Source organism: Zonotrichia leucophrys, chromosome 1A (genome assembly GCF_028769735.1).
Source record: "Zonotrichia leucophrys gambelii isolate GWCS_2022_RI chromosome 1A, RI_Zleu_2.0, whole genome shotgun sequence".
Taxonomy (NCBI): domain Eukaryota; kingdom Metazoa; phylum Chordata; class Aves; order Passeriformes; family Passerellidae; genus Zonotrichia; species Zonotrichia leucophrys.
Window position 1 is genome coordinate 34,373,254 of NC_088170.1, and position 72,089 is coordinate 34,445,342.

A 72,089-nucleotide genomic window follows, 5' to 3' on the forward strand; every position below is an offset into this window, starting at 1 on the left:
TAGGTAAAACCTACATCACAGCCTTAGCATTTAATTCTGTGTTATGCTTATGGGTTGTAAGTACCTCTGTAGCCCAAACATATAATTGTGCTTGGTTGAGATGGAGCTGATTTCTACTTACAGCAGCTGCCAATGAGCCAGCAATAAAACAAAAGAAGAAACAGCTCAGCCTGTCATCGATAAGTGAGGAGCCAAATGTGACTGTGCTTATGCCATGGCATACAGGCTTCTGCAAGTACATTGCAAAGAGAGTTTGCAGGACGCTCAGACAGAGCAGATTTGTATATGGGAGATTGCTGCCATCTGTTATTTCCCATTCTTAACCACTGGGTTTTGTTCCTGAGAGAGAAAAGGGAGACAGAAAGAAATTCAATTCTGTCCAAAGATGGATTGCGAGAGACGTTTTCCAGCATGGAACAAAATTAATAAGGTCCAATTTAAAACTGATAAATAGTCAATTCAGTATGGTGGGATTAAGGATTTTTCCTAAGGAATTTACAGAGAGATAAGCATCTCATGAATAAATAAATTCAACTGCAGCACAGAACATATTTATTGATTCACAAGCCATTTGTTTGAGAGTTTGCCCCTGAGGAGCAGAAGGTACCCTATTATTATTGATAATATAAGAGTTACAATTATATTCAGAAACGACAAACTGCATTTAAATGATATCTTGGGGTTAGAACAAGAACCCACCAAAGCCAGGAAATTCAAAGTTAAGTCTGACACTATGTCAGACTGCATGGTGTCAGGAAAAATGACAGTCGTGTCTTTGCATATCTTGGCTTCTGTGGTTTGTGTCTCAATTTTAATGGCATAGAAGTGAGATCATTTCCTTCTAAATTCATTTTTGTTTTACTTTATCATAAATAAAACAGAGCAGTGCAGGACTGAATATGTAAAGAGGCCACAGCAGCTCTCCTGAGGTAATAACTGCCTGTGAGAGAAAGGACTCTACCACTTGTCTAAAGACCTATCTTCTAAATTGATTATTATTTATTAGTTGCATGTTTGCCTGGGTAAACAATTTACTGATAGCTTTCACAGGCAGATACAAGGACAAAATATCTGGTCAAGAAGCTTGTAGATAGGACAGGTAACAGAAAAGCAAGGCATGTAGGAAGACCCAGCAAATTTATGTGAGTGGGGCTCTGAGTGTGCTGGGACTTGAAGCTTTTTTGAAAGATGGATATTCTTTTTCCATCATCCCTTTTTCTAGCACCTTCTGGAGGAAACATCTTGAAAATAACATCTATGTTATGTAACGTTGTCCTCTACCTTGAGCTGCAGCTGCTGGGGCTCCTATGTCCAGTTTGCTGCTGTATAAAATCAGGGCAGCTGAAGTGGTTCACAGTGACTGTCTTCACTGTCCAGAGAGGAGATTCACTCCCTTGGTGGTGTCTTGGGGGAGATCTTGCAGGAGACCTGAGATGTTTTCATACTCCCCATTCTTGGAGGAATAGGAGGATCTCCTGTTTGTACACCAGTTAGTGGTGCTGTAGGTGTAATTTCCTCATGAGTGGAAAAGGTTTAACTAAAACCACACTTTGAGAGGTAAAGGAAAACTCACATTTGCCTTTACTGTGCCCTGGGAGGCAATTCATAAAGTTTAAATTATTGTTGATAGGCATAAACTCTGCTTCTAATCCTCTTTATTTTTGTTCTCTGAAGGGGTATCCCAGGTTGCACAAACTCTTACCCTTCCATATGTGAACTCCTGGCTCCAAATGGGAAACCTAGAACTGTGTACGTGGTGAATTTGTTGTGCGTTGCAGAGGACAACACATCTGTTCATCGATGGCAGAATTATAATTACAGATCTATGTGTTCATAGACATTACACTCCAGGTTAACTTCCAGGCAAACTGGGAATGTGCACACTTTAGGAAGGAAAATTCAGGGATACTATGTAACAGGCTGATATTAAAAGTGTTTGATAGTCTGTTTCTCACATCTGTGACAAAACTGATGACCTAGACCCTTTCTTTACATATCTCAGTGCAGTAAAAGACATAAGATAGAAAAGATGTAAGGTGGGTGCCCAGGTAAGGATCCTCTGTTTGAACATGGGGCTTGATAATTTTATTTCTTCAAAGGTGTCCCAGGAGAAGTTTGTCTTCAAAAATAAATACAGTATACAAATATATTTTGCCCACATTGGGAAAATTCACAGGTAGCAACCCTTCTGAGCTATTTGTGCTGAAAAAAAAATCCATCATAGTAATAGATTTTTTAAGGGTTAAAAAACCCCCACAGATGTGATGAATTTCAGATGGACATTAATAGTTTGAACTTGGCTAAGTTCAAACTGATAGAAATTCTCACAAAAAAGAACAAAAATCTAGATCAGCTTAGATCTGTTTCACTTGTTTATTGGAAGCAAGGCAAAAGATAATATTCTTTGAGAGCAATTTTACAAATAATTCCTGTTCTCCTAGATTTGGTCAGCATTTCAGCATGTGACTAATAACTGAGCTCACAGAGAGGGCTTGCCTTTTTTTTTATCCCTGATACCCTTACAGTTGTAATCATGCATCTTGTCAGTTGTTATAAAGACAAATGTTCCCCATTGCTGTACTGTCAGCGCATTTCAGTACAAGCACAACGGTAGCACAGCACACCTGTTAGATGTGTGGAATATACCATTTGTCTTGTCAAAGCAGCAGAATCAGGTATACCTTGAGATGACAGGGTCTTCGGTGCAGGAAAAGTTTGGGTCTACTCTTTGCACTGCCATTGACCATTCTGCTGCCATCTGTGCACTTCCATAAGGCTCTTTTAATAAGTTAGGAAATAGGGAGCTAGTGTCTCTGGGAAACAGCATCTTATAATATGGAAGAAATATTGCCTTTTTCTTTGCAACAAATCCTATAGAGAACCACTGAGCTATACATTCATTATTACATACACATGGTGTGACTTGGTGGCAGAAGTTCATGACTGTGACCTTTCTTCCTTTATTATATTCAGCTTTTAAAGAAGCAGATGGGGTTTAGCTTGATTGTTAACATAAATTGCCATATGGAACAAAACACAGCTGATTATTATATTAACACCAATTTTAATACATTTTATCATGATATTGCAGCTTCAGTTGCCATGCTATTCTGTTCAGTATATTCATTTGAGAAATTTAATGTTGTATCTTACAAATTGAGATCCTATTACAAACATATGGTGTATAAATAGATTTTGCCACCTGGTGACTGTTAAAAATCTGTAAGGGAGAGATTGCCACAGTGTTAACTCCTCCATGCCAGAAGTCACTTTTCCAGTTGCAGACATTTTAAAGAAACAGTGAGAGGTGAAAATTCTTGATTTGCTGCTGTGATAAGGGGTTAATTGTGCTAATTGCATTGTATTACCTGCTCAGTTTAAAGTGTTTCCCTGTTGTGATTTTCTTGGGAGTCAAATTGTTTTTAAATTGGTTTGTCACTTGACTGCATTTGGAACTTTGTGATTAGGGTTGTGGAAATGGAGATAATGTTTAAGTTACATCACAGTTCCTTCCATAATCAATCCCTGTCTCTTTTTTAGATCTACCCAAGAAAGTTCCTGTACACATAAGAATATGCTGACTGAGGTAATGGATGAGGTAAGCTGACTGCCTGCTGGCTGTGAACATTTGCATTTCTTTCCACCAGTGAGTGCTGTACAGAATATTTTTGGGCTTTCTGCTTTCTAGAGTCACACCCATGATCTCCATGAGTCATGGTACACCATGAAACGAGCAGATAAAAAATCCCTCTCCTAAGTCTTAAAAATGTATTTTTAGTTATGTTGCTCTTACAGATAAAAAAATAAGGCAGCAGACCCTATTTGTTGACCACTCAAGTCAATAGATGAACTTTTCTGGGCTGTGCCCCAGGCTGTGGCATCTGGAAATCTGCAAGGGTGGAGAGGAGTGTTGTTACTCATGGAAGCCTTTTCAACTCTACCTGCAAAAATTACCTAGAAATACAGGTCATGTCGACTGTTTCTTTGTTCACAGATTGGCAAAGGTATTGAAATATATATATGAGCTAGTAAGAAAGGGGTGGTGAGATTACTAGCAAGAATATCTAATTAATGGATTGAGTTTTAAAGAAGTGGCTCCAACAGTAAATTGGTGATCTCAGGAAAGGTAGCAGTACCTATGCTCTGTAATGACCTGAAGACCATAAATGCTGAAGATAGATGGGTAGACATGATAGGAATACAGTTACTTCAGCAGTTTTATAGGGGCCAAGTAAAGGGCAAATAATTCCCTGGGGACAAAACTGATAAAAGGCATCAGGGTAGATTGATGGGAAGAGCAAGAAATGGGTTAGCTGAAATTTATTGCAGACCTGGGCAGTGTTTGCTGTGGACAGAGTGAAAATATGAAAGAGAATTGAGTGGCAGTAACAGCCAAAGTGGAAGCAGCTAATGGGGAAAGGAGACTGAAGAGGTGATTCAGACACTGAGTGGAGAAATATGCCTACTGGTGGGAACTGGATGCCCAAAAAGCAGGGGTGGGAGGCAGAGACATGGGGTGTCAGCATATGGGTGGGACATAGGTGGGGGCTTCAGGGCCATGTGGGGATGAGCAGTGAAGAAAGGAGCAAGAAGGAGAACATTGTGAGCTGGCTGTCGATATAGTGAGCTGTGACAGGGACAGAGGCACAAACTGACAGCTATAGCATCCTTAGCCTGAGGGCAAGGGGTAGGAAGTTTTCTCTTAGATCTGTGTGCAGTTCTGATGCGTTGGGGCCTTTGGCCATGGCTACAGGGTGCCTAATAAATAGCCCTTACCTTAGGTTCCACCTGCTGGAACTACGGGGGTTATCGGCAGCAATAGAAAGAGCAATAGCAATACAGAGAAGGGAATTTTCCTCTCAGGACATCCTCAATCCTTCACTGCACACTCAGCCCACTTAAACAAGCTGTGCCAGATGACCAACAGGAGGACTATGGAAAAATTTTTGAAGTGTTTTGTATCTAAAGCAAGTATCAGGGGTGTTATCAGGTCTGGAAAGTAGATAAGACACAGAAGAGGCCGTTCATATGTCCCACTACAATGAATTTTGTCCAGTTGCTGCATCACAGCAGTTTCTGGTCACCCAAAGATTCTCGTTAGCCAGTGGTGTGTATTCTTTGTGTTTCTTGGCTGTTAACCAACAACTGAAAGTCTAAAGATCTGGTCATGACCAGAAATTCTATCATAAGAATAATCATTTATCTCTCTGTTTTTATCTTTCTGTGGGCAAACTGTTGTATTTTGACTGCTGCAAGCAGGAGCATGTTTTTATTCATTCATTTTGTTACCTGTTCTGGACCTGGTTATTTTTCCATTGCTAAGATTTTGTTGAATTTAGATGTAAGTTAATCCTGCAACCTTCTGTTGTGCTACTTCTGCTATTTCTTTCTCCTGTAGAAATGCATAAATCACTACAGTAATTTTTAGTGATGAAAATACTATCTAGCGTATGAGATATCATGAAGATCACACAGAATTTTACAATCAAGATATACTATTGCCAGTATTTTTCCTGTCAGACATAAATTGCATCTAACACAACTTGTTAGTGAAACAGGAATGTACTGTATCAAGCTACTGTTATGTGGTTTGTAAATGGCTTTAAATCACATTGTATCCAATAATTACTAATGCTCCATTAAAGATCGGAAAGACAATTTATTAGGAACTCCCAAAAGTCTTCTTTAAGCAATGCAATCTGTGTTTGGTTAAAAGTTTACATAAAATCAATACAAAATTATAGTAACATAAATAGTTAAACAGTTCTCAGTTAACATTATAGTTGAATCCACTCTGCCCTCGATAATTTAGAAAATGTAAGTTACAGCGGAAGAATAAGGATACAGAGGAGAAGCAAGATACACATGATTTTGCTGTTCTGATTGCTATGTGGAATGGAAGGGTATCTGTCTATTACTTGCCAGTTATGTCTTTGTAGACTCTTTTCATCTTCTTGAGGAATCTTTAAAGTTCCATGAAAATAATAGCAAGAAAAAGTTTTTACTAAATGCTAGTTCTCTCTAGCAAAGTATTTGGTATAATTCCATGGGAAGAAGAGGTTCTAATTTTAATTAAGGTCCAAATGATCTCCTCTCTACAGAAAAATAAAAACAGCAAAGCAGCAGATTCTGAGGGAATAAGTGCTTCATTCCTTAAAATAAAACCAAGGACAAAAAAAGCCCTCTAAACAAACCACAAGTGAAAAATAAACTGAGGAAAATTACTTTCCCTTCCACCTACTCTGCTAATTTATTCACGAGGACATTTATTTACCTCTATCTAAATGTCTTATAACCTTAGGAACAACAAAAAAAAAGCTAAACCACCTGTCTGTTTTTCAACCTTGCAAGATAATTTAATCTATTTGGTTATGATTTGAACATATATTCTACTTACTGAACTAAAGAAATGGATTAGTCATAGCTAGTGACAACAGTTGTTTTTGTTTACAAAGTGGCAGTGTTTGGTATATCAAGAGAAAGTCTCCCAAAAGTCACATTTTTACCACAAGTAAATAGCTCAAACCTCAAGCTGGAAACATACATATTACTTCTCAGTCTCTTTGTGGCAAATAACACAAAAAAAAAATCATCTCTGAACAGCAGTTTCAGAGCACCGCTGTTGAGAGAGACATAACGATTATACAAGACAGAGCAGGGCAGAGGCAAATAGTCTGTTTATTCCCATTGTGTTAGTCAAGAATAAAGGAGGGGTGTTTTGTACCTGATTTGGAAGTCCATAAGAAGCAAAATATTTGCAAGGGATTTAATCAGTGTCCCCAGTGTATCCCATTTTTCTTCTCTAGCTTGGTCCCTGAAAACCTCTGCTGTCTGGGCTTTGGGAAACGCAGGCAGAAACATTTCCATTCTTTAAGGCTTTTGATCCCAGTCAAAAGCAAAGTGTCCTGACCTTGCTCCAGAGCAAGAGCCCATAACTGTCTTCATGTGCAGGACTTCTTTTGCCCATCAGTACTCTTGACACTACAGATATACATAATTTTATGTCAAGTGAAGGATATACTGTTTACCAGAGGTGCTGCTTCTCAGCTAAAACAGACTAAAAGCCATGGTTTAATGAACTTGCTTGACTTACCACAGATCTGCCTTAGGAAGAAAAGTCTATATTTAGGATTTATGAAAAAATAAGCAATCCTTGTCTACCTGAACATCCTATTTGCTTTAGACATAAAATCTAATTTCTTAATGAGAGTGTCTTCATTAAGATGTGGATCTTATCAACCTGCAGTTAATGATAGAAGCAAATCTTATAAACAAGCAGAGTTTAAATAACACATTAAAGCTTATCACTGATGATATCTTTAATTATAGTAAAACAAATTGTAAGATACTCTAATGGGAAATACAAATTACTTGTTAAAATTATTAACAGAGTTAATGTGCTTACATTTGTTTATGTGTATAGGAATCATTTCAAATATTTGACTGTAATGACAATATGTGTAAAGATCAATTAAAAGTCAGGAAGATGAGATATTGGATTTTCAGACCTTAATAGGATTTCATCTGCACTTGTTATATTATGTTATCCACTTATAATTGAGCTTCCATCATATCATAGAATCTGTCACTTCACCAATTTATATTTCTAACCTCTAATGAAACTTCTGTTTGCTAAGGAGAATTTTTGAGACCTGTGATCCTGCTGGAGCTGTTTGGTACAAACATTAATTTTCCCCACTCAGAGGTTGGGGTTCAGTCTATCAGCCCAAACTCCACAACAGAAGTGAAAATGCCTATGTAGCTGCCTAATTCACTAGCATGATGCACACAAGCTGATCTAATCAACAGTTTAGTGGCAGTTTTATGTGTAAAAACTAGGTAGATTGGTAGCAAGAAAAATTGCCAGGAATCTGCCCAATCTCTAGTTTATTACATTTAGTAGAAAGAAAATGACCACTGTAAATGCAACAAAACTACTTTTGTTTACTTACCCACTAAGTCAGTCATGCCCCAACTGATGTTCTGTCCCTGGAATGGATCCATGATAATCCATCAACACCAATTTCAGGGCAGCACAGTGATGGGGATCCCCTACAAGCAATGACTATGGCCTGACTGCATCCAGCCCTGTCTATCCTTGGCATTTTTGGCAGTCACTCCAGTTGGAGGGATCTCCTGGCATTTTGACTGTGGAAGTGTGAATGTGAGGGTCAACACATTTTATGTGTTTCATGAACACATCCTCAAAAAAATAGTGTGAAGCCAGGGTCTTACAGTGCTCTCTAGCTGATGCTATTGCAAACAAAATTGATTGCTGCAAACAAATATCTTTCTAATTTAGCTTATATGTTCTATTTTCAATGCACTATTATGAGACAATCATTTGTGCATAAAGTGGACCTCGGCCAAGGTATTTCTACAGAGAGCTAACATTTTAGCAGTACTTTATTGTAACAGCAAGCTTAACCTTGAAACCAACAGATGTTGCTTTGAAATGATCTGATGTAAGGTAGTCTATAAAGCCCAGCTTTCATGATAATGAAGAGAAAAACACCAGGCACAGAGGATATTCTGACACTGTTTGAAAGCATCTATCCGTAAAAAGATTTTGGCCAAACTACATGTATCTTCAAAAAGATTTTAGAAAGCAAAAGTATTTAAAGTTTTCCTGGTATAAATTGACCCTTCCTTAAGGGTCCTTCCTTATTAAACACAATCTCAGTGCTAGAGATTGTCTCAATTGATTACACCTGGGACATTAAGCAATGTGCTACAAAGATACCACATTGCACTCTGTCTTCTCTGATATTACATACATATAGTTGCTTAAAATAAAGAAATACTTCCAGAAAAAAGATTCAGAAAGGGGTAAAAAAAAAAAAAAAAAGGAGAGAATGTGAAAGAATATATGCCAGGTTCTCCAATAGTATAAGCTGGTATTGCTCCTAGCCTAGCCTCAGGTTTATTTACAGAGCCAAATACTGATGTTGAGTTGAGTTTTAATGACATCAGAAAAAGCTGAACAGAAATGGTCTTGCAAAATATGCCAAAACACCTATGATTAAAACAACCGTTTGGAGGAGAGCAAGTCTCACACCATGGGTTATCCCTTCTGACTGGAGAGTATTCCCTGTGGCAAACTGCTTGCCACCTGTATTGACCCTTTCCAGATGTACTTCATTTAAAGTACTGAATATAGAGCAAAAATATTTATTTAGGTATGTAGGCTCCAACAGCTGTGAGGAACAATTGTGTGCACATGCATTCCCTCACAAAGGGGGCCAGAGAGACCTCCATTTGGCACCACCAGGCAGCTCACCAGTGCTCTGATTTATGCTCCCTGAAGTGTTGAGTTCCCTGTTCCCAGGTGAGTGTCCTGAGCAGCACAGCTGATGAGGTGAGTCAGTGGCTCAGCCCCCAGTGATGCTGGTGTCCCTCACCAGCACACAAGGTCTGGCATTGCCTGCTACCCCACCCAGAGGGTTTGCTGGCTGGGTGCCTGGGACAGGGACCCTTGTCCCAGTGATCACCCCTTTGACATCTTGTTATCCCCCATGCTGGTAGGCTTGGGCTGCTCCCTTCTTGTGTGCTGCCTTCAGTGAGCCAGCCCTGCAGCACCGTGCCAGCTGGGACAGCTTCGGGTGCTGAATGGGCCTTAGGCACCAAATGGGAGTTCATGCTTTAAGCACAGGACTCCAATTTTCACCAGGCAATACAAAATCCCTACTCTATTCCTTTTGTTGGTTTTCCCTAATTGATTAAAATGCCTTGGACATACAAAGTTCTCTATCTGCATCCATTTCCACAAAAACACACTATTTGAAAATCTTCTTGCTATCATTTTTTGTGCTGACATTTCCTGATCTTGTGGACTGGTTTTTGACCTAAGTTTCCTTTTAATAAAGCATTTTGAATGATGCTATCTCAATTTGTAGGAAAAGGAAAGGAAAGGAAAGGAAAGGAAAGGAAAGGAAAGGAAAGGAAAGGAAAGGAAAGGAAAGGAAAGGAAAGGAAAGGAAAGGAAAGGAAAGGAAAGGAAAGGAAAGGAAAGGAAAGGAAAGGAAAGGAAAGGAAAGGAAAGGAAAGGAAAGGAAAGGAAAGGAAAGGAAAGGAAAGGAAAGGAAAGGAAAGGAAAGGAAAGGAAAGGAAAGGAAGGGAAAGGAAGGGAAAGGAAGGGAAAGGAAGGAAAGGAAGGAAAAGGAAAGGAAAGGAAAGGAAGAGGAAAGGAAAGGAAAGGAAAGGAAAGGAAAGGAAAGGAAAGGAAAGGAAAGGAAAGGAAAGGAAAGGAAAGGAAAGGAAAGGAAAGGAAAGGAAAGGAAAGGAAAGGAAAGGAAAGGAAAGGAAAGGAAAGGAAAGGAAAGGAAAGGAAAGGAAAGGAAAGGAAAGGAAAGGAAAGGAAAGGAGAAAAACTGTTCTTCATTCATTGTAGAACTAAGTTCTGGGTGATGCTGAAATACCCATCTCATGCAGCATGGAGCTCACTGAGGCAATGCTCCTGCACTCCTCTAAATGCTAAAATGGTCATATGGTGGGGAGTCAGGATCATGCAGAACTGATTTTGCAGGTGCAGGCATAAGTCAGAGTAGACCCAGAGTGTACAAATGGTTGAATTTTCAGAGGCTGAAATTTGTCGTTTCCCCCTTAAAACCAAGGAACTGCTTTCATTATTTTATTTGCTGTCTTGTTACTACGGCAACGTTTATGTGAATAATTCATTCCATCTTCAACTTTATCTTAACAAAGTCAAAGACTGCATTCTTAATATCAAAGCAGGCCAAACTTTTTTCCTTCTACTTTTTCCAGCTAAAATGGCATTGTTATCCTTTTGTATTATTATGCTTATTATTATGAGACAAGCATTATTCTCAATTATTATTGGTTATGGCCTGAAATTATCAAGCATACAGCCCTTTCCATGATGTTTTCACTTAGAGATTAATTTAGCCTATTCCTCTTGCTAATTGAGGTGCCTAAGCCAAAACCTTAAAAAAAAATAGAATTAATGAAAAGAAAAAGAAAATAAAAAAATTAGATATTAGCTTTTTAAATCCCTGTCATTTCTCTGAGTTGTTTTCCCCTTGATGATATTTGTTAATTTAATGACAAAGACACATTCACAGAAATCCCCAAATTTCACTTTGACTATGAAATACACGCCCACGTCTGCAGTGAAGCTCTCGAGACTGTCAGCAGCTGCCTTTGATCCCACCAAGTCAGCCAGGACAGATGCACTGCAAAGCTCCAGGTGCTGCAGAAAGCAGCACGGGCCTGGCTGGCAGTCAAAGGAAGCACAGTTGTGCACAGGAATGGCCCAGTCTGGCACAGGATTGGCAGCATGACACAGGGGCAAGAGGCTTAGTGAAAAGCAGGAGATTCCTGCCAGCATCAGCCCATGAGTGACCACCGTGGTGGGGTGGCAACACAAAGACAGAAACCTGGTGCCACCAAACAGCAGTCTCAGATAGCCAGCATCCTGGTCACACCCTTGGGCTGTGCTTTGACAACATCCTATATTTTCCATAGGTTTTCATTTACTGGCTGTTTTCACCAGTAAACTCAGAGGTTTCCTAGGATTGCCTTTGCCCACAGCTATTTCAAAGACACTCATACCTACGGTTGGAGGCGAGAGATAAGCTCTTCAGCCTTCCCTCTGCAAAATACTTTTTATTGTTGAAGGGATACAGAGATGATTTCCAACATCTCAAAAATTTTGTTCTAATTTAGTAGGTGTTTTAAAAGAAGCTATTTACTTGATGACTTTTCAGTCGATTCGCTTTTCATCCCATTTCCTCTGCATATAGTCTCATATTTATTGACTTAAAATCGGACAAAAAAGATTATTTGTAAAACTTTCTGAGGGTTGCAAATGAGAAAGCCTGTCAATACTTCTCAGAATCTAGAAAAAAGCCACTTAAGGATAGATGACATTTTAAAAAATCAAAGCAACTATTCTTCTGTGTTTTTAAAGATTTGGACAACTTCTGGAAAGAAAAACAGGAAAAAGTGCTCTGGATTCTGGGCAAATACAAATTTTTTTAAATGACATTTCAGTCGATTTCCTATGTAGTATGAATGATCAGCAAGAAGAGTCTGATTCTTGTCATATTTATTAATGATGTACAATACTGGCATGGTATCCTGTGCAAATTATAAGTTGATTAGTTTTCAGCCATGTCATCTTGTACTTTGATCCAGTCTAAATCGATATGCTAAGCAAGGAGAAAGTAAATAATCGCTTAGATGGGAAGCCTATATCAATACCACATACTTTCAGAAGAGGAAAAACATAGAGTTCATGTAGGCTGCTTCTTGTTCTTAATAGAGCCCAGCCAGAGCTGGCTCAAGTGCAGTTAATCCTGTCAGTCTTTTCTGCATAAGCATAGAGCAAAAAATACCCCCAGGCTGCAGGAAATGATGCTGGGCCTTTGGTAAGTCCAGGCTGCATCAGCACCTAGTCCAAATGGCAGCAGATACTGTGCTGCTGGAAATGCTCTGATTTAGTTGGGCCACGAAGACAAGGTCTACTGCAACCTTTGTGCACTACAGGCAGCCTTGTCTTTAAGCCTCTGGCTATTAATCCTGATGGCTTCTCCAAATCTCACATTGTGACTGGCTTGCTCCTTGCAGGTCCCCTTGTAGCCAAGCCCACAACTTCCTCAAATTAATGTGCATGACTGCATGCCATTAATTAGTTGCAAGCTTTCACCCTCTGCAGGTCATGTTTTATCAACAGACAAGTAATTTCTGTAGCAGTTTGAGTTGAGCAATGTGTGTGTGCACATCTGAGTGTGCATACCTCTTTGATGAAGTGCTGTGAGCAAGGCAATCTTAATGTTGAGCAAAGGTTCAAAAACACCAGTGTCTCTCCACTAGGTCAAAGCAACACTGTTCCTTAAGTATAAAGCATTATAAAACTTTGACACAGATTAAGAATCAAAACTTGAAGCTAAGTCTTATAATTCAGTAGTTATTTGAATTATTATACTGTGTAGGTATATATTGTCTTGTGATACAAAACAGAAAGGATTTAACAGCTTCTTTTTAACAACTGCAACACATCCCGCAGTTTAACTCCTCTCATTATGACTTTTATTTCAACGCACTCTACAATATTTTGCTGTGAGAGATCTGTATATCAGTGTGGATGAAATGGAGTGATGGCTTTACAAATAACTAATTTTGGCTCTATCCTGAAAATTATTCTACAGGGAGGGAAGAAAAAGGCAGCAACTGAGTTGCATGGGAAGAGTTGGTACAGCATAATCTTTTAAAGCACCTTGTCACAAAAGAACATATTCTAGGGTCATACTGATTGCAAAACTCACTTCCTCATAGGAATGATGCAGGATATGCTAAAGCATTTGCAAACAATCATTATTAAACAAATGGTTTTATTATTCTTTAATGCTTTGTGGAAAACAGGGAGGCAAACATGCGCAGGAAAGGAAGGCAAAGGAAAATACACTGCATTCTCATTATCACATGAAATGGTTGTGTTTATTTCTCTTATTTTATGTGTTTCAGACTGCTGGTACTTTCTCTACTCAGAGGACAGACCCAAAATGAATCTGATCATGCCTGACACCAGGCATAAAAGCCCTTGATATATTTCTTTGCCCTGTTGGGTGCCTACAGTGAACAGCATTTTATTTTTAGTCATACATTTTATACATGAGACTCCCATCTGGTGAAGTTTTTTTACTCAAAAAACCATATAGGCATGGACTTTAATCAACTGGATTTAAAGTGGGCTTTAAAATAAGTCTTTAATAGTGTATTCCTAGAGAGCAGTGTAAAGGGTCTTAAGTATATACTTAAATGTATTCCTGAGTTAAAAGTATGATTCACATGAGATATATCCGAGCAAACTGGTAAGCTCTCAGCTGCAGTTATGTCCTTCCTAAAATGGGAGTAATTGTACTGATAGCATAAGCCTTTCGGGAAATCCACGATATAATGTTGAAAACAGCTTGCACCGAGCAGCCTCCCCAGGGACACGATTCCCTTTGCTGTCAGAGAGAAAGACGTGCTCCTGAGGTGCCAGCAACACTGAGGGTTGCACAGGGATGTGGACATACAAGATATAGGAGTGAGGCAGGGTGAGGGAGCCTGGCTTCATGATGGATCAGAAAGAAGGGGGATGAAATCTTGCCAGTGGTGGTCCCAAGGCTGCCCTCCTTGAGATTTTTAGCCACAACTGCTTTCCAAGCCTCTTTGTCAGAAGCTGCTAGCACAGAAAGGAGGGAGAACAACTGACTTGATCTTTTACTGACTCTTTCCAGGACCTTCCTGGTGAGGCTTGGCTTACTCCTTGGAAGTGCTAGATGAGCAGATGGGAAAGTAGAGGAGGTGTAATCACAAACCTGCTGTCCAGTGGGTACTGCCCCAAAGTACCCTGTTCAGGCCATCTCCTCTGCAGCTGCTGAGTAGAAAATCCCCCTCTCCTGGAGGGATTCAGTCTCCTGGTTCCTGAAAGTGGCATACACCAGCAGGAACAGGCAGGGATGCAGCAGAGGTCAAAATCATCTGTTACATTGGCTACCATCAAGTCAGGTGTTGCTTGCCTGGCAGTCACATAATCTGTGAAGAAATCCACAGATTTAAAGTTCTACTGACCAATTCTCTGAACTTCTCAATTTAAAGTTAATCTTGGGTCTGAGTTCTGCAATTATTGTTAAGGAGTCAATGTGTATTACAGACGTATTTTTCACAAAGAAGGTACATCTAGGTGCAGACACAGTGTGTGAGGGATATAAATGTGAGGCCTGTGGAATAGGCTAATTATAATCCTTCAGTATATGCACACAGAGACAGGAAAAAAATGACACCTTTTCCTGATGATTTCCACATAATTTCCCATTGCACTGTGACCATGTCTCACCCCTTATTCTTCAGTATCATAAACAAGTCATAATACATTAATGAAAACAGTCACAAAGAATTCATAGAGCACACAGGAATCCTCAGAAACAGGTTATACAGAATTGATCTTCCAGGAGAACTTAAATATCAATCTAAAATGTATGGGACAACGATCACTGGATTTGTTAGTGCCATTTCAGCTTGATATTTTGCAATTTATAGTTTCTTGATAAATTGGAATCCATTCTGCTCGTTCATATTATGTGGGACTATGGAGCTGTCTATGTTACACTGAAGGATTAAAGTGAGATGCAAATGACTTGAAGGAGCCTAATGACTTTGCTTAGAAAATTAATGTAGATCTGAAATAATCTCTGCCCCATTAGATGGAATAAGAAGCTACAAAATATCAACAAGCAGACAACACATTAGTTCAAGGTGTCTCCCCTCCCCAAGGGGGCATTCCAGTCCCTAATTTCAGGATTTTCCACCTAACTGTTTGAAACTATTGCCTTAGGTTACAACTTGTATTTGTAAAACAAGGTTTCAGGTTGGTGATATAGTATTTTCCAGTCACATTTTTTACATCACAGGAGGGGATGGGGGTTGAAAATCAAATTTTCATTCCATTTGTAATGCACTGTGAATATAAAAAGGAATATTTGCAGTTTGAAATGTGCTTTTCCCTCCTAATTAGTTTCTGGATGTTGGTAGCAATCTGATTTTTCTGTTAAAGAATTCCACTGGTACAAGCAGACATACCATGAAACATTTGCAAAATATTTTGGAAAGTATGCTTTTCAAACTGACATCTTTGAGACTCTTAAGATAGAAAAGGAATTGATACTTTGAGAAAAGTTTTTAAAAGCATAAAAGCTGAAAGAGTCGTTTTCCTTCAAAGTCAACCTACTACAAGTGAGTGATAGTTTTCATTCAATGGCAAGTACTTATGGCTTTCACATGTTCAATAGAGAAATTTTTGTGGATTGTAACTGGTGCTCTGCTACCATCAAGGGATGAAGAATTGCTTGCTGCAGAAAGGATTCATCCCCTTATCCATGCTCTTTGAGGGACCCCAACACTCAACACAGCAGGACTGACTTTCAGGCATCTCTTTCTGGCCATTATGGGGACTTTATGCTGCTGGAGGAACTGACTGTCACTATTATTTTATTTTATCCTCCTTAGCTCAGCCACTGTACTGAAAATCCTTTTGACTGCTTTCCCACAGAAATGCTGTGGACTAAACCCACCCAGCAGCTGGAAAGCTGTTGGCCATCATTTGCAGCAGAGCATTATTTTGCATGGATTTTTCTGCTGGGTTATTTTTAACTCAGATCATTTCATCAGTCTGTTTTACAGCCTCACTGCACAAAAGAAGGTGCCAGGACAGACTTGGAGCAGGGCTGGGAAGGCTGTCTGCCCTCCTGGGAGCACAGGGAGGGCAACAGAAGGCTTGCTGCCTTCAGACTGTGGTACTTGACTAGAGTTAAGCTGCAGTAACTTCACTTCCCCAAACTGAATGCCTGATCCTTTTGTTCTACAGGTCTGGTCCCATGACTGAGTTTAGTAGTTACAGCTTTAGCCAGCAGCAAGTCTTGTCAGCAGTTTTTGAGAAAATGGAGGAAAATGCTGAAAATTTGTAGTCTTCTCAAAGCATGTGCAATGCCACTCAGTCAAAGTATTTAGGTGGTTTTGCCCAATGCTACTGAAGAATTAGGATATTGCTGGAGAAAAAAAATCTGCCCAAGAGCCCCTAATGGATTAAAAACAATGTTTTTGGTAAATGTCATTCTCATTTTGATATGTAGTCGCTAGAAAATTCTCTTCCATGTTTCTGTAGTGCAATTCCTTTGCTTTCCTGCAGTCTCTTTATCGGACGATCTACTCCTGGCAGGATCACTCACAGACAGGATACAGGATTTGGGACAGAGGTAAAAGATGTGCAGCTGGCAGGACTCTCAACTGAAGTGGAAGTTGAGGTCAAGGTCATTTTCCTTCTTCCTATTTCATCCTTTCCCCAGCACAAAAGAGGTCACTCCCCCTTCATCTTCTCGATACAATTCATGTATCTGTAGGCTTTAATCTTACCACCCTCCAGCTGACTCTCTTCCAGGCTGAGGAATTCTCATATATTCTTTTCTTCTTGAAAGGATGCCATAGCCTGGCTCTCTGTTTTCTTCTTCCTCCTTGTGTTAGCCAGTTTTCTCACATCACTCCTGAGGTGACTAAAATCACACGCAGTCATAAAACTGTGTGTAAGTGACATAAGGTCTTTCCCTGTTGCTCCAGTAAGTCTGCTGATAACTCTGAATATCTGATTTGCCTTTCTTGCTCATCTTTGTGTTGAGGTACCTACAAATCCAGTATTTCCTTCTGAGTAACAACTGCTAAGTTAGAGCTCATCCCTGTACATGCATGGCCTGGATTATTTTACACACACATACTCTGCTTTGTATTGATTACCATAGTATGTGATTTTCCATTTTATCACTCAGACACACAATTGTAGTAGATCCTTCTGAAATTATTTGCAGTCAGCTGTAGTCTGCAAATGTGGTTGCCTCATTCCCATTTACAGCTCAGCTCTAAATACACAGAGGAGCACAGATGCATCTGGAACCTCATAGTAACATTCCTGCACTGTGAAAACTGCACATTTGTACTTATCTTGTAGTACTTTGTTTCCAAATACTAACTTTACATTTCCTCCTTGGATAATCACTTGTATAAATTAAAACCATTTGATTATATCTCCTTGAGGACAGTTTGAAAGTCTGAGTCTGGGGTTTCTGTTTCTAAGTTTTGGTTTAGTTTTTTTTAGTTCTCATTTTGAGAGTTCTGGTAATTTTTTTTAAGTTCTTTTATGTGTTTGGGATTTCTTGACGATTTCTGCAAAGCATCATTTTCATAGAGAAACAATAGAAACTCTTTTATTTTATTTCTGAAATGCAGTGCATAGGAATAGCTTTATTTGTTTTCTGATTTGATCATCAATATTGTAAGTAATTCTCTGACCTGAAAAAATCACAGAGCCTCTTTTTTGTAAATTCTTCTCTGTGTAAAAAGGATTGCTCTTATTAGTCTTTCAGTGGCATCTCTGGTAAGGCTTCCTTCTGCGTAGCTGCTTATTTTTGCAAATCTTGTGGGAGATTAAAAACCTCCCCTTTTATTTTTCTCCTTGTTTAATTTGGTTGAAACTGGGTTCAACTGTTGCATGCCAAAGGCAGACACACAGACATGTGCATGGAGTGTGGCAGCATGAACTCTTTCCACAGGCAGCTGGCCTAAAGCAAAGTACAGAGATGTGCTATGAATTCTCCTGGAGTCTGGTATGTGCACTCCATTGCCATGAATCTGGGTCTTTGTAGTCTTTGTCAGAAATCTGACATCTCTGGGTGTGCATAATGCATACTTGAGAAAAAACACGTTGCTATATATATACAGTGATACATTAATTGTTTTGTGAGCTTCTAAAAGTATTACTCTACTGTCAACTAATGTTGAATGGAATAATGTGAGTTTAAGCAAAAGCAGTTTCCATGGTAACTCTGGAGGTATTCTAAATATAGCAGATGATGTAATCGGTTACAGGCTTGCTGTGTATTTCAGTAAGAAGTTTCTTCTCTGGAGATACCTGTGAGAAAGTGTCTATATTACTTGAGGACACTATTTTTCAAATTATTTCTGTTGTCCCATGATTTTCTGCTCCTCAGAGCCTTTCCATTTTTCCATTAACAGGCTGGTAGCTTCTTTATAGTTATTATAAATCATATACATCAGATCACTTTAATGTCTTTACAGAATTCTTAACAGCAAAGGTAAAATTCCATAAAACAGTTTCCACATTTGGCCAGAGAAAGATTGTAGTTTTTGCAATGTCTTCTACCCCATATATTAACACCCTGTTATCAGCATCTGTCATATCTGTCTATCCATCTTATCTCTGTATATGTCCATCTATCTTTGCTACTGTTGCTGTCATGTTTCCCCTGCCCTCTGATCTGATTTTATCCAGACAGAAAAGAATGGCTTAATGACCCAAACACATCTCGTTTTCCAAGATGTGTAATAAAACATTCCCCCTCCTCACCCCCAGCCAAGCAATTATTTCCCAGTGGAACAAATTTCGCCCCATGGAATTTGGACTAACTACTTGGCACACAGTACTCAAGAATGAGTAAATAGGTAGGACAAAGATTTGTTGTCACTAAGGGGGTAAGAGAGGGCAGAAGAAAATATTCAGGGAATTTCTTCACAGCTGGTTGCCCAGCTTTGTTTTGTGTCACCTTTCTGGCCCTACTGAGTCCTGTTGAAATTCTGATTTTTCTCTGAGTTCATAGTAAAAGCTAGTCACTTCCTACAGTCAGTGCAGTTTTCTTCCACAGTAATATATCTAACTTCAGTAATTTCTGGTTTAATTAAAAATTCCTTTTCATTCCCATATCTTTTAGTGTTCTACCTAATTTCAACCTTAATTCATTTTTAAAATGGCACGGTCTATTTCAGGAGTGCTGAGGGAAAAAAAAAAGGTGAGTTGATAAACTGAGAAAAAAATGGTAAGTTAGATAAACTGGGAAAAAAAAGCCTTCTTAGAAAGCACTGCTGCATTCTGAGTCAGGGTTTCTTTGTTTATTGATAGCAACTGGTCAGCAACTACTTGTCTTCTCAGAGCAGTATTGTGAACATGCTACATATCTGCTATCAGCAGAAACACCATTCCTCTTTTCCAAAGGCAAAGAATGCCAACATGTGTAAGATGCCTCATTAGCAGCTAGAGGCTAAAAATCATGCATCCTACTGCATTTTCACCCCTTTCAATGAAACTGTTATTAATCTTAGTTCCTAAACAATTTTTTTTGTGGTGCAGATAGCCTGAAGACGAAGATATGACAGTGACAAAAGACTGCAATAAAGGGCAGCTGAAACTTTTTGGGGAGGTGTTTCTACTTTCACAGGGCAAAAGACAGTGGCAGCATTCAATGAACAGAAATTAATTTTATTTTCTGAATATGAAAGCTCATGGAATTATATAAATTATGGATCCAAAAAAAAAGATATATTGGGTCATCTTTTCCATGGCAGCTTTGTCCCTGGCTTTTATGGTACTTTCTGAGTCTAGGTTTAAGGTCTCAGCAGACAGGGCTTAATGGCTTACTGTGAAAAGCTGTTCTTCCATATATTATCAAAGCTTGGCTTTCTATTTAGCTGTGAATGTGTCATTTCCGAAAATACGATCCTACTACTGCTCCTGCTCTTACCTATGACACCACTTTAATCATCTCCTTTCCATCCTTGGGGTTCAGGGGTTTCTGGTACTTTTGGGGGGTTCATGTATTCTCATAGTAATACATGGTACTTGGCAAACCTTGTCATATTTAGGTTTTGTACCTTTCCACATCAGTCAGACATTCTGACTGTCAGTTAACCTTTCTTAGCAAATGACTCTTCTTCCAGACAGGTTATTGATGCAGTTGAGTAAGACTTGAGTAAGTACCTGAGAATAATATTGTTTCTGCAGAGTTAACCATGTCGAAGGTTTCAGCTGGTTCAATACTCCTGACTGGAAGTTGACAGTACTAGATTTGAATGGAATGAAAGGTAGAAAGCATTTTAGTATGGTAAATGTCAATTAAACAGACTTTCTGGGTGAAATTCTGGTCCTATTGAAGTCAAACTGCAACTGGCCATGACATCTCTTTGCACCTGCAATCCAAGTGAAGTTGCCCCTGAGGATTCTTTTTTCGACAAGGGAGTTCAATCATATCCACATAAGGGTTGTTAGGTGGGCACTTCCAATTATCACTTTTGAAAACAATAATCCTTTTTTCTTTTGCATATTCTTCTGAAGGTCCCATGATCCTGCCTCTCAATAAGTGTGAAACTGCATGATTTGACATTTGGCACCCTCGAGGGAGGGGAAGAGGAAAATGATGAATGGAGAACTGTCAAAGGCAGTCTTCCCAAGGGAACAATATTCCTCTGGCAGCCATGGATCTGCCCTAGAAAACTCCCAGTTCAAGCCACCAAGCCTCCATATCTTTCCTTCCCCTCTGAGGTCTTTCTGCACCTGTAGTTGTACCACTTCAGTAGTTTATATGGTTGAAGTCCAAAGGGACATACAAAACACCTGTAAATTTTATGTTTTGCAGTGGGATTTTTTTTTTTCAGTTTTACCTACCAGGCAAAATTAACAACTGCAGAGTAGGTTAACTCTGTTAGTTCTCTTGCAGTCTTTGTGATTGATTCAAAACCAGTGGGAGTCATTTAAGGACTTGTAACCTAAAAGTGATTTCTCTAAAACTTACCTACGGCTCCCACATGTGGAGTTTTGCCACCCCTTCCAGTGGGGTAATCATGCACCCTCCTGTGTTTTGGTTGGGTGAAATTCTACTCTCATTATGGAGTCTGTGCAGAGAAGGCAATCAAAGTCTTTGTGTAAATCTATTCCAGAAGATGGCCCAAGAATCCTCTAAAAGGACTGGCCACATGAGAATTAAAAGAGGATGAAATTGGGACCTGGCTCTTTCTGACCGGCCAGGACATTTGTACAAAAGTCAGCGAGAAGTTTGGGAACATATTACCAGCCCTGGAAAAGAACTGGCAAAGAGAATCATCCTTCCCATCCAATCATTCAGTGTTTCAGAGGCTCAGGACAAGGTGAGAAAAACATGGTTTAGGCAGCAAGTTTATTACCTTTCTTCATCACAAACCAATCAAGGAATGGCTTTAAAGTGTAGGTCAGCCATTCTCCTTCATTAATTTCAGCCAATTTGAGGGCTGCTGCATCTACTCTTCAGGCATCATGCCAACCTGTTGTCAGTATCCCATTTTTCTCTTCACGCATGAGGGATCAGGCTGGAGAAAGGTGGTTTTCTTCTAGCTTTGGAAGCAGAACAAAATACTTTGGCACAGCACAGGAGTCCACCTGTGGTGAGGCAGAGAAAAAGTAAGGAAGGGAAATGCATGTTATGCTCAGGAGAAATTAATTAATTAGCAAGGAACAGGGGTTTGCAGCTGAGATAAGGGCAATGCAAGGCCATGGCACATGGAGGCAAGGAAAAGCTTTTATGACAGCCCCAACTCTGTCCTCCTCCTGTGCACTGCAATAGATAAACATCTCACCAAGCAATAGGGATATTTCTTTTCTCAGTGTGTTCCTTTGGTCCCAAGCTGCACAAGGTCTTTTTCAGCAAAACGTTGACACAGTCCTCAACTACCTATGGTCAAGTGAAAATATCAATCTAAAACTAATTTTTCCCTCTGCCCCATGTTAAGTGGGTGTTGGGAAGCTTCAGAGAGAAATAGTGACCCTCTCCACCATGAAGATGGGTGCACCAATTCTCCCCAAACTGTTCTGTTTCATCTAACATTCTAGAGCAGGAAGGCTGCTACAACTCCATTGGACTGAGTACTTATTCCCCAGTACAGAACATCCTGCCAGTAGGGAGGGAATAAACTGGGCTACTGCCTACGGGGAAAAGCTGTGGGAAATAGCCCTTGAAGACCTGCTTTCCACTTCCTGCAGATCAGGGACTGAATGCATGTGAAGGCAGTGGAGGGTGTGTGTGGAGACAAACATACTGAGAGGCTTTAGTTTACCTCTTATCTTATGAAACATTTCTATTTGCAGTCCTGCCCTAACCCTGCCCATGATATTCCTGGATGCATGTGGATTTCAAACTCTGGAATATTATAAACATGTCTTACAAACCTTTGTCAAACTTTCCCTACATCTACTTTGTATAAGCCCAGTCTCTGTCTTTAATAAAAGCAGCCTGTCGTAGCCTCACTCTCCTTCTCTTATTTCCCTGTCTCCTGTAAAACCCAAGAGGCTGATCTTTGATCTGGGGGGCACTTTTCTGTTGACAGCAAGTCTGTGTTATTTCAGAGGTCCCAGGCCAGTGTGGTTATGCTTCAGCATATCTAATAAAGTACCAAGTACATTGTTGGTGTCCAAAACAGACATTGAGAAGTAGAAGGCAGATCATGAGAGGGAGGCACGGGTCTGGTTCGACCTCCTTGGTTTTGCTGATGTGCAGGGTGTGAGCTCAAAGGCGACGCAATGGTTTCCCTGCCTGGCTGTCCACCTACAGGCAAACAGAGAGATTGAGGACAACCTTCCGTGTGTTGCTGGAAGTTGAGCACCCCAAACCACTGGCTTTCTGGCACCCAGTCTGAATGAGGTACAGACAGCTGATATCCCAGAGGCCTTCTGATACAGGAATATGGAGAAAAGTCTTGCCAGAAAGCTGGAATAGTCCTTCTTCTAAAGGAAGATAATGGAAAGGGCACATCATGGGAGAAAAGTCTCCAAAGGAAAAGAGTGGAGTGAAAAATTCTAAGCAGTTCTACTGTTTTTACCCTTCAGCTTTCTTCTACTCTTTCATCTGTGGGTTATTTTTGTTTTCTCTATGCACTTTGCTGTTTCTAACTCCTTAAAGCCTATCTCTCTGTTCTGCTTTGCAAAGCATCAGGGATGCATGGCAAGTTGATTATCCTCATGAAGCAGCTACCATAACATTGAGATTCAGGCATTTTCTTTATCATTAGCCTAACAAAGCATATAGAGTTGTAGCTAACTGGAAAGATACAGTACATTATTATTGTTATTATTTCTATTTTTGAAAACCAGGGCACCGTGGTGTGGGGAGGGGGTGGGATGCATGACTGCATAGACAGACAGTCATTTAATCTGAAATGGAGAGCAAAATGTAATTGGTAGGCTTAGACTCATTAGTATGCTGCAGGCTGGGTCTATGATTCCTATTAAAAAAATATTAAAGGGCCACTGTTCAGGGAATTGAAGGTGGCACAAACAATTTAGTGGAGTTTTTCATCAATATCTTGAAAAGAGTTGCACCTTTTTGACTTTTAGGACTAGAATGCAATATTTAAGGAGAATATACTGCATCAACCATACTTGCAGTGTAGCACATCTTCCTTTGAAATATAAATCTTTTAGAAGAATTTTTTGTTAGTCTTTGTCTGTATCCTTGGGCTGCAACAGTTGTTTAGGGTTTTGTTTTTAAGTGGCTTATGTCTACCAAAGTAAAACAGAAACAAAAAAAACCTCATAGGGAGGATGCCATTCATGTTCTTACCATCACACAGAAAGAAAAGAAAAAAAAACCCTTAAAAATCAGGATGTGTGTTTCTTTTGTGTATTTCTAATCAGAAAATTGGATAAACAATAATATTTTCATTGAAGCAGTACAAAGAAAATTACAGGGCTTCATACAAAATTAAACTCTCTTTTTTGTAAAAATATTAAGAATTTAAAATAAGTTAATACCATATGTATTATTTATAGTCAATAGTTCCATATTTAATTGTGACTGAGTTAAGTCAGATTTGTTGCTAGACTTAATGATAAGCCTCTTAACATGAGGTATTTTTTCAATAAGCTAGAAATGATCATAAACTCCCTGCTCTTGTGAGAAAATTAACCCTATACTATACCATGTATGTGACAGTGGACAAGATACATGGTATTCAAGCATTTCCTTGGACTGATTTTATAGGGTGGGTTTGTTTTAATACACCAAGGTCTGACTTAAAGAATGCAAAGGAAAGGAAATGCAAAGGAAACTTGTATTAAGTTCCCAAAGACTGAATGCACCCACGCCAAAGGTGATAGCTCAGAGCCTGTAAAAGGATGGCACAGTTTCTTCTCTACTAATTATTTTTAAGGTCAAGTTTTATTTGGAAGAAATCCCCTCCTATTTTTCAAAACTTATCACATATGCTGTTCCCAAAATATGTGTTAGAATCCCTTGCACAAGCAAAGACTAAAGAATCACCCTAATTTCCTTGTAGAACAGTGATGCCAGCAGAGACATTTCAATGTATTACATTTAATCATAATATTGTATTTCATTCACCTAGAAATTCATTAATCATAATTCACACCACAAGAAACCATATTAAAATATGGTGATAGCAGGCAAGCTGATCTGTGTTCACAGCAGTGTTATTTAAACAACTTGTACAGCCTTGTAGTTATGCAATTAACCTGCAGTAATAATCTTTGTTATTACTATTCTACATACCTCATCTGGAGGTGGCCTAAGTTGACAGTATAAATATCACTGAACTAAAACATTTACCTCAGCACACTACTTTTCTCCTGTAAATTGAATGGGGAACTTTTGGGGACACCTTAAATCTTCAAATTTAGGCAGAGTTTTCATACTGTAATCCTGAACCTGAAGCTGATGTGTTTACAGCTTATGGGTCAGGGTTTCAGATGTGTTTGAAACAAGGATACTTTTGCTCCTTTTGGCTTCTGTTTACATATATACATATTTTAAGATGTTTTTTGTTTAGTATGGATGAGGCTTCTCTCTGCCTATTTGGCTATGATGAAAATGACAATTGTGAAAATTGTGAGTAGCATTGTCATATTATTAGGAACATTATGAATTATTTATACATAGTATGCACAGGGTGCTAGACATTTAATATGCACATAATCAGACTACTTCCCATTTCTAAAGTCAGAGTTACTCCTGAGGAGTTGTTACTAATAAGTAAGAGATGACTGGGACAGGATACAAGCATACGAACTCATAGCTGAGTTTGTATGCTCATTTGTTGTTGATTCTTTTGCTTTTTTCAGGATTCTCTCTCATTTCCCCATCCCATCTAATCTTCCAGCCAAATGTCCCCACATTCTGTACTTGATGGAAGCAGCCAGCAGCCCCCTGGCAGTGCACTGCAGGTCCCAGCCCTTTAGAGTGCTTCTTTGGAGGCACAGGGGGTGTTCTGTGGGAGGATGAGTTTCTAACAGGTGTCTTTGGGAGATGACATCTGTTAGACACCTGAGCTGGTTGAGATCATCACATCGGAGGCAGAACCTAAGGCCATGCACAGAACCATGGGATTCTGTGACCTCCACCACTCATTCCCAGCACTGGCTCTCCCAGCAGAGTCTAGAGTACATCTCTACATCTCTGTGGAGGGCTGGCCAGTGTCTGGCTCACACAGGTTCTTGCAAGGACACTCATGTGAACCCTGCCAATGTGACTCAGGCCTGAGTCCACCCCAAGCAGCTCCTTCGAGCTGAGGAGATAAAGCAATGCCATTGTCACACTAAAGAGGTAGGGGGATCAGTGCTCCAGAGTCCTGAGGAACTGAGGTGCTCAGGTAGCTCCCAGTGCTTAGGTGGGAGCTGATTACTCCAAGACAATGGGAGAATAAAAAGCTTGTTGCTTTCCTATGAGGAAAAATTGCTCTTGTGCCTTTCCCAGAAACTGTGTGCTAGTGTCAGTGTGGGCTGACATTTGCTTTATTTGCAGAGACAAGATTTTTGCTGCTGGTCAATGGGGCATACTTCAAATGCTGACCATGGACCTGGATGTGCTTTGTAATAGACGACTCCCATAAAAACAAAAACCAGCTTACTGACAGCTGTGGAAACAGAGGAGTTTAACACAACAGTAGTGCACAATGCATTTCTTATCAAGTGATTCCTCCATGACTACTATTTGCAGCAAATGCACCAGCACTCAGCATTCTAGCCAAATGTGGGAAGTGTCTGTGACAGTGGTGTAAGGAGGGGAGAATCTGGCGCTTGGGGAGCATGGACTGGTGCAGCCATGACCAGGAGGCAGTGTGACAAGCCTGGAAACCAGGCAAACACGAGGTGCTGAAAGATACAGGGTGTGTGGTCTCTTTGCACCAATCCCCTCTGAACAGCCCTCCACAAATATAAACACCACAATTCTGCATACTGAAATTCTGATAGATTACATTAATTTCAGTGTGGTCACAGACATGGAAGTGACCCAGGTGCAGCCCTCGCAGCAGAGATTCAACCATTCCCAGTATTTCCTCTGGGAACTTAGGGTACAACTGCCAGGGCCCTGAGGGGGCAAAGAGCTCTCCATGGGAAAGCCAGGGCCATCCCATCTCCCCAGTCAGGAGCAGGACAGACAGGGGTCACCAGCCTTGCTGGGACAGGGACTGACCGCTGAAATGGAGTGCGGGGATGTGAGCAGGGAGAGGGGAGCCCCAAGGGTGCAGGCAAGGACAGGGGTGCTGGGGGTGCCCTCAGGGCCCTGGAAATAGTCACTGGCAGCTCTCTGTGTGCACCTTCAGACAAAGGCAGACGTGTGTGTAAGCACCCAGTCTGCAGTTACAAACCAGACCTCAGAAGTACGACAGAGCACTTAGAAGTAATGATATGGTGGGGAAATTACCTTATGCTGCTATTTAGTCCCATCTCTCCTCCCTCCCTGGAAAACAGCTACTTTGACTGTGAGAGTAATAAAACGTGCTTATGTTTGAAGGAAGAGACACCTTAAGTGTATGTGTGCTGCTTAGATAGCTTACACATAAAAGCTTGTGATTCAAGGAGCTCACTGACTAGCTGAGATAGGCACTACCAGCAGAAGCAGCATTAAACTGAGAGATGAGATAGCATGCAATAATGCAGAGGGAGACAAGCAAAATCCTCATGGTGAGTGCATGCTGTGGGTGCAGATGTTGCAGCTTTAAGCTTACATTTCCCAGGTTTCCTTCTATATGGGCTGATGGACAAGCCTGGCACTGCAGAGGTTGAGCCAACCTGAACCATAACCATGAGACTACTGTGCCCAGTGCAAGAGAGAAGATATTCAAACCACAAAAGCACTGCTAGCAGAAGTTCAGGCATCTCTAATGGGAAGATGAAGAACTGATAGTTGATAAAATACTATAACTGCAAAGTTGCAGAGGAGGACGTAGGGACTGTGGGGCAAAGAGTTAAAACAGAGAGAGTCCATGAAGGTAGGTTGTGGCATCTTGTGGGAGCTCAGCACCTCAGGACTGAGGTGCCGAGTCACCGAGACCACCCTTGGGGGGCTCGGGAGTCCTGGAATGTTGCCAGAAGTGTCTGGTGGCTGGACTTTGATCCTACACAGGAGACAACACCTGTATGAGGATAGGAGGATTTCACCGGGGTGAATGATGAAGGGATAAGTTAATTAGAGAGTGAAACACAGGGTTTAGGATTTCTGTACAGGGGGGTTTAGAGAAGTAAGATGGAGGAATTGGGGCGTGTCCTGTCCTTCTTCTTCTTCTTCTTCTCCTCCATCTTCTGTGGTGATGGTGGCACTTTAGGATTGGTTATTACTAAAAGTGCACTGGTTAATAAGGGTAAAAGGTATTGGGGAAAAATGATAAATATTGTATACGTAACTTTGAGTATAAAGATAGGTGACCGCCCCGGAGGGCAAGGAGTGTGCTCATGGCTGGCTGCTGAGCAGACCTCTGTCGGGCCGAGAGAAAATCTTTTAGATAAGCAATTAATAAACACCGAGACCAAGAAAAGATTTGAAGCCTCTTCTCATCCTTTGAAGCGCGGGCTGCCCCAAGGCCACCCCGGGCCTTTCCAGGCCATCTAAACAGCCGGGAATCGGACAGCATCTGACATAGAGGGATCTCTCAGGGACTGAAGCAGAAGACTGCAGACCCCTGGATATTTGGTTTACAGACAGGAGAGGGTCACTTGCAAGTATCTGATTGTGTGGCTGGCTGTCAGAAGCAGTATCAGGTTTGCTATGGAAGAAAAGTAGAGGACAGTGAGTAAAAGAAAAGCGGCAGCAGATGTTGCTGCGAGGATGACCTGGTAGCTAAATATATAGGGTAGAAAACTAAGGAGGAAAATAGTGGAAAATACACAAGGGGTACAGTCTCCCTTGGAGCAGTAAGAGCTAACCTGAAGGAGCCTGCAGCTAAAACTGGAGCAGAGCACAGTAGGTCAGACAGGCTGGGAAAGCTGGCTAAAGAACGTCATCGTATTTAAAATGCAAAGAACAAAGAAAGACAGCTGTAACAGGGCTTTTGACAGTTGATTTAACAGCTCACTTTTAATTATATTTTGTCATTTGAAGTGAAATGTATTCCCCTGAAAAATTTTATCCACATAGCTCTTAGCCTTTCTTCCAATTATATTGCACCTATCCTCTTAAAGATTAACAAGCCTTAATGAACTCTATTGTTGCTAATTCATCTCCCTTTTATTCTGACAGTGTGACTTTTGTTTACAATTAGTACAGCTAACATTATGCAGGGTCATGTGGGTCGAAAGAAGAGGATATCTATTCAACGGGGTAAGAAAACAAATGAGTCCTGTCCTCTGGAGTGCTTGTTAGTTTTGTTTTGTAATGAAGAAAAATCTCCCAGATATAGATCTTCTGGTGGGATTTAATCAACTTGAGCATCTGGTTCAAAAAGATACCTTTGAAGGCTTCCCTTCCCTACACCTTACCTTTGAAAGTACCTTAGTTTCACTGGTGCTGCAGATTTTTACCTCATTTCTTAGGAAAGTATGACCAATATAATCTAGAATACATTTGTTTTACCTACAGGCTCTCTTTGAGTACATTTTGAACTTACTATTTACTTTCAACCATATTTCAAAGTCAAAAGACAGTCTTAAATATATTAAATTCCACAAGTTTGATGAAAATAAACAGCTGTGTAGAGGAGTAAGACTGTAATTAGGGTGCCCACTGTGATAAAGCCTGCAGCATGAGCTTAATCCTTCTTATACACTGAAGTCTCTATGAGAGAGAAGAGAATCACAAATCCCAGCTGTGGTCTCAGAAATCTCAAGTCAGAACTCATATTCTGTCAGACAGATAATCCAAAAAAGAAAAGAGCTTTTTGTAACACTGCTCATAGAATTTCTCCTTTTACTCTATTTTTAGTATAGTTAATAATTTTATTCTTATGACTCTGAAAGTGCCTAAAGACTCGGTTTGCTCCCTGTCAGCTTCCCTCTGTTCTGAAAGAGAAGAGCAACCCATCTCCACCTGAGGTGAAACCCAGAGGAAACTTTCCCTCTGAGAAATCATCTACAGGCCAGCCTGACCAGCCTTTGGAGGCCATGGGCAGCCAGACTGGGCTCCGTGGGGAGGCCAGTGCAGCTGTGTCCTCCTTCAGAACAGCTCTGAGAGTACCTGCTGCCTCCTTCTTCCCTCAGCACACCATCTTTTCTTGTGGCTTCTGTGTTCATCTACCCAGTGGTCGACTGATCACTGCTTAATTCTGCTTTCCCTGAAGGGCCCTCCGAAATCTTCTAACTTTCAGGTCAGGATTGCTCTGGGGCAAGGACAAAGGTATTTCTGGGGCTGTGCCAGTGTGCTCTGAACAAGTTCAGAGATGGTGCAATAGACTGAGTATAAAGCTATATTCTGTACTGGTTCAGTGGCTCACATGGGATAATACCTCACTTTAATTCTTGTTCTGGATTGGCGGATTAAACCATGCTGAAACCCAAGCCTCTCTTCTCACAGCTGGACATTTTTTCCTCAAGCTATGAGATTTATAATGTAACCAAATATGTTTCATCAACCCCTTCTTCCAGATTCCCATACGTATCTTGCATTATTTTTATATAGTCACGCACTTTTGTCACTATAGGACATGAAAGAACACAAGCACACACCACTGTTCTCAAGGGGAGGGGAAAAGGAAAGTTTATTTTCTGACTCCAACACTTATAGTTTTCCAAAAGTGACAGCAGACTGGAGGGTGACAGTGCCACCTCTCCAATGACACTGGTCAAACCAACAGTCCACCAACTCTGTCCTCCTCCATGAAGGAATGCAAAACAATGAGTTATTTACAGAAAGTGTGTGAGAAAGTTCACTACAAGAATGTCAACATCAGAAGGCTTAGAAAATCTTAAAAATCCAGGGTGACACACTTTAAACACAGGAGCTGCTTAGCATCCTTTTCCATGCTAGCCTAATGCTTCCTGGTTTTGTCTTTGTGTGTGAGGAGAAAGGATGACAATAAGCAATAAGGATTACCACAGCAGAGGAATTGAGATCCTGTTTAGGGCTTGGGGAAAAAAGAAAGTACAGATGTCAATCTTCACGGGAGAGTTCGGGTGGCAACTTCTGCCCGAGGGACAGGACTTGAGACTTATTGTTGTCATTAGCTGCATGTGTCGATTAGCTCCAGGCAGCTTCCTGCCCAGCAGGCTGGCTATTTGAGAGCCCGTTTTGCATAGGGGAATGTGAGTGTGACACAGGGTTCTGTGGTGCTGCTGGAGAGCAGGCTGGCTGCCCTGTCAGCTGAGGAAATGGCACTGTGTGTCATGCCAGTAGGGTGTTAGCTGCGCAGGGCGCTTCACGGCCATCTGAGCCTCTACCATGCCGTGTTGGAAATGGATCTGCTGTTTAACCACTGCAGAGCAGAAACACTCATGCTAATTTACCCTCTTTCTCAAGGCTGCTTCAAATTTTTGGGATAGCTGGGCAAAACTTTACGTGTTTTGTTGCTCTGCATGACGATGCTGTAAAAGATCGCCTCTGCCAGCCACCTTTTAGGTTGCATAAGAAATCTTGAATCCCAGAAGGAGAAGGCAGTTAAGAGTTCAGCCCTGTGACATCTAGCTTTTGGTCCACTGTATTTTGAACCTGACTTTTAGTCCTGGTCACTGCCATATGTATTTTCATTAATTAAATTCCATAATTCTGTCAGTCTTCGTAGTTTTGTAAGAAATTTAAACTTCCTTCAACCTGAAGACCTATAAATAGATTTTGTCTTGGGCTGCCTTTCATTTTCAGCAATCACACTACCCGTGGTTAACTGTTTGCTCTCTGCCTGTTTGTTTACCTCTGAGCATAATGAAGTAGATACCATGTTTTCACTTCATTACTGTTTCTGCTGGTATACTGGATGCACTCCAGTATGAATGACAACTGCATCTTTTCCCTGGTCCGTGATGACTGTTCAGGAATGCATGGGTCATACAGCCCCAGAGCATCACCTCACAGGTCACACATGTGTAGAGGCTGGGTGAACCACTGAGCTCCTTCTGTTCCTGCACGAGTCCCCGTGATAAAGTTTGACTTGGATCGGGAGCTGGCAACAAAAAGCCCCAGGGTGAATAATGATCACAAGCAGCACAAGTATGTGGCTTTTCAAACCTCTTCTGGGTAATGTGAGAGGCTGATGAATGTAATCTTTTCCTTTTTAATGTTCAACTATCCTTGGCATAAGAATCTTCTTCAGTCTATGGCTTCATGGAGGTGTCTGACTCAGAATAGTGAGTAGCATGAAAAAATGCTATGTTCACAACTTCTTTTTTTATGTCTTCATGCAGAGGAGATACCTTTAGATTCCTCTGGTGGCTGTTAAAATCTAAACATAAAACAGTTCCTGTCTTTGATAAAGTAAAATATCAGACTCCCGAACTGAGATCAGACTCCACAGAAGACGTAGGCACACATAACTTTGTTTGTTGTAAATTTTCTTCCAGGATGAAGGGAATGATCAGTAGTTTCAAACTGAGAATGGATTTTAATTACTTCATTATTTGCCAGGGGGTAGTAGCCACTAATATGTGGCTGTGCTGTGCTGTGTGAATTACTTCTGTAAAGTAAACTGGTATTTTTATAGCAACAGGAATGAGATGCTCTAACTGCATTTGAATAGACTTGGAGCAACTGACTCCTTAATTCTCTTGTGAAAAGCGTGGTCATAGCCTATTACTGCTGTACCAGAGCATGTTGGGAATGCTAAGGATTGGGATTTTTTCAGGACCAGAACATGCTTAAGCTTGAGCCATTTTCCATTCTGTGACAGCAAAACAGATTAATTGTATCTTAGGCTCTGTCTTCAGTATGTTTGTCACCAGACTGGGTGAATAGGATCATAATCCTTCTATTCAGTTGAACTGTAGCTCTGCATGACCTTTTCAACAAATGTATTTTAATTAGCTGTATGTTCACCTTCTTCCTACTGCTGAAAGCAGGAAAAATGGATTACTGACAATATGGAGTATTATATATTTAACCTTTTAGGCTGAAAATTTGGACTGGAGTGAAACCAATCTGTAAGACAGCTAGCAATATTGTACAGGCCAAACTGTGTGTAATTCACAGCTTAATTTTGTATCCTCACATGTGTACAGTGCACATCTCTGGAGCCACAAACTTTCTGTGATAATTAAATAGTTTTTTATTCTTTTCTTTCCCCCTTTCTATGGCAGCACAACAAGGTCCCCTAGTATATGATTTCTGCAGGGGTGAGGCACTACTGAAAATGTGTGTCCATCTGCAAGAACAACTAATTCCGGCCCACCAGTAATGTACAGCCAGGCTCAGAGACAGCTTCTGCTCAGGAAAAGGGCTGATTAGAGAGCCAGTACTTCAGGACATGCTCCAAAAACAGCTAATTCTTTTTTTTTTTTTTTTATGAAAATGGGTAGGAATCCCAGAGGGGAGGCCATATTCTACTGCAGGAATACTGGCCAACTGCTTCCTCTTCAGTCTGTAGCTTTAAAAGGCTTCAAGGCTTCTTGTTAAAAAGAAGAGGATGTTGTTAACTCCCTATGCACTGATGTATTTTGTATATTTGATCATGATTCTCTATAAATGTTACAGACATCCTCAGCAGAGGATAATGTGTCTTACCCACCTGTGCTGCTCAGCACAGTATCCTGCTGCAAAGGACCCTGTCACAGCCAGCTAGGGATGCTGTTAACTGTTTTGCTCCAAAATTGCTCATTTGACTCTGGGACACAGAACAACACCTCTGCCTTTCCCTCCAAACTTTCAGCTGCTTTTTCGGTTCATAACTCAGGCTCTTGCAGGAGGTGAGTTAGCTCTATCTGCATGACTGTCTGCTGCCTAGCCTTTTAAAATGTTTCTGTACACAATATACCCACTCTGGAGCAAATCCATTGTCAGTAATGATCCATGAGAAAGAGGGACAAGACCTATGTGATTGACTTCCGCCAAAGAGAGAATTTGTATGAAAAAGACAGAGCGGTACTTAAGAGTGATTTTTTCTTCACTTTTTTCTGCACTTCCACACCTTGACCCTGCTGTAGTAGAGCCTGGTACCGTATATTCCACTGGCTACTCAGCAGTATGATGGCTGTGTTGTGGCCAGGTTGAGCTGGGAGGAGAGCTGTCAGCCCACAAACTGGGGAAGGCAATGCAGACATGGCACTGCATTTAGCCCTAGACAGGCATGGAAAATATTCTTTTTCAGCTGTTGTTGCTCAAAGAACAATTTGGACCCTGGTAGAGGGGACTGAATAACTTCCTGTGTTCAAGAAATATGAGTTACAACATGTCAACCCCAGCAATTGGTTTCTATCAGCTTGTATTGGTTACATTTTCAAAGCTATGTTCAAAAGGAAAAGGGCAGGAAACATGACGCTTCAATGACACTGTCATTTGCTAGATTCCCTTAATAAGCCAGCTGTGAATAGATGAAATTTCTTTGTGAACCTTCTGCATGGAGCACAATTTCTTTGTAGCTTTCTCATGCAGAGGAATAGCTGCTGAGGTTAGAAGATGCCCTGTGGAACAGCCAAACAATTCTGCCACCCATCCCCCAAGTTCAGGTACCTTCTCTGGAAGGGTGTGAAGGAGGAGTGCATGCAGGGAGGTTACTTTTGTTATTTTCACCTCTCTCTAGCCAGACCATGCACCTAGAGCAGTGATGAGGGCAGGAAGCTAAGCCAGATAGGGGACCACAAAATAAGTGCCGGTTTGATATACGAGTACGCAGCAAGTTTTAAGCCTGGCTCCTGCCCTTTTCTGTGTGTAATAAATGAAATGACCTTCCAGTTAAAGTGTAAGAGATTGAAAAAGACAAAGCAGAGCAGTGAGGCCCTTTTTTCCCAGTGTATACCTACATTAGAATTCTGCTCTCACACTCTTGCAAAGGAAAACTGTAGCTTGAAGAAAAAACAACATAGCATTAAGCCATCCTGGTGTCAAATATTGTAAAAGAAAACAGTTAACGACGCTGAATTCTCATTACCAGCTTTGTGTATAATAGCTTCCCTCCCTCACACCAAACAGGATTTCTCAGCGCTCTTTTGTGCTTAACTCTCCAACTTGGCAATTCCACCCAGCCCGATGCTCATAAACTGTAACTCCTTTGTCATTCCCAGGTATTTTCTGTGAGTTTTGATTTTATTGTGACCTGAAACTATTTTATGACTGAGTTCTGCTGTTGTTCTGCGTGCAGTGGGTAATGAAACACCTTTATCAGTAGCTGCATCTTTTGGTTCTTTCTTTTTTTTCTCTCAGCCTAATGACATTACTGTGGGCACCACTGGGACTGTTATGCAGATGTGCTGCATACTAGAGAAGTTGCTGCTTCAGGATAAGCCATTACTTTTTGTTGCCCCCACAGGCCTGGGAAAGATAGCTATTACAAACAACTTCCTGCGACAGTTACCTCATGAAAAATATGTTGTATGTCAAATTAACTTCTCAGCACAGGTCTCAGCTAATCATACCCAGGACATCTTCCTAACAAAACTCGAAGGGTATCCTGAGTTTTAATTAAAATCAAATATGTAATTGTGCTCAGTTTTGTCGACTGAGATCATCCACAAAATAACATGAAATGCTCTTCTTCCATTTATGACAGAATAAATGAAAGCTGATTTGTTTCTCTATGTAATGTTTATTACCGGGGAAACTGCATTTTAATTGATGTTGACAAAAATTCTGATTTATGGCATATATAGAACAGCGCATAGTCCAGAAAGCATGTCTGGTTAACTTTATCTTCTTAGATGTTTTTGCTTTAGGAGAGTGAATCAGCTCCCTGTCCCTGGGTATTCTTCAGTCTAAAGCATATTAAAGGGAATCACCAGATTGAGTCCCAACTAGTAAAGAGAGCCATCTGTTTGGGAAAGATCTGAGCAGTGGGCTATATATGGTACTTGCCAACCCACGAGGGCAAAAAGATCAACTGGAAGAATGGCAGCATCCAGGGGATTATATCTAGAAAATGGCTAGCTCACCAGCATCTAAATCATGCATTTTTAATTCATCACATGGCAGACAACAAGTCAAACGTTAATTGGCATGATAAAAGGGAGCTCATAGCATATTCTGCACCTCTCAATACAGAGAGGCGTGCTTGCCAGACAGCCTCAACAAAACCTCCAACTTTATATTTGCATGCACCAGAAATGAGATCTGTGGGCAGTATCACACCTCAATCAATGCAAAAAAATAAATAATTTTTTTTAAGTGAAAGAAAATACTGAAAATGCTCAGTGCAAGCATGAATCTTTAGGAGTATTGGAGATTATATTTTTGGCGCTAAAATTTACTGTAATAATTGTAGTTTCCTTGAGCAAATAAAATTAGGAATTTGACTCAGGTGTGACATAAATAGTAAAAGTACACAAAGAATGCATTTTTATGGAGTTTGATAAATGCTATTATGACAACTGGCAGGCTGTAGTTAATGGAGAAATATATCCTACCAACAATACAAAGGACTAGAAAGTTCCATGAGGATGTTTGCTGTGGGGCTCACAAGTCATGATTATCATTTCAATCTCTGAGTAGTCAAGATAAAACCACTGCTCCATGTATTTTTGTTTTATATTTGTATTCTTCTATAAGCTGTGTTTTCAAAGTCTGTCAAAAAACCCCCAAAATGTTAAAGTAGCCTAGACAGAAGATTTGGAATAACTAGACATCCAAAAATGATATGTCCCAATCCTGACAAGGTCATCATAAACTCTCTGAGGAAGCTGCACTGTTTTAGCCTGCACTAAAATAGGAATTTTCTCTCAAGAGAGAAAAATTCTCAGAAGGGCATTCTTTTCAATTTATCAAAGTGCATATGCACTATTAGATCAGATTCTAGCAAAGTGCTATAATGTAAAGTGCAACATAGGGGTGGTCAGATTTTGATTACTCGCATTTTGATTACTAGCATTTTGATTTTCCAGTTCATAAAAATTATTTTAAAAGCCCATGTGTTAAGTTGATGGATTGCAGTGGATTAGCTACAAAATGAGTGAGATCATACAGATTCTGAAAAATGTAATAAATATCTTGAAAATTCATTAAATATTTTTAAGTGCTTTTCATGCTCTTTTCATATCTGTTTCTGAGTCAAAAGCTGCTGAAGGATGTGAAATGCGGTCTTCCAAAACTATATTAAAGAAATAGTCTTTTTTTAGGGGGAAACACCAGCAGTCCAGTCTAGATGGTTTTATGGCCTAGATGAGGTTTCTTCTCTGATTATGCTTGGCCAAGATCACTCAGGATTATTTCTTAGAGACCAGGATAATTTTCCAGAGCTACTTTAACCTCCTCAGCTGAAACAGATAGTGAATATTGCAGAAATATTTACTCAGAGTGAGCAAACCTAGAACGTATGCATCTACAAGCATTGGAAATGGAATGGAAATTTCATTCATGGAAATTAAATCAAAATGTATTATGGGTGCTGCAAGCTTAATTTTAAGGTTTCCAGTTGATCACAGAGGCTTGTAAAAGCAAAGAACAGAGGAACAATTTTGTAATAAAGGTCACTATATTTTATTAATGTTGTAATTGCTACGCATCTGCTACTAAGCTAGAAGCCCCAGCACCAAGGATATTGTATTTTCTGTAGTAATCAACACAATCTAGTGTTGTAAATGTCAATGATGGAACAACACAGCACCCAGCTTGGCCCACATGGTGCAGGTGGCTCTCATCTTGAGGTGGGTGCAGTGAAAGTTAGATGGTGGAAACAATTTGAAAAATGAAGCCTAAGTAGTAAAAAAAAGTCTGTGGGTGGTCATGGCACTAGGGAACCCCCCACAAAACATCTCCAGAGCAGGTACCCGTGGGTGAGGACCAGGGGTGAGGCTGGACAGGGTGCAGGGCTCCCTTGGGGACACAGTACTGGAGCAAGATGAAGAAAGCCAGATGGATACAAGTCCATCTGGACAGTCGTGTGCTGAGAGCAGGGAGGAGGGAGGTGATGGCCCCAGGGAAGGGAGGGGCAGTGAGCTGGTCATGGTTTTCAGGCAGAGTGGAGGCAGCAGGAGGCTGTTCAGGCAAAGGTGCAGAAGGTACCTTCAGCATAGCAAACAGCACCAAACTGCCTGATCAAAGAGACATTTAAGCTACATTCAGCACGAGGCAACTTTCTAATCTACAAAAAAAATCAGCTGAAGGAGAACCCAACCTGGGTTTGTCAGCATGATTCAGACAGTGATTATTTCATTAAGTATTTGATCAAAAGACTCAAACTTTCAGGCAGTTTGTCAACTGGCTGAAAATGAGCACCAGACATATGAATGCATGACTGAAGTCATGTACTGAATTAAACAGTCAAATAAATAAGGAGTCTAACAGACAGTGCACAGTGTGCTCTCAAAAATGAGATTTCTTCCACCCCTTGTGACAAAGATTGGCTTTCCCCTTTTTCAACAAGTGAAGAAAGACATCCTGTGCTTTTTTGCCTGTGTCTGCTTGGTTTTTAACTTGTCCAAATCCTCACTGCTGAAGGGCAGTGAGGGAAAGGCAAGGGTTGCAGTGTACCCTCTTCTGCGTCAGTCAAAAACTCTGGGCAGGAACACGAGATGAGGAAGAATGCTCTTCAGGGGCTGGAGAAACAACAATCTCCTTCTGTGGAGCTTTTCTTGTGCTGTCTCTCTCCAAGAGCAGATTGCATTTACCCACCTGCTGAAGCAAGTATGGGTGAAGTGATTTCCATAGTTTGATTGCAGCTTCTGTTTTGAAGTTCTGTGCAGAGCTCTTTTACCATCCCTTGGTGACCAGTTTAATTAATTCTTAAAAAGAACAGGGTCATCTTTGCCAAGAAGCTTCTCTCACAGACAGGTCTTTTCAGGGTGTACACTCAGGCCCCTGAGTGGAGATTTAGCTGCATGCAGCAATATTTTCTCTCAGAGCTTATAGGCAGGTTGCACTGGTAAAGCTATGACTTCATGCCTGCTTGGGGAATGTGAAATGCTGTACTGAAAGGCAAGGAGCAAAGCAGCACCTTCTCAGGCTTGTCTGCACAACACTCTGGTGAGCAAAGGAACTCCAGATACAACTCCAGTCTGGAGAGTTAGTGATTAATGAAAACCTTTCCTGTGTTTCCTCCAAGACAAAGATGAAATGACCATCCTTATGAGCATAGCTGGGCCCATCAGGCACTGCTGGAGCTGATATGTGTTGCTGGCCCTGAGATACAACCTTATGAGAGATCAGAATATAGACAGAAATTTCATGGTGGATTTCCCAACCTGCAGAAATTCAAAAAGGTTCTCTATGAACTGAAAAATGAAACATGTCTGTCTTTGGGAAAAGGCTTTCCCAAAGACTTCTCCATATATATTCCTGTGGATTTCTTTGATGCTCAACTTCAAGCAGAACAGAGTTTGCAGGAATCCTCTGAACTCCCAATCCCCCTTTTTCCTTTGATGCAAAGAAACTGCTTGAGAATCCATGGCTGTCCAGCTGTTCTGCATGGAGGAAAAATGACCTGCTCTGAATACTGCAGGCGGTTCTCTTCGTTGCCAGAGAGAAGCCGCTCACAAATGGCATCCTGTTGGTATTTCTGCAGGGCTCCATCATCCAGAAGATTTTAGAACATATCTTACTCATCTGCATGAGTTACCACTTCCATTTATTTCAGGCAAGAGGCCTAAATTAAAATGAAAATTAATGTGTTGTTAAACATCCCTCTTATTTATGTTTGTTAGCTTTTCTCTTATGCACAGTGTATATTACAATGAATTAAAAAATAATAATAGCTAATCATGGCTTGGCAGGGATTTTTAATGGATTTAATTTTTCTCTATCATGCTTACATGTAATCTCTAACATTCAGTGTTTTATGGGCTTGTTATCGCTTGTGGTGCTTGCAGTGTGTGCCTGGAGTGCTTCCAGAATAACTGTGGGAATTAGGAATTCCCCCAAGACCAACAGGTGCAGGTTCCCATCCCCAGGCCAGCAGCACGTGTCCCGTGTCGGGCTGGTTTGGTGCGAATCACATCATGGGAGGTTTTGTCCTTCCCACACCCACTTTGAGGGAAGGCAGCATTCACAGCAATGACTTACATCACATAATCAGTAGGTGGCCTGGAAACGAGGCTCAGGCTTGGCCCTTGAGCTGCCCTTGTTGTGCTGATGCTGACAGGCTCCACATGCTTTTTGTCAAAATGAAAGGTGGCTGCCTTTCATCGCGTTGTGACATATTATATACAGAATTACCACATTATTACACATGAAATAGGAGAAGCTGAACGCTGCCCTATGTGGGCATGAGTGATGTACGTGTCAGCTGTGGAGGGGATGGGGGCAGGCTGGGGTTCATCATTCTACCCACACAGGTCCTGCCATTGTCCAGAGGGGGGGTGGCTTTTTATAAAGCACGAATCCATTGTAATGCTCCAAAATAGTGAGGATCATTGGTCCGTGCAGTGCAGAAAGCACTGTTGCTATGGTAACAAGTTCTGTATCATTTTTTGTGTGTTTCTGTAATAAAAACCTATATATATATGTGTGTGTGTGTGTATGTGCATTACTTTCATTAGATTACGGCACCTTCAAAAAGCATTGCTGAGCTTTTTACCTCAGAATCAACAGTTTAATTTCAGACTGGGTCAGTACCAAAATGATGATCATTATTATTATTCCAGATGTTTTTTTGGTGGCCTTTGTGAATTTACTGACAGTCCCAGCTCAATAGATAGTGACAGGTGTCTACACTATTAGTGTCTACTACAATTAGTACTAATTGGTACCTCTATTGGCAGTAGAGGTTGGCTAGGGATTTAATGGAGATGAGAGATGAACATGCTCTCTCCAAGTTCTTCCCTTCTTTCCCCAAATAAAGAGGAAAACACATGTGAAATAAGTATTCATGGTCAAAGAAAAGAAGAAAGTTTCAATATTTATTACTTGGTTTGTTACTGAGTGGTGGCTTAATGGAAGCATTCAATCTCTGAGACTTCCAATTTGGCACTTCTCAGGTGAAATTTTCATTACTAGTCTAATTTTTTCCAGGTGCACTTCTGCAGCTGCGATGTATTGTGCCATAATTTAGCACCTGCAGTTCTTTCTAACAGCAAGAATTTCCAGCCAGGAAAACAAAGGTTGGGTCCAGCCTTGATTTAAATAAATAAAATTTAAAAAAACAACCCTACCATGAAAAGAGCAACAACAAAGTGCTTTTAAAGAAGGTTTAATCAAGCAAAAGTGTTAGCAATACAATACTCTTTGTTGATAAGCTTTAACAAAAAGAGGAAGGAGTCTCCGTGTATTGCATTTTAAAGGATTTTCTACAAGACTGTTCGTTTGCTTAATTGTTACTCCCCTTTGTAGAGAAATCTCACCCATTTGTTAATTTGTTTCTTTTCTTCTTATGCCTGACAAACAGCTCTAACCATGTTAAATTGTTTGCTTGTGATAGGGGAAAGGGTTTTATCATTTATGCCTGTGAAGTTAGTTGAAAGTCTTAGAAACGTGAAATTTATAGTAAGTTCAAAACAGGCGAATTACACTCCAAGTAAGTGTTGGCAGCTCTTTATCTTTTCCTTGTTTCCCATATTTAATTCCACCCTTGAAAGATGGAATATGCATCATTTCCCCATCGTCTCTCTCTGGTTCACATTGAGTGAAGTGTTTTGAATTAATTATGTTAAATTATTAATAGCTCAAGATTTGAAAACATTACAGGATTTGAGCAATGTTTTATCAGGCAGTAGCTGTATAATAATTCTGACGTTTTCATAGAGTAGAGTACACTTCCAGCTGATAGGTAAAAATTATGACTATATGCTGAAAGCACTGAGCTGAGTTCATTGTGAGGCATAATAAGGTAATGAACGTTTAAGCTGCATATTAGAAAAAAAGCTCCTGTTAATGAATAGACTCCAGGAGAAACAATGAAAGCAGAATTTCTTAGGTCATGTAAAATGAACTGTGTATAGATATATAGAATATAAAATGGCTCCATATTGGTAGGGACATGAACAGCATAAGAATTATTTTCTGCATAATTCCTGTGATTCTAGTATTTTTAGTCTTTTCTGCTAATTCCTGTGATTCTCTTCTACCAGATATTATCTGATATATCACCTCTATCTGTCAATAATTAACTGATGGCTAACTTACAGTCCATTTGTCAAAGAAAATGGAAACTACTGCTAACACTAGGCCCTCAAAACATGGCTTTGAGCTGCTAGAATTATTCTAGCAAATACAAAGTTTATCTTCTGTTAAATCTCTCTGACATTTTAACTAGGGCTATAAAATAAATGGTCATCTAAATCAAACTGTATTAATTTCAAGTATTATTTTGAACCCATTTTATGGCTCTACAACCATCCAAGAGCATTTAGGGGAGAGGCGAGGCAGCTGATAAAAGACCCCAGAATTAGTTCTATAATTATTTGCACGGGGAAAATGGCTTTCTTTCCACAGTCAGACCACAGTGTACTTCTTGATGCATTTCACCAGCCTCGTGTAACAAACCCTGTGGAGGAATTAAAGAGCCAAGAAATATAGGTTAGACTCACAAAACATGTGCCAGCACTTAGCAGTCATTTCAGTCCCCCCAGTGTTTGCATCCTGCCTTCCCTGCTCTGACTCTGGCTCCTGGCTGCCTGTGCTTCCCTCTGGGAGCTGGGCACCCAGGTTCAGGACACTTGGGCAGGCACTTATGTCATTGCTCAGGAGAGCTTCCCCATGCAGCAGGGCATTTTCCTGGGGTTGACACAGTTTCTGTTTCGTGGGTTAAGCAACCAGCTATGACAAGAGTGGAGGGGTGCCTAACTTTCCTTAAGCTGATTTTGCCGTGCTCTGATACCTGAAGTCTCCTGGCGTATAAGGTCTCTATATAGAGGCCTTGGCTTGGAACCTGTTTTTCTCACTATATGGAGAAGCCTCAAGCACCCAGCTTTGAGCTGTGGTTTACTTAAGAAGGCAAAGTGTCTTCTTAAAGGCACTTTTAAAAAGCTGTGTGTGGCATGACCTAAATATTCCCAGTGGATCCAGACCCATCTGAGTAACAAGCCTTAGTATAAGAGACAAAATATGTATACATCTGTCCTTGTACATCTAACCATAAAGGATTTTATTTCCTAAGGTATTTAGACATCTGTTGAGTCATGTAACTGCTAAAATGATTTTCAAACGTACCTTAGTAGGTTTGACAGTCAGTTCTTATTTCAAAGAGTTCTTTAGACAGCCAGTGAGATGTTCAAAGCGTTTATCTATTTCTCTGAGTACTGTACTAAAAAACCCAGCCCAGACTCTTTTGCAAGGAGAAGCATGAGGCTGTTAATATGCATCTATAACATTAAAACACACATTCACTGACCATCTTATAATGTATTCTATAAGTCTTGGCATCTGATTCAGTGTTCACAAGGACTCATGCAGGACTGGGCTTTGCCAAAATGATCTCTATATTCTTCAAGAGATGATCTCTGTTTTCTTTACTTGTCCTCTAGCCATTAACTTCAGGTGGTTTCACCTCTTTTAGCCTTGGTATCTGGTATTTCAACCTTGCCTCCTGCTCTATTCCTAGATCCTCCTGTACTTTAGACATTTCCCTGGGATGCAGCACAACCAATTCAGCTTGAGAATAGGTAGAACCAATACCTTACTTTTGACTCCCTAGCTTATATAGTACCCACACTGGAGCACTATCTTTTTTCTGACACCCCAACCTGATATTTTTGAGGAGGGAAGGAAAAAGGGGGGAATTTTTTCAAGACCCGTAATTAAAATTTGCTGTCATACTACATGCAGAAATGCAGGATGTCATAGCTCTTTTCCATTTATGTTGTTACTTCACAGTGTCCCAAGCTTTTGTGATGCAGTCAGGACACAGGCTGGTAGAACTGAAGCAGTCTGCTCCATGGTTGCCTTTAGTTCAAGTTCTCTCTGTCTTGTAATTAGCTGGAGTGAATGCATCTCCCCAGCAGCACACTGAGCACCACAACATGCTTTGGAATGAGGTGCAGAACTCTAAATAAAAGCATTTTACTCAGGGTGCCAAAGAGGCTACTGTAGATGCAGCACTGAAATTCACTTATTATAATCCTTCTTGCCTAATTAATTCCATTGATACATTCAAGTTCATCAGAGTTCTGTTGACAGTCTTTAACAAAGGGTTTTTCTTTTCCTTTTTTTTTTCTTTGTTTAAACTGGAATAGTTTTATTAGCTTGTTTACTTCAGAACAACATGCCACCTTTGATTAAACTCCATGTGGATTTATAACTATGTCCTCCCCATGTTTCTGTGACCTTTACGGCACATCGGATAAAAATAAAAGGTCACAGATTCCAAAAGAACTGGTTCTAATAATAATGTCAGGCAGGCTCCCCAGAAAGTGTGTGATTTTCCTTCTTTCTTTTCTTCTTTTCTTTTCTTTTTCCAATCTCTCTCTCTCTCTTTTTCTGCTTTTTCAAAGTAAGATGAAAATTAACATGAATAAAATTAATGGTTTAATTTTGCAGGAGAAAGAAGAGGGTTTACAGTGTTCCACCAGGGAAAAGGGCTTTTGTCTTTGTTGATGACCTAAACACGCCTGCCAAGGAGAAATATGGTGCCCAGCCTCCCATTGAACTGCTGCAGCAATGGATTGACCATGGCTACTGGTTTGACAAGTGCAATAAATATTAATTAGTGTGCTTGGCTACAGAGGAGTAATGATATACACTGTTTCTCTGAAGCGTTAAATTGTAGTGTTAGTCTTTTATAATTTCTCATCTTCTCAGTCACAACAGGAAAACAGTCTGAGTTACATGACTCCCTGTACAGGAAAAGGAATAAAGGCTTATATGTTGCAGTGAATTACAGCATGAGAAAGCCAAGCCTATAAGGGAGAAAGGCACAACACGCATTTTCATGTTTTTGAGAAAACACCGTCAGTATTTAAGCCAGCACAAAACACTTTCAAATAAATTTTTAGTTCCTGGTTGTTAAGGACTGAAACAAAACAATTTGTCTTTCAGCAAATGACTTTGAGGTTGGAATGCAGCTGAAGATGCTTTTGTAAAGCACAGCCAGTATTTAGAAGAAGAGTGTATAACAGACTCAGGCACTTTTCTGCATGATTTGTGGTAATACTGGTGGTTAGAAAGACTTCAAATTCTCCCTTTCCCTTGTCTCATATATATGAACATTAAATAAGTAGCCATTGTTTAAGAGTCAGCCTACTAATGTGCAGCTTTAAGGGGAAAAAAAGCTAAATTGGAACAGGAAAAGTAAAATAGTACCTAGTCTAGCTCAACTATTAGAAAAATGTAACCATAGTTTATGATACACTTAATTATATACACCTAAGATATAAAGCAGCTGCACTTTACCCAAAATAATGGGCTGTTAATTAAGAACTGGTGCTTCTTGCATGATTTATTATTATTCTAGTTCACAATTATGCTTAAACCTCTCATTAGACACTTTACTGTACTGAAAATCTTGTTTTCTAGTAATGCATGTTTAACATTATATTACAACTTTACATGGCAGACTCAGACTGTGATCCCTCTGTGCTTTTCAGGAGAGAGGCAGGAAAGTTGACAGGTACTGTCTGCATTTCAGTTGGAACTCCTACCTTTCGCTTTACCCTAAATCAAATCAAATAAAGACTTCAGCTTTTCTATAGAGCAATACAAAAGAGTAAGGAAATAGAAAATGAGAAATGTGGGTGTTTTCAAAGCTGATGTTTTCTCAAAACTATAGAAGCTTTCTTAATATTTTCAAAGTGAATTTGCACTTGAAGCTTAAAGCATTAGGTAGAACCTTTTTACCATTTTATACTGAACTTGGGATAGTGCAGTTGAAATGTATGGAATTTTGCTGGTCCAAAATCCCTTGTTTTCTAACAAATACAGCAGAATTTCTTTCCTTTTAGGATCAATAAGGTTTTCCATTGTCAGAAATACTCATCCTCCCCTACCCTCTGTATAAGCCATGAGATGTAGGTTAGGAAGAAGCAGATGGGGACAGCAAGAAAACAAACTCATGCCATTTGAAACATAAAGGTTTTTCTCCTTTATATACTCAGAATTGCTTGTGCTTGTGGGTGCACCTTGTCACTTGTCAGCCTGTCTGGATGAGCAATATTCACAGAAAGAACAATTCGAGCAAGATGGTCTTCACTGGATAAAAACAACAAAGCATTAGTTACCTGGGAGGCAGGAAGACTGGCATGTTTATAACAAGCAAATATTTGCTGATAATGTCTGACAATATAGCCACAGGAAGAAGCAGAAGAGTTAATTCCAGGTAGTATCCTTTCCTGTCAGAGGGAACCATGGCTTTCTAAGGTGATTAAACTGCTGGTGGCAAAGCCATTGAGGATGCTAAATAGGAAAGATTTGCTAGTAAAAGACCCACTACTGCCTCAGAGGCTGCTTTCTGCCACGCTATCTGTGAGGTAACTGCAGACAAGGAAAAAAGATCCTGACTTCATGCAGGTAAGAAGTCCCAAGGAAATCATGCTCCTGTGTTTTCATTATCTGGCAGCTCTGCTCCCTGAGAACTTGTGAACCAGTTTTGACACAGCAATTGCAGTCTCAGAGATGTCAAAGCACCCCAAACACAGAAGGTGTGACCCCAGAGAGGGATGGATGGTGTGGTGTAGAAGCCCACACATTGTGTGGTGGGGTATTTGGAGTGAGAGGGCTATGGGGGCCACATTAGAGAATCTGAAACTGTAGAGCTGGATGAAGGGGGTGAAAGGTCCCTTGGTTCCCCAGTCTGTAAAAGAATAAATTTTTATTCTAATAAATATTTAAGAGAGCTTTACAACTACTTGTCTGGACATTCTGTGTCATGGCATATTTTCATTTCTCTACTGGTCTGACTTTCTGTAAGCTTCAGCCTCCTAAAGATCCCTCTCCAAACTGCTGGAGCCTGACATATCAAGCTCAGACTACCTTGAACATTCCCAAACACCTGTGTCAGAGGGAAAAGCAGATGGCATAAACTTATTTATACCAGAAATACTCCACATGAAGGCTCTTCGATTAATTGCCAACTGGATGTTAGCAGCTCCATTACCTTTGCACTATCCTCACAGGGTGAAGGAGCAAGAGCCAGGGCTTAATATCTGACCTCAGGAATAACCTCCATCTGGCATAAGATCACAGTTGAGGCTCCTTTGAGGAAGCTCCCTTGATGGCATAAACAACACAACACTCTTTAAACGGGATAGGGAATGGTTAGAAGGAGTTAACAAACATGACTCATTTTCTTACAGCTAAGGGTGTCATGACTTTTAATCTCCTTTCTGGGAATTTGTTTAAAACCTGTTGTGAACCCACGGGTGCACTTATGTTTCCTCATCTAGGTTTATTTGTTTGCCTCTGTGTGTATCACTTTCAAGCCTGCTGGGGGTTTGTCTCGAATACACTAATGAAATGCTTAGATGAACATGTAGTTGCCCTGTGCAAATGAGGTGTAGGAGGGGAAATCACAGTGCAGTAATGAGGGAAAGAAGATCTAAGCTTAGTTTTGGATGATGAAGCCTTGCTGGCTGGAGCCACATGTATAGCCAGCAGAAGACAGGTGTACTCCACAGGAGAAGCAGAATAAATCTGATTCTGAGCAGTATCATTATCCTTTTGTATCCACAGCACGTTCGACCGTGTGTTCATTTGTGCATCTGTTGTATACCAAGGTCTTTGTACTCCAGCAAGCCTTGAGTTATGTAAGCAGTTGCAGGTCTACACCTAATAGACCATATGTTGCAAACTGGCTCTGAAGTGCCAAGATAAAGAACATGAAATAGAAAAGTGAACTGTAATAGGAGTGAAGAAATGCATGGGACGTGTGGAAATGAAAAGAAACAAATCCTGCCTTAAGATACATACTGTGAGGTGGGTAGCTTTTCCCATGATAACAGAACCCTGTTTTTCCTGATGCAAGGGAGAAAAAAATGCACTTGTGTGAACCTCTTCTTGTTTTGCTTTCTTTCTCATTTGTCTTCCTCCCTATACATGAGCCTTGATTGCCCCATTTACCGGCACTGTCCCTGACAAAAATTGTATTAAAAAGATTGAATTTAAGTGCAATACAGCTTAGTCTGATTTCTTTCAGAAGCAGGTCCTACAGCCAATGGACAGTCTTATGTCCTCAATTTGTATCACTTTAAAACTATGGCTTTTCCATGATGCAGTTTTAGTGGTGAATGAGTAACTTAGTGGATGTGTTTCTTAGATGGATCACTCCTGATTTTGGAAGTGTTTTTTGTTAGGCAGGAGTTGGCCTTTGAACTTATTTGGAAGGAATGTGTAAGGGAAGAATTTTATAAGGGAAGGTGAGATGTGTTCCAAGTGCCCTTTGTAGATCATATGGGTGGTTGAATTACTGGGCTGTTTGACTTGATCAGTCTGAGACAGTCATGTTCACCTCCAGGTGGAGTAAGAATCTGTGGTCCCTCCCAGGGCAGGCAAATATACGAACTACAGTTCTTGCTGGGGATGAGCAAACAAAGGTATGGCAGCCAGACAAAGATGACAGAAGGCTTTCCCGACACACTTCTTTCCCAGGTATCCCATAAGACCCAGGAGACATTATGCAACACAAAGGTCAGAATTCTGGCACATTCTGTGCAGTATTTTCCTTTCTTGTAAATATCACACAGGTATCCTGGTTTTATCAAGAACCAGCTGTCCAGCTGTTCATCAGTCCACTAGCTGCTTCTAATCACTTTAAGGAAAAAGAAACAGGCACATATATAAAGAGTCACGTCTTTCTTTCTTTTCTTTCTTTCTTTCTTTCTTTCTTTCTTTCTTTCTTTCTTTCTTTCTTTCTTTCTTTCTTTCTTTCTTTCTTTCTTTCTCTCTTTCTCTCTCTCTCTCTCTCTCTATATATATATATATATATATATATCTATGTATAAAACTGTAGCTAATATAACATAGTTAATATAACATCATGCAAAAGCAAATAGATCTGTGGGTGTTTGTGCCGTTTTATGTAGATATAAGCACAGTAAGGAAGCAGTCTATCATGTGGGGCTTTCCATCATAGCAGTTTTCATCTAATCAATGGGTTTTCTTTCATTTATTTCATTAGGAAAAGTCTTTTCCTCCTCCATGCCCATCCCTTAAGGATCCTGTGGCTTGCTTGGAAGGCTGCAGCAGAGTCTAACCCAGAGATAGCTGCAGTCTGTTCCTATCCTATATCCTATTGGCAAGGGATAAAATATCTTAACTCACCAGTGAGTGAGGTAAGGACAAGAGGTCTAGAGTATTACAATTTGCATTGCAGACCTGTGCCACTGTGCTCAGAAGAGAGAGTAAAGTGCTGCTCTGCCCTGGTGTCAGTGCTGAGCCTGAGGGTGGACTCCCCTCTACCCCACTGAGGCTCATGAGAAGTAGCTGGAAGCTACTGGAAGGGCATTCATGGCAACACAGGGCTTTGCATGAGCTGCAAATCCTGTCTAAGAATCTGTGCAAATGCTTGGTTGTCTGTGCCATTGTGTGGTCTCTGCTGCTTGTGCTGTCCCAGTTAAACAGTGTAACCCAAGCTAACTCATTCAATATGAGTTCAAGCATGTCTCTTGAGACAGGAGCTACGGCAGTGTCTGTGGAGCAAAGCAATCCCTAGGATGTTCACATCTGGGGTTTGGGATTTTAGTTCAGCTAATGAACAAAAAAGTGTCATGGAATGTGGAAAACTTGGGTGAAGATCGACTGACTTATCTGCAACTTTTCATCTTCTGCATCCTGTCCCTATGCCCATTGCTCCTCTGCTCCTACCCTGCCAATTTTACCCCTTGCTTTCTTTTCAATGTTTGTATTTTAAAAATGAACCCCCAAGTCACACTTTTTCAGTTTTAGATAGAGCATTTCATAGTTCTCTCTCTCATGCTGTTCTGAGAAGTCATAGATGTGAAACCAACAACATTTGGTCCCTGGCAATTGTCCCTACTTTCTCTAGGCTGAACTCAGAGTTCAATCCCCAATGTGGACAGAGAAAATAAACTGAGCTACCTGAAAAGGATTGTTGCTAATGGTTCGAGTTCTCTGTAAAACACAGAAGAAGAAGAAAAGCATTTTCCCCTTCCCATTCCCCTCCTCATGTAATAGACACCATGAATCTTGCTACAGCAATAAAGTATTTCAGCAGCTTCTGAAAATGTAAAATTTATTATTTCTTCATGAAGTCATACTTATAATGAGATTATGAAGTCAAATTTATTTATATCATATTTTGAAAGCTGCCACAAAAATAGAAATAAAAAATATGTTTCAGTCCTTTCTTGGATTTTAGGTTTTGGAAAATATTTACACATAGCAAAGTTTCAGAGTTTTAATCCCCCATGTGCTATTTTAGAAGTGTGGAATGGAAGAGAGTGCACTATTCTTCTGTTGATTGCAATTGCCCCCTGAGAAAGCTGGTTCAAACTGCATAAAGGATAGGAATGGGGAGACAAGATTCACATCAGAAGCCTCTTTCTTTCTCTTGATTTGCACCTTGCCACTGAGCTTGCAAAACCTCTGTGTACACAGAACTATAATGGAAACAGGCTCATCTCTGCGGATTCCCTAATTTCTGATTTACAGGAGATTTGAATGTACTCGTCCATCCCTGCCTATTATCATAGAGCTTGTATAGTCTGTAAGAGATTTAGATGTGTTTTCTTTCCTCTGTCCCTCTTCTCAGTGGCCTTGTCACACACAAATCCTTCCTTACATGATGCAAGATGACACCTTTTGTCCTGTCCTGGTCGATTGTTCAGACACTACAAGGCAGCTACTGATTGTTTTGTCCCCTTGAAGGCCGCATCCAAAGGGCCCCTTGGTCTCTCACACAATCAGTGCAAAACTGGGCAAGGATTCTAGCTCCATTTCTCTCTTCTTCTCTTGCTCTCAATTTCTTTCAGTTTCTGTAATGTATTATGCCCACCACTTTTTGTTACTTCCCTTGATATCCTACCATCCCCCTATAGTTTGAAAAGATCAACTCCTGGAGGTCACTGATGAATGAAAAGCATGTTAAAATTACATCAAAAGTCCAAAATTATTGTCTCTGAATTGATGGTTATTTCTACTCAGTGCTCTTGGATAACAGCGTAAGCATTTAAAAAGAAAAAGAAAACTGAGATATGCAACCAGACCATATCTTCAACCCTACCACAATTATTTTATTCTTATTACTCACTGAACAGGACCATCAGTGTTAGACATTTTTAACAGCAAGAACAAAATTCTTGCCAAGAAATTAAGGTGTTTCTTCCAAGAATTAAGGACTATCCTGTGATTTAAAAGACATTAAAATAAATACTGATAAACAACAGAAATCACTAAAATTAGTAGTTGGGAAATTTTCAATAACTCTTTTCTACTGAAAAGTGATGAAACATAATTAATATTATTTGATTTTCTGAGTTTATTTTTTCTTATTTAATTTTTAAACAAAATCATATATAATCGCTTACTCTGTTATTGCTCTAGTAATACCTGTTGTTTAATTTCCCAGTCAGAAGTTCTTGCAAACTCAGTAGTATAATTATATATAGCATTACACCATATATATATATATATATATATATGTATGGCTTTATATGTAGCCATGATGAAACACACACTTCAAGTCTGAACATTGTTTACCTTGTCCAGTGTCTTTTCATGCTCAGTCCAGGAAAATTTCAGAGGCAAAGAAGGGGGCTGACTGTAGAGAAAGTTTACACATTGATAATTTACTTTTGAAATTAAGTATTTTTGATAAAATGGCAGCCAGGTTAAAAAAGTCAGTCTGCTTACAACCTCATAACATGGTGGGGGATTTGAACGAGTCTTCCTAGGAGCAAAGGAGCACCATGTGGAGCCATGAATGTGGTGTGACACTGGAACGGTTTCCCACAAAAGGTGTAGGTGCCCCATCCCTGGAAGTGTTCAATGCCCGGCTGGATGGGCCTTTGTGCAACCAACTCTAGAGGAAGATGTTCCTGCCCACTGCTGGAGGGTTGGGACCAGATGATCTTTAATATCCCTCCTGACCCAAACCATTCTATGATTCTGTGAAGGACAGGTTTGTTTCACAGCCCAAGAAGAGAAGGACACAGAAGGATCTACGAGGGCAGAGGACAAGATGCCTCCAGAATGCTTTAAAAGAGCCTGATGCTTTAAATTGATAAGGAAACTGAATCAGAGAACAGCAGGAAGAAGTTGGGTTACTTTACATATATATATATTCCTTGTGCAATCTTTATGTGTCAGAGTAGTGTGGTTAGAAACCTCTGCAAGTCCTGTTGAATATCCTGATTATTGTGCATTTGTGGAGAATTGCATGGCAAATCAAAGAGCCTGCAGGTCTTGTACAGTGGTGAGGTCTTGGGTTAAGCAGTGAAAGGTGATCAGTGATCATGAAAGCATGGCAATCACACCCCGTGCCCCTGTCTCTGCAAGGGGCAAAAGGGAGCCTGTGCAAAGGAATCCTGACAAGAAATCAGAAGACATGGAGTTGCCAAGAGCAGCTGAAGCATGAATAAACATTTGTATTCATTTTATTTGAGAATTCTCACCAACTGTTAATAGTCATTTGCAGGGGAAAAACAGTTGTCCAACTAACACTGACAATTGGCAATCCTGTGTGTCAGCAAAGAAAAGCACATCAATCTCTCACCGCCACTCAGATTTTGCTGCCCCTCTCTCACTGCTCTCTGCCTTTAGCCCTGCTAGGTTGGGGTGGCAATCAGCCTGTCAGACAGCACCACGTTTCAGATCACAGCAGTGACTCTCTGTCTTCTGCCTTTTTTCATGCGTGAATAGAGCCGTGCCATCCTCTCACAGCAAGCCATAAAGAAGCTGAACCACCAGATGGACTGGTCTAGCACCACTCACACTGCACTCTTCTACAGCTCAGACTTCATCAACTTTTGCCCTCATCCCAGCTCTCCCCCCAGCCTCCCCTCCCAGGGTATTAGTTTTATAACTGGAACAAAAGTGTGATGAGTCTTTCAAGCCTTCTGACCCTGCAGTCTGGGCCCTTTCCTTGCCCACTGTACATTTTCAGTTCAAATATAGCAGCAGTATTTTGGAGAACAGAATTTCAGATCTGTGACATGGACATGTTTTGATGATTGAGATACATTCTGATGTTGTGGTAGAGAGAGGAGGAAGGGGAGACAAAATAAAGAGTTGCTCTGAGAAGAGACAAAAGATAAGGAGTTGACTAAATTTCTGCCAGGGCTATTTAAAGTAAATAAAAGAAGCAAGCAAAACAAAAGCAAGGAAAAAGTACTGATTTTCAAAAGGAAGGCTGCAAATTTTTAGTAAAAAAGGGATTAATTCTGTGCTCTGTTGGTCTGGTGTAGCTGTGGGCAATGATTATGGCAAAGTCACCAAAGCAAAGTTCCATGGGAAGGAGTCAGCTCCAGTTTAGGAGCAAGGAAAGGGGGCAGCTGGGCTAGTACAAGCATGGCTGCATGTGCAGACTTTCCCCTACAACTGGTACTGCATGGCACAAAAGAATGGCCTTTGCTGGGGAAACAGTGCCCAGTACACTCCAGTGCCTTGGAGGATGCACGTGGGTGAAGCACATTCTCCTGAAAGGTGGCTCTGCCTGTCTGAAGGCAGGCAGGAGAATGGGAGAAAGCAATTTATTCCTTTAATGTTTTTCCTCTGTCTGATTGGCAGACCAGAAATTAGGCCTGTTCCAGTAATTTCTCTGAGAATGCAAATCTTAATTCGCTGTTTGTTAAATGCTTAACTAACGTCTGAGATCATTATTTTAAACTCCAGCTGCCAGAATAAACACTGTCAGGAATCCATTTGCTTTAGAGAATAGCTCTTCCTGACAGCAGCAGAGATGCAAACAGTTACCTTTTAATACCAGGCTGTGAAAAGCTCAACCCCCCAGCCCAGCCCCCCACTTTCATTTGCAGTAAACATCATTGCCCATCCTTATTCTGTGCTATGACTCTTTTCTGCTTTCTGAGGAATACTTAATAGCAGAGGGATAGCATGGTGTGCTTTATGCTCTCCATTAAAGAGAGTTTGTGGTGGGAGAGCAGGCAAATTCATGGGGTTTGAGGTTTTGGCAAGGACATGAATGAAAAATTAAGTCATTTTTGGTTTTGATGTAGGAAGGCAGGGGTGTGGTACAAGTCAAGGACAAGTTCTTGGTTGCAGCTATGGCCCCTCCTGGTGGTGGAAGACAAACAAGTCTCCCTGTCCCTTTTGATGGAATCTCCACAGATGCCTTCCTAAGAAAAACAGGACAAGTGTCTTTCCTGTGAAACTCCTTTCCTCAGGAGCTGACTGGGCATTTTGATGGAGAGTTTTCTCTTTTCTGAAATCTAATGCAGGCATAAAAGCATAGCAACCATGTATCCTCTTTTCTCTGACCATACTGACAAGAATATGAGCCAAATTCTGTGTCAAGGATTTGCACCCCAAGGAAGTGAATATGAATGCTACATCTGTGGAGAAGTAAGAAAACAGTACTATGATTATATGATTTTTCCAATAAAGATAACAAAAAGCCCTCATAGGCATTCATTAAAATAATTTCTCAATGGTTTTCAGGATTTTAAGCTATCTATAAGTTATTTCCTACATTTAGGTCATAACCAAGGTCTGTTTAATGTGCTACTCTATATCCAAAAGTAACTAAGAGGGAGAGTTTTGATGGGAAGAAATAATACTTTCACTGTAGGCAAATGCAGCATGCCCCACTAAGCTCTCAGCTAACTTGATATATAGCCCTTTTCAGAAAAAGGGAATTCTCTCTAAACTGTTGCCTTATTTTATCCTTCAGTGGGAATAAAATTGGACTATAAGAATGAAAGATTTTAATACATCTCTATTACAATATGGTCTCCTAATTGGTATTGATCTTCCCTGTAGTACCTGAAATGCGAGAAATTATTTCAGCAGGATTTGAGCCAACAGAAATGGGAAATGGAGAGAAGGATTGACACCAAACAAGGTGGGGGGAAGGGTAGGGACTGGCAGCATATATAGCTTCATCAGCAAATAAAGAAAATTATTTTTACAAGGGGAGCAAGTGTAAAACAATCTGAGATAGAAATGGAGATGATAAATAGCTTTAGTAGGAAAGAAATTAAAAAAAAATATAGAGTATGGAAAAAAAATAGGAGTCTCTAAAGAGAAAAGACATCCTTTTAGTGAGCTATCTAGGTGAACAAGCTTTAAGAATGGATTTGGTTGGGAAGTTAGCTCATGTCCAGCAAGATCCAGTGAGGTGCTACAACACCCTGTTGGGAGGTCAAAGGCTCTGGAAAAGAGCCAGTGCCAGACCCTGCCAAGAAACACCTCTGCAGGTGGCAGTGTCCTACAAAGAGGTAAGATTAAAAGAATTCCTGGGCTTAGCTGAAGCATATCTTGGCATTTTTATTTAGTTTTTCTTGCCTCCAGTTCATGCTACGAAGTTCAAAATATCCTAAACTCCACTGTGTCAAAAAAGCAGAGACAGACTCATCTAATGCAAGCAGTGCTTGACAACCCAGTGGGCTGCATCCAAGATAATATTGTTTGCTAATAATACAATCACAAATGTATTTATCTTGCAACAGAGCACTAGGTAAGTAATTAATTAAAAAGCTGATACATACAGCTTTCTTAAAATGGAGAACAGCATTAGTTCTGAAATGTAAGATTTGTAATTTAGTAAAGATATTCAGCATTCTGTGGAAAGCCTGGTTGATTGCACTTTTTCAAAAGACTAATCCCATCCTTGTAAACAGAACAAGGTAATAATGAGGCTCTCTGTCACTGTGTCATAGTAGAACACAAAGGGCAAAACTTCATTACACTCTTTTGACTCCCCTTCCATCAATATGAGAGAGATAAACACAGGGACCCAAAACACTCCCATCAGTTTCTGGGTGTGTGATTTAGTTGTTTGGTAAAAAGTTCATTCTTTTTCTGTGGTGGTGGAGGGAAACCACCACCACAGAAAAAAACATGAGCAAAGTGGACTGTAGATAATTTTTCAAAAAGGGGTAAGCAGCTTTGATGTGCAGGTCTTAAACTTGAATGAGGTCCATTTTTTTTCCTGTTTAGCCTTATTTGTATGCATTATTCATCCACATCCTTTGGCAGTTGTGGAGTTACTTGAAAGACAGTACTGCAGCTAGTTGCTGAGTTTTGTCTCTGAATTATTTCTCTTTGCCAGGTAAACTTCAGAGTCTCTACGTTATTTGTGACTGATGTGAATGCAAAGGGAGGGGAAGGAGTTTTGGCATGCATACTCAAAAATGAGAAATCATATTTTGCAAAGAGTCAGAATACTACTTTTTTTTCCCCCCCCCACAATCAATACAATTTCTGGCTATGCAAATCCTTGTTTCTGGGCCCTGACATCCAGCCAACAGAGGGAGCACTAGTTTAATTATAAAACCCAATCTCCCCCATTGCCAGCGCTGCCGCTGGCTGCACCGATAAGAAGGTCATTATGGAAAAGCTGTGCGAGCCTTTTCCCCTAAGAACTGGTGGAGGACAAAATCTTTGCCTGTGGTACAAAAAGGAAACCTAGTGAGGAATCATTTACAAGCCATTGTGTGCATGTGGCACAAAAAAAAAGGGACACAAACATGTGCACACACAAATATGAAGCATTGCCCATTAAAACAAATGGTGTCTCCCAGGGAGCAGCCCAATCCTGGAGTTCAGCTGCTACCCATGAACAAGCAGAGCCCCCTGAGCCAGTGCAACCTTGTATTGGATCTGGGGCCATCTGTCACCTCATTTATTAGAACTGGTTAAAAAAGGGATGAAATTCTTTGCAGAGTCCTTCTGGTGAATTTTGGCTTTTTTTCCCAATGAGGACTTAATTGCAAATCTTATTTATCCAGTGCATAGGTCTGTCACTCTGCATGGTAATATGGCTGTAAACTGCAACTGTGAGCTGAAAACCAAACTGAGCCAAATGAATCTTTGTTTTATCCTTCCTAAAAAAGGTCTTTAGTATTTACAGGCACTTGTACTTTGAGATTTAAACCCCCTCAATGTCTTCCATGTTCAGGGTTTACTTGCCTGCATCCTTAACTCAGGTTTATTCTTTCCATAGTTCTGAAGGAGAAATTAAATACATCAAATCAATACATGTATCTCATAAGAACTGAGTTTGTAACTTTTAATTAGGAAGTTCTCTGGTCCTGAAATCAACTAAAGAAATGAATAGGGACACTTTTCACAGAGGAGTTGCAACATTATAGGGAGACAAACATGGCTGTATCATAAAAGTCATGTGGACACACTCATATCTTTTGCCTGGGTTTGTGGGGGTTTTTTGGGTTTTTTTGGTTTTTTTTTTTTTTTTGGGTACAGAGCCCTGAAGAAAATAACTCAAGTAGGGGAATTAGGCCCTGAGGTAATGAGACAACTGAATATAGCCAACACTGAGCAAAAGCTTTGTTTTATTTGGATTTGTAGTGATTCAGAAAAACCTTCCCTCCTGCTGACTAAAGGCTTATGTCTCTGGCTTCTCTGGTTTTCCAGTCTTTCCTCTCTGTAAAGACTGGAAGAGCCCTTAAAAATACCTGGAAAACATAAAACAAGAAGCAAAAATGGGGAAGATGCAAACAGGAGGTTGATAACGTAGGATGTAACACCTAAGAACAATGAAAATGGCAGAGACGGCCACATATGGATTAAAAAAAAAGTAGTCTTCATGCTAAATTTTTATTTCCTCTTATCACTTCTTCAAATTGTTTCCCTTCTCTTATGTTTTGATTACATTCATATTTATTCTGTAGACTGATCTGACTTATAGCTTCTCTGGCTTGGTTGTCTAGAAAAATGATCAGAGGGCAGATGTTTTTAACTCTGGAAAGTTTCCTTTCACACACATTTGTCACTCTCCCTGGAGACCAAGGACACAAGGAATGGGAGCTACATCCAAGCTCACTTTATCACCAAAGGACTCCTAAGAACTGCACACACTTCTAAACAAGATCTGGCTGAACTCTTGACTGACAGGCTGGAGCTGCTGTTTGATATCAGTGTATTCAGTTTCCTGCTGATAAACCTGAGCTCTAATGTGGTGCTTTGAAATACCAATATAGATGTACTTTTAATTTTTTTTTATTTATTTTTAATATCTCCTATTTAATTTCTGACCTTGCCTCTATTCCATTACAGTTTTGGGCAACAACACACATCAACATGAATAACTGAGAAGTGGTGATGTTTATGTAAATCTTCTTACACTTTCCCCAGAAAGGATTTTTCAGTATACTTTCTGGGTAGTATGTTCAGTTTGAAATAGTTAAATGTAATCCATATATTTTTGTGACTTGGTAAAAATGTAAGTAGAAGTCTGCATTACAAGGGGGAAAAAACACGGCTAGAGGGTGAAGGGAAGAGGATTGGTGAGTGAAAGTTGTTTTTGAGATGCTTGTTACACTACTGGATCTGAGCACAATTAGAGGGATGAAATAGCAATGCAGTTTAGACATCCATTTGAAATTGTGCTGCCCTGGCACATGGAGCCTGGGGCTGCTGAGGTTGTCCCCTGAATTGTGCTGTACTTAGGAGATGGACAAAAGCAAGGAAGATCAAGGCTGTGTGCAAGGTCTTTCAGTGTTATGCACCCACCCAATGGAAAGCAAGAAAGCCACAAACTGAAGCTAGCCTTGAAAAAGCACTGAGGGCAAATGTGAAAACACATACTTTTGTGCCAGTGACCTTTACCTCTCATCATTTCCTACTGTCAATTTCTTAGTACTTTCTTTGCAAGAAAACAAACTTGAGTGTAGAGCTCAGAATGAGCTCTAAGAAAAACTTTAAAAGTACAGCTATAACTTGCAAATATTGCAGATTCAGAAAACTGTAGTTAAAAAGGTTGAACCGTTACAAGGCAATTATTTGATATCTTAGAATTTGAAGACTGCAGGTTTCTTAAATCACATTACACCAATATGTTATTTAGGAATCAGTGGCATCCCTAGAGCATCCACCAGCTAACTTTCCAACATGACCAAAAATGTTATGAGGAAGATGAAAACCCCAGCCCTTTACCCAAGGGAATTTCTTGCTGAATGTGGACTTGCCAAGCTGCTTTCAGCTTGCATTGTTGCAGTTATTTCTAACTAGTCTTGTAAATTTTACTTCTGTAAAGTGGCCTCATGAATCCTCTTTGCACCACATAAATAGCTAGTGTGAGAGGTCAGCACTCATACACACTATTTTGTTCTTTTCCACCTTGTCTGAACTCTGCCATTTCAATTGGCAGCCAGCAGTAGAAATTTTTTGATCAAACTGAAAATCCTCACATTTAAGTGGAGTTTGTTTTGTGAAAGTTGAGGGAACAGGCTGAGGAGTTAATACACCCACTCATCATCTAACCTTGACACTGGCTCACACAAAAGTACCAGTGAATAAAACTACATCATTTTCTGCTAGTTTCTGGAGGCTTTGAGATCATCGGTCCTGGGATTTGCTTTGACACTCCAGCTGTCGCTAGCATACTTGTGTGATTATTGTACATAATAATTGATTTTGAAAGATTCATATTCTCTGGGTTTTTTTATTGATTGGTAAGGAGTGATTTTATTGAAGGCAGAAAAGTACCTTAAGCTATTGAAGGGATGTGAAAGTCAATGCAACTATGGGTACAAGAAGTCTACTGGGTCCTTTTTGATAAAGCTGTATACAGGCAAAGCTGGTACAGAGGGAACTTTCCTTCCACACTGTGAAGGTAATGAGAAAATCAGCTAATGATTTCAGACAAATCCTCAAAGCCTTGGACCTTCTAACAGTATAAAGGTTATGAAAGATGCACAGATGCTTCTTTATTTTGCTTGTTTGCTTTTTAACTCCTTGAGTCCAAAATATGTTCAGGTAAAAAAAATGAAATTCCACCCTTGGAACATATACTATACGATGGAAAGTCAAAATTGCTAATGGTAGTGGAGAAATTAGGTGTTCGGTCTAGCTCCCTGTAAGTTTAATTTCATTTCACAAGTCATTGCTGCTAGTCTTCTCTATGGTTTCTGAGACAGAAACAGTCACCCATTCATTCATTGTTTAATAATAAGCAAAGTCTGTACTTGATGTTATTCAGAACTTGTTTTGAACTATTAAATGGTCAACAGTTACCACACAATTGAAAGGCCATAACTTCCCTGTGGTTGTTCTTTAAAATGGAAATAAATTACTTGGTTTTAACTTACTGGTGCTGCCTGTAAAATATTCAGTTAAATCTGTGAGCAATGGAATACTCTCCCCTGTTGAGGATGAAGGGCCAACAAACACTGCAACCATGCAGCCACTCTGTTAAACAAATCCTCTCTGAAGAGAATGTGTTCAACAGTTAAACCAGTTAAAACAGGAGACAGAGCTCATCTCATTTTTGGTAGCCCTTGTAGTGGAGCTTAGGACCATGCAGTAACGCAGGAAGAGGCCAGTAACATGAGGACAAATATATCTGATGCTAATTTGTGTCTTCAGGCAAGCTCATTGCTGAGAAATGAGAACAGGCATGTGCAGTTTGTAAAGGCCTAGAGAGCTGCCTCTGATGAATGAATAATGGGGCAACACCAAAAGCACGTTCCTCGAAATTATGGAACACCTGATAGAGGTTCCTGCATCCTGGAGGTTTCATGATATTTGAGAGAGGTTTTTACGGAAAGCGAGTTGACATGGTATTCATAATTCACCACTGATGAGCCATGATCTACTGAGCAAACAAACTGAAGACAGCAGCTCGCCATCAGACTTGCTCACTGGCAGGTCAAAGTATTACAGAATGGTTTGGGACATTATAGAAGGGTCAACTTTTACTAGAGAAGGTAGCTCACAGCCCCATCCAGCCTGGCCTTGAACAATTCCAGGGATGCACTATCCACACCTTCTCTGGGCAACTTGTTCTGGTGTCTCATCATCCTCATGGTAAAGAATTTCTTCCTTAAATCCAACCTAAATCTAGTCTCTTGCAGTTTAAAACCATTGTCTCTTGTTCTGCCCTACAGGACTTAGTAAAAGTCTTATTGTATTGAACAGCTGCAACAACGTCCCCAGCATTTTCTTTTCTGCAGGCTTAACAACCCCAATTCTCACTCTTTTTACAGGAGAGAGGTTCCAGTCCTCCTATTATTTTCTTCTGAGATTTCAACTGGAATATTCCCTGAAATTATTTTCTCTGATATTTTCTCATATCTTTCAAATCTTATGTCTTTTCTAATTCTGTTTTTTCCTCTCTCTTTATCCAAAACCTGGTCTCCTTTAAAGAATGAAGTCTCATTTCTTCTTCTTCCAGAGTGTAGCAGCATTTTGTGGCTGCAAGGGAAGCATTTGTCTGCAATGGAAAGATGACAGATATAGGTAGACTGAGCTGCAGATACATGGTTATAGCTATTGCCCTTCCTAGTGGCTTGATGAGTTATCCCAGGTGATAGCTCTGGGATTATGAATCACTGTGACTTTTTGGCAAGGTGATGATTCTATAGCAAGATGACATTCTTCTACTTGTATTTTAATTCCTTTGTCTCATCCAGGATATGGGGGAAACAGGGTGGACTTATGACTAGAAATCCATCACAAGTATTGCCACAGGGATTAAAGTTTACCACAGTTTTGCAAAAAAGCGGTTCCTGGATGTTTGCATGGTTTAGCTGGCAACATGCATGCTCCTGGTGATTAAATCCCAGCTGTAAAGCCCCTCAATTATAGTACCTATAGCTGGTAATTGTGTCTGGGTGCAGGTGTCAAGAGCAGTCTCAGGCACGTCCATGTACTTTTTCATCCTTTTATTGATTCCTCGGCACCTAAAAAGCCACAGCTGCTTCCATTTCAGGGGATGTACTATAGTTCTTCTTTTAAAACAGTGTGACACAGTTCAGTAGCTGGAATGGGCTGCAGAGCTGGGACTGCTAGATAGCTTGTTTTTAATTTTCTCCACAGGAAAGAGTAATGTGTAACTTCTCAGCAGAGTAACTGTCACAAAGAAAGAGGATAGAATAAAAGGCATATTTTGGCTCATGTCAAGATAAAACTGAACAAAAAAAAATCTTTTTTGCAGTTCTGTCTTTATAACTCTGAAACTGAATTTATATCAAGATTTCTGGTTCAAATGAGAAGCCAGCCTCAGATGCTCATTGGAGATTTTGGAACAATTCAATCGTTCCAAGACTTTCAGTGTGTTGGTTTCTGTATTTTTATTCAAATAGGTCTCTAATTAATACTGTAAAAGACTCCTGTAAAGACATCACTATCAGCAGAGAGTGCTGATGCAAGCATAGGGAAGAATAGTTAATTGGGGAAGAACTTCATTACACTTTTTCACTTTGCAAACTGCCTTTCACCAATACCTGGGTGGCAATCCTAGCACTCGTGGGCAATGGCTAACAGGGCACACCAAAGTAATAGGGACTTGACCTCATTGCTTTATTTGCTAAAAATGTTTTAACAACTGCTTTTAGACATTCGGCTGGCATTAGAAGTAGTGATTTCTTTTTAATTAAAATCTCTTTAAAACTGATGTGACAGGATTCTCTGAAAAAAATAGAAAAGAAAAAAGAAAAGAAGTGGAAAATTAATTAACTAAACTAGAAGGTCAGTTTTAAAATCCTGCTGCAGCCTAATTAAATCCTAGACACTGACATTTTTGGCTAAAGATTGCAACCATAGTAATTAGTGTTGCAGGAAATTTCCATATGCCATTGTGCCAAATGAATGAGAGTATTTCATAATTGTTCCTATAGGACTTCTTGCAAATAGCTGGGAGGGACACGATCCTATTGTAGGAAATATGCAAAGGCAACGTAGTATTTTCATTCCTGTAGTAAAGTCTCTCCAGGTCAGTTGTGTGAAGGAGGGAAAAGTCTGATACATGATAGGAATATTATAAATTATAGTATTGTTATATTGGCCTCTCCTTATTGTCTATTTAAAGAATCAACCACTACTTGAATAAATAGGGCAAGCTGTTAGACAAAAGGCTGTGGATAAATGCATGCTGAACAAGCAATTAAAAATCATAATAGTGAACAATTTTATATGATAAAACAAAATATGCCACTAATTATTTTGTTTGCGTGTATTTTAGTTAGCTCCACAGAGAGATTTCTTTTTTCTTTTTCAATCATTAACTTTTTCAGGACTACTAAGGATTTGTTAAATGTCAGGCAGTAAAATTAAAATGTCATTATATGACATATGGGTCAAGTAGACTTAATAAACTTGAACTACATAATTCCACATTTATTTCTAAATTTTTCTTTTCTATTGAAAAATGTGGTGAAAATGTGATAAAAATATGAAATATTTTTTGTACAGTCCATGTGGATTTTGAATAAAATGGGCCGAGTTATTAAGATATTTCCCTTCTCAGAACATTGTGCAAACTCCACTCAAAGGGAAAAAGACTGCTCCCTTCTTGAGAGGCACTTCTACAAGAGGAAGATTTTTGTAGCTTTTTCTTTGACAAATCTGTCTCTTCAGAGAAAATTAAAATGTCAGAATAAGAAAATTACTGACATACCCCATAAATAAAATGAGTAAATATGAGTGACTGCTTCACATGAGAAACGAAAAGATAATCCTGCCACGCAGAAGGACCAGCCTGAAGAGCTGGGAGCCCTGGGTTTGTGGATCTTGTATGTGTGCCTGAAATGGGGCTCTCAGATGGCCCAGCTTCGTCTTCTTGTTCTAAGGCACTCCTGGTTATTATGTCCCGCTTTTATTCTCCACAAAAGTGTGATGATTAGCACTTGGAAATAGTTGACAGCCTTCTCTGTGGCCAGTTAAACTGCAAAATGCTCAGCCGTGAATCACTGTATGAGTGAGGAGAGAAACTTTCAGAGTGTCTGCAAGCCCTGCTGGCCTAATGTCCTCAAGTCTCCACAGTCAGTCTGCAGTTTCCTCTTTCAAAGACTAATGTGATGGTCGGTGACTGACTGCGGCAATCAAAGAGCATTCAGGTGCATGTAGAGAACAATTTTCTGGTTGATCTGTTCTTTCAGGTGAACTCATTCAGTGAAGTGACATTTCATACTTCTCTTAGAAAATTTCAGTATTTTTTTTATTTTTATTTCAGGTGGAGAATATATGTCTGTCAAGCTATTGTTTCAGGCTCTATGCAAACTTAAGTCTTCTCACAGTAAAACCTGGCATAAGACTGAGGAGCAGGTGGGAATAAACTGGAGTCATAATGGAAGAATTTCAGGCACATACAGTCCTTTAAAATTCAAAAAGTGGACAAAGGGCAAGTGTATTTCAACTTCAGGTGATCCAAATTTTGCACGGGCTCTTGAAGTTTTGGGAGATTTACATAAAGCTCATTCTATCACATTGCCAAATCCATCATCTACACTAAAAATTTTCGAGCTACACTAACAATTTTCCTATCCAGCCAGTCTCCCCCTGAACTTCAGACTGTTCTTTGGCTTTGGGGATGGTCCAGCTAAAGTGATGCAGGGCTTCCTACTCCTGGAAAAAAAAGTAGTTTGAGAATTTTTTAAAAAATGTGCTCCAATGCTAAATACTGTATAAACATACCTCTAAGTAGAAATAAATTTGACAATCCTGGGTAGATTTTGCAAATATTGTGGTACATGTTTTTTCTGTGTGCAATAGCATTGATTTTCCCTTTAGGGAACTTAGTTCAGCAACAACTTCCCTCACTATCCATGAGAAATGAGCCCATCACATCCTCTGCTACGTTGGTGGGACATTACTCTCTCAATAAGCTTTAAGGAAATTTGCTCTTGTGGCAACAAAATGAGCTGTTGATCACAATATATCATTCATTTTCCCAATAAGGCCATGGATTTTTATTTTTCATCATTAGTGAACATTTTTGTCCTCTTCTAGGAATAACCCTTCACGCTTTTTTAAACACTCAGGCAGAGGAGGAGGCCATTTTCTGTTCTTTTCCCCCCAAAAATTTCTGTCCTACATTTCTGCCAACATTTCAGCTACAGGACAAAATCTCAACAAAAGTGGCCTTGTGATCTTCTGGGATACAAGAGTCAGATTCAGGACCTAAATCTGGGGCAACAAATATTTTTTCCAGTGGCAAGTGTTGCTGTTTACTTGATTTTGCTGTTGGGAGACGCCACCACAGGAATGCATTTAGGTCAGCCAATTAGCAATATTGGATTAGAGCACAGAGCAAGGAACTTCTGTAATAAATCTGCTGTACAATGCTAGGACAGGTACCTCACAACTCTGAGGTTTATTTCCTCAGCCTGAAATGCCAACACTGACACTAAGCCATCCCTGCATCATACACAGTTTGTAAATGATGAGGGTACCTATTCTGTGTTATAGGCTTTGAAGTCTGGGAGGAGAAGAGAGAAGACTGTGGAAGGGCTTTGACAAGCACAATTTGTCTTTTTGCAGCTTTCAGAGCACCACAATATATTTTCACAAAAGACCTGTTTATATGAAGCTGTCTGAAAACATTTTCAGCACAAGTGTATATCTAATGCAGGCACGGTGGTACAGTCTCTGGATTTTGAGTGCACATTTAAAATGGAAAAAACCTTTCAGTATCTTCAACTAGCAGCAGGTTGCTGGATAATTTACATAGTGCCTCATGCAGGCAAACATGAAATCCAGGGCCCTGAAACTGTGCCTGCCACGCACTGAGTGCTAAGAACTTACTTGTGTTTGTAGCGTATTTGAGAAAAGAGGCTGCTAAAACTCACTGAGCAACAGTGCCTTTCTCGAGACAGAGTTCATCCTCTCTAAAGGCTTTGGAACAGATGAAGCTGAGCTAATCATCAAGAAACCCTCTAATCTCTATCATTACTTAGGTTTTCATGTTAGTCATTGTGGCAGCTTTTCCCCCTTGTCACCAGGGGGAGAAAGCAGCGGTTGGCGCTCTCTGGCGAGGCTGGAGCCACTCATGGCAGGCTGAGCCTCTCCAAGTTAGTATTCAGGAGCCATCCACAGCCGGGGAACAGAGACACAATCCCAGAAAGGTGTCGTGAAGGGCCTGGCACAATGTGGGGCTTTTGTGGCATTCCTCTTGGCTGACTGTCAAACAAAGGTAGAGCCAGCCATTACCAAAGGGTATTAATGTATAGGGAAATACAAAAATAAACCGGCTACTTAGGGAACTAACTATTAAAGGCAGAGAAATAATACAATAAATCACTGAAATGAAGAAAGAGTGGCAAGAGGCACTGAAAACAGAGATATTTTGTTACTAAATTGCAGCATTAATAGTGCTTTGAAGCCTCACATTTAAATTGCCTATTTCTGACACTCAAAATGCACATTAGGAAAATGATGCTTATTTTATAGTTACTCATTAAAAGGAAGGGGATAAATAAGAAGGAGTTTTAAACCATAAATCTCTTTCATAATGAACAACCAATAAGAACACATGGGGCAGACAAATAAATGGATAATGAAAGAAAGATTTTTAAAATGTTTTTGTAATCTGGGGTGTAAATGAGCAACTGTCTCATCTGATTGAGGATAAGTAATTTTTAGAAGGTCTGGATATGATTGCAAATCCAGGAGATACTCATATGTTACTCGATAATGAAGAAGAACTAGAAATAACAGAAAAGGTTGTTTCATTTCCTTTGCAATGATTCAGGCATTGTGCAATTATACTATTTGTCTCTTCTGCAATGCTACATGTATTTCCCCACCTACAGATGCATCAGCTTTCCCCACCTAACAAGGCATAACTCCAGATTACCTCTGAATAGCCTGTGTGACAAATTCAAGAAAAGAAGTAGAAGGAACTTACACAACACTTTGGCATTTAGTCTTCCTGGAAAGGTCTTCATGATCACCTATGTAACTTCCCAGCACTCAGTAATGACTGCCCAGTAGCCTGCTGCTGCTTGACTATTTGCATAGCATCTGCATTTATCTAATCTTTATTTATTTTTTAAAGACTGCAAAGTTACAGCTCATTTGCAGTGCTTCAGGATTTCAGTATTAAACAAAAATGCAAATACAGCAGTAAGCCCTTAATGAGATGTATCCAGCTCATTTTTTTCAGCATTAACTCCATTCTTTATCTTATTTTAGCAGCCACAGTATAAACTATTCATCAGCTCCAAAACTTCATTTTATTATATTGTCAGCTTCTGTCATATATTTTACAAGTTTAAATTCTAATTTTATCCACAATAAGAATAAAAATGATGTTTTGAACTGGCATTTATTGTCCAAAGGAAAATAGCTCAAACATTGTAACAAACCATCTTTTCTTCTGTGTTACTGAGCGAAAATGCAGTGTTACAAACTTCTGGGTTGGTGGTACTTGACTGCTACTTTGCACTAATTTGAAAGATGATAAAGTCACAAGGTAAGGGAAATGCTGGTTCCACACACTTGTGGCCATAAAAGGAAATCTGCTTGAGGCAATTTAAATACCCTGAGGAAAATTCCTACCTTTGGATGTATGTGAGCATACACCACATTTTTAGTTGCTAATTTTAATCTTCTAATGACATAAACCAAACTTTTGCCTCCAAGAAAAGGAAACATGATTCTCTGATTAATGCTGCAGTGTGGATAAAACCCTCAGGCCTCGACCACAGAATTGCTTTTGATGAAACCTGTGTCTCACTCCAGGAGTTCTCCTTAGCTTCCAGGTGTGCAGCACTCTTCCCCAGAGCTGTCAGAGACCTCCTTCACTCTCTTCATTTTTGGGCTGGATTCCCAGGGCTAAGGAGAATAAACGAAAGGGAGTACTTATAGTACCAGTATTTATTTTTTTCAGTAGTAGTATTTCTGCACTAGTATTTTTATTTCTTTTTTGGTCTCTCCTGACATGCCAATTGCCCTGGAGAGAAGAGTGTGAGGTTCTGGATGCCCATAAATACAATATGTAAGGACCATCAGGGGTCACACCCTCTCCCCATCACTGCCAACAGCATCCATCTTTTCTCACCACTTTGATAGCAGTGTGAGAATGATCCATAATGTAGTTTGCTGACACCGCTGCAGAGTCATTCATGCCCAGAAGGATGATAAATTCTTCATGTGAGGCTTTCTCAGCATTTCCTCCAGGATTATGTGGTCTGCAACAAGGACCATCAATCTCTCCACCAGCTTTGGGTGATCCGGTCTGTCTCTGATCATATTGATGATTCTTGCTCTGCTGCTTCTACCCCCCCTTCCCCCCCCCCCCCCCCCCCCCAAAATTAGGAAAGGAAAAACAAGCTTTGGAGCAAAAAAATACCTGTGTTCTGTGTTTCATTGCTGCTGCTTCTATTGCAGCAATGACACCAGCTAAGCTTCCATGCCAAAGTCAACTCTGCCATGAGCTACAGAAACCCTTATTTTTTCCTCAGAAAATGTTCCTGGTTCAGTTTCAGCTTAACTTTTAGAAAACTGCAGCCTCTTTCCTCCTGTTCCCTCCATGCCTCATGCTTAAATCTGTAGGTTTGTACCTACTGTAGTTTTGATAAACAGGCTACGCTGTGTGGGGTGCATATTGCTCTCAGTGCCTCAGAGAAAATTTTTATTTACAATCATTACAAGCAAAGTCTATAAGGCTCTACAGGTTTCTCTTTGCAATTTTAAAATGCGTTTATATAAGTTACTGAATTTTATATCCAGGTTGGCTCTGATGGTTAATGTGTTTATTTGAGAAACAGAGTGCAAAACTTTGTCACTGTGACAACTTTTACAGCATCTTTGGTGTCTTGCTTGGAAAAGAACAAGGTTTTGCTATATCAATTTGTTGGTCTTAAAATCCTGAAGAATAAGATTTCATTGATGCATCAACAATAAAGCTGATCATATAATATATATGTAAATATAATAATATCATAAATATTATATCAGTAATACAATAAAGATGGTAATATAAAGCAGTCCTAGGGTTTTTAATCTCCACCATTTTCTTTGGATGCTACAATGTTTCTGAAATTTCACTGTGGAAAATTTCATAAGTGTCTTGCCTTTATTGTTCGTTCATTTGCACTAAAGAATTATCAGCTTCACAAACTTCTTTGTAGCTCCCGGTGGAACTAGCACAATTATAAAGTTGTGCCAAATTGGCTTCTTAGCAGAAGGTATCTATTGGAAGAAAACAAATCCCTACATTAGGTTCCATCATGAACAAACAAATCGTTATAATTGGCTGCGTAATGAGATGGCCTTTTGTAGAATACATGCTTGGAAAGTTCCCTGTTACAGTGGATCTCCCAAGTTCTGCACAGGGTGAGCATGACAGCAAAAATAATTGTAAGAAATACAGCACGCCTGTGTTTTGGCTTTTGAAATGTAGATTGTTCATGCATTGCTTTTCATTATCTCTTTAGCATTTTTTAATAATTTATCAGACTTTATATTCCCACTATTTTACAAAGTTATGTACCTGGAGTTTTATTTCTTCAAGAGATAATGGCAAAGTGATGTACTGCAGTTATAGGTCAGCTTCATCTTAAACTAATTTGTATTTCACCAATTCCTTAAATAGAGCTGATTTTAAACAGACAACTTCAGGGTTTCTCAGATGTTATGCTTAATTCTACTGCAGCCTTTCTGTAGATTACTAATTGTGCCAACCAGTGGGGCAGGGAAAGCTCCTACCTTCAAGGTTATGGGATCCAACCCCACAATATCTTCATAGCCCTTTGTAAAATCTTTCTCATCCCCTCCTTGTAGTGAGCATTGCTGGTGCACACAGCAGCATCCAGCCCCACAGCACAGCAGAAGTGAAAGCACACACAGTGGCAGATTCCCCAGATATTCCCAAGGTCACAGATGTGGGCACATGCATGCAGGTTGGACTGAGTGAGAGGAGAGTTTTAGGATATAATTAGAAGGAACAAAATGTCCTGTGCCCCATCTGCCCTGTGATTTTTGATGAAGCAAGTAGTAAGAACTTCTCATATAGTTGTGTGCTTCAGCTGCCATTTTCAAACGGAAGATGAAAAAAGTAGATTGGCTTTGAGTAATAAAAGCAAGTTTTATAAATGCATTTCAGAGTTCTTGCACATTTGAGTGGTAGGTAGCTCTTACTGGGCACTTTTTGTCTATCCTTAAGCTCATAGAGGCTGTCATATGATGACTTGGCTAGATCTTGAAAAGAGGTCACAGAAAAAAATCAGAAGGATCCTTATAGGATATACAGAAACATTTTATCTGTTCGTCAAAATATTTTTTGTCTGGTTAGGTTTATCTTTCTAATGGAAAATTCTACTGATTTGTGCAATTGTACTCCCTTAAACTTTGATTATGTAAAGTATATCCAAACATGCTCACACATCTACTACTGCTGAGATCCCTACTGTTGAGTTAAAAGGTATCAGCACCAGCCCTGCCATGGCTTCTGTGTGGTTTCAGAATGGTTTCAGAAGACATGACCACAATATATTTCTCAGGTAAAGAGAAATATTAGAAGTGTCTAAATAATGAAATTGTGTCAATAGAATTAAAAATCAAGCTGTAATTTTAATGCAAGTGTTCCATCTTGCAAGTATTCCATCAAACTTTTTAAGCATTTTCCTAAGGTATATTAAACTATCACATTTCTCTCGCCATTATGAACAATGTATCATAATTTCTGTAACTTCTGATTTACTATATGTTTTTTATACTTTTCTATACTCATTTTCAATATCTAGAAGATATCACCCCTGCTTGAACTTTCTTGTCTCCTCAAGGAGCTGTTGTTTAACATTAATTAAGCAAATAGAAAAGACATATGTGAATCAAGATCTTTAAGATCTTCCACTTCAGTGGAACTGATTCGCTGAGAGTGTTAAAAACGTGTAGCTGAAAGCTCATGAATAGTCCCCTTAACTTGAAAGACAAGCAGGTGGTGTTCATGTTTGGGTATTCAACTGTAGCCTAAGTTCATGTTAACAACAAATTGTTTTCCGTGAATATTTTAGTGCTATGTCAGAAAATGGGATGGCTTGCTTCATACCAGTGCAGGAATTGGCTTGAAGAAAAGAAAAGAAAAAAAAGGGGCAGGATGGGGTGGGGGAAGACAGGAGAACAGAGAGAACCCCCAACAGCAAGAACAAAACACTACTTTAATTTTCAATAGCACCTTTTAAATAGACAGGTCAGAGATTAGGCAGGCTGGAAGTGAGCAACTTTTATGGCTTTGAAGTGGCTTCAGGGTCAGTGGCAGCATACTGCTGGGTTGGTCTGGCTGCTACTTTTGCTGTATTTTACTGATACCTTTGGTGCATTTTCTTGGGGGTGGGGGAGGAGTCAGAATTTCCACTGTGGTATCTTTCAGAGGTACTGCCTTCACCAACACTAAATGTCCCCAGTTTTATTTCAAAAGTAAGTACTTCTTCACATGGTAACTAAATGCAATATCAGTCATCATATTTATCATTCAACTGACACTTGCCTTGACCTCACCTCCTCAAGTGTCCAGAGTTTGTTCCTCTGCTTACCCACCACAGATCTCAAAGATTTTGCAAAACTTCAGCTAAGCCTCTTGTTTGAAATGCATCCATGCTAATAAATGACTAGGACACGGGACTGCGAGGAGTACTAAGCAAGTTTGCAGATAATACAAAACTGGGGGGAGCTGTTGACCCTCTTGAAGTCTGAGAGGCCATGCAGACAGACATCAGCAAATTAAAGAGATGGGCAATCACCAACCATGGGAAGTTCAACAAGGCAAAATGCCAAATTCTGCTCCTGGGATGGGGCAACCCATTTGGTGTGGTACATACAGTCTGGGGAACGAGGCACTGGAAAGCAGTGCCATGGAAAGGGACCTGAGGGTCCTGGTTGATAGCAAGCTGAACATGAGCCAGCAGTGCCCTGGGAGCCAGGAGGGCCAACTCTGTCCTGGGGGACATCAGGGACAGCATCACCAGCTGGGCAAGGGAGGGGATTGTCCCCTCTGCTCTGCACTGGGGCAGACTCACCTTGGGTGTTGGGGGCAGTTTTGGGTGCCACAACATAAAACAGACATTAGGCTGTTAGAAAGCATCCAAAGAAGGGCCACTAGGATGGTGAAGAGCCTCGAGGGGAAGTCATATGAGGAGCATCTGAGGTCACTTGGCCTGTTCATCCTGTAGAGAAGACTGAGGGGAGACCTCATGGCAGTGTGCAGCTTCCTCATGAGGGGAAGTGGAGGTGCAGGCACTGATCTCTTCTCTGTGGTGGTCAGAGACAGAACCTGAGGAAATGGCCTGAAGTTGTGTCAGAGGAGGTTTAGTTTGGGTATTAGGAAAATTTCTTCTCCCAGAAGGGCACTGAAATGATCTTACCATGGAAAGGGTCACAGCACCAAGCCTGACAGAGCTCAAGATGTGTTTGGACAATGCTCTCAGGTACACAGTGTGACTCCTGGGGATGGGGCTGGGAGCTGGACTCAATTATCCTTGTGGATTACTTCCAACTCAGCTTATTGTGTGACGGTGTGATTCTGTGAATATCAAGTTGTTGTCTCCCTGCTGAAGCCGAAGCTGGACCCTGCCTGGTGCTGCCGTGGAGGAGCCTGGGACACCAGGGCACTTCTTCACCCCAAAAGATCCCAGTACAGCAGCAGTCCCTGTTGCATCTCCAGCACTTCAGAAGAGGCAGAAATCTCAGAATTGGTATCCTGTTGCATATGAAATATCTGTTGCATATGAAATTATATTTACAGGTCAT